The sequence below is a fragment of the Thalassophryne amazonica genome, chromosome 14 (assembly GCF_902500255.1).
Source record: "Thalassophryne amazonica chromosome 14, fThaAma1.1, whole genome shotgun sequence".
NCBI classification, from domain to species: domain Eukaryota; kingdom Metazoa; phylum Chordata; class Actinopteri; order Batrachoidiformes; family Batrachoididae; genus Thalassophryne; species Thalassophryne amazonica.
In genome coordinates this window covers 92,643,209-92,697,036 of record NC_047116.1, presented here as the reverse complement: position 1 = coordinate 92,697,036, position 53,828 = coordinate 92,643,209, and the positions used below count along the sequence as shown (strand labels likewise).

Sequence of the window (53,828 nt, the reverse complement as noted above, 5' to 3'; positions counted from 1 at the left end):
TGTCAATCCTTGAATAATTCCTTAATCATTGTTCTGGTGACTGTGAGATGTGCTACTAGATGTGCTACTGAGTGAGCCGTCGCTAGATGAGCTGTCACTAGGGATGTGTGGTGTATCTGTGCTTTGTCTGGGTTGTACTTCCTGCGGTTCTTCTGTCGGTAAATCTACTGAGTTGCTGTCCGAGTCTGATGTCTCCTGTGGCCTGTCTATCTGTCGGCCTGTATCTTTGTCTGTCTGTTGGCCTGCGTCTCCAGTTGTTTCTGAGTCTGCATCTGAGTCTGTCACTGCTCTATCTGGCAGGGATCCACTACTCTCTGAAGCTGTGCGTCGTCTTTGTTCAATCAGTCTCTGTGAGCGCCTTGGCCGGTGTTCGCCTGGCTGCAGGGAGGCGTGGCCTTCCCTCGGTGCTGCTTCTGGCTGCAGGGAGGCGTGGCCGTCCCTCAGTGCTGCTGTAGGGTCTCTGGCTTCTCTTGCTTCCCCCCTTGGCCCGGCGGCTCTGCCAAGACGAGCTTGCCGAGGCCGCAGGGCCGCTGGGCCACCAACCCTACAGCAGTGGTTTAAATGAAACCAAGTGTCCTTACCGTCTACTTTGACTGCTGTACGTGAGGCAAGAATAACTTTAAAAGGACCTTCTCGGCGGGGCCTGTCCCACTTCTTTTTGAACACTTTGACGTAAACTAGATCACCAGGCTGGATGCTCTGATTTTCAAGTGGAATCTCTGCTTCTCTGTCTTCTGTAGCACCTTTGACCTGCAAAAAGATAGTTTTGTGTATTTGGGTTAACTGTCTCAGATAATTATGCCATTCGTCTTGTAGCTGCTCCAGCGATGGTCCTTCGTAGGGTCCTCTCAGGTATGGAATAGGCATCGGCCGACCTGTAAGAGCTTCAAATGGTGTCAAATGGGTTAGTCGGTTAGTTTGTGAGCGCACTGACAATAAAGCAAGCGGCAACGCATCCAGCCAGGTTAGTTTGCCATTGCTGTCTGCTATGATTTTTGCTAGTTTGTTCTTTAAAATGCCATTAGCCCGTTCCACCGCCCCATTTGATTGGGGGTGATAAACACACCCAAATTTCTGTTTGATACCCAATTGTTTGAATGTTTCTTGTGTAACCTTGGCTACAAAAGCCCTACCGTTGTCAGATGAGATAGTATCTGGAATGCCAAATCTTGGAAGGGATGTCTCGGCACAGGAATTTGGCTACCGTTTTATGGTCTTGATTTGCAGAGGCTACTGCCTCAATCCATCGGCTGAACCTGCATATCACTACCAAAACATATCTCATTCGTTTAACTCGGTTTTCAGCTCCCATGTCTATGAAATCCATCATAAGATGTCTGAATGGCCCATCAGGGACCGGAATGTGGGCTAAAGGGGCTGTGAATGATTTCCGGACATTGTACTGTGCACATACCTCACACTCATTCAACAAACGGTCCACTGTAGCTGCCATATATGGTGACCACCAGACAGCTTTTAGTTTGTTCATAATTTGGACTCGCGAACAATGATCGGGTCCGTGGGCCCAAATGATTGCATGTTGTAATAAATTGGTGGGTAACACAAAATGTCCATGACTACTGCACCACAGCTTGTCCGCTGGCCCCTGACTGCGTGTCTCAATAGCGCCTCGTTTAACCCACATTCGTTTTTCTTCTCCACTGGCCCTACTTTGAGCCACTATCAGTGCGTCAAGTGAAACCAGCGGGGCACAATCTTGGATGGTTAACAGGGGAAACATATTTTCCCCTTGTGCTCCTTTGCGAGCTGCGTCATCTGCTAGGTTATTACCTTGAGCTATGATGTTATTATTCTTTTGATGACCTGCACATTTAATGATGGCTACCTCAGACGGTAATTGGAGAGCTTGTAACAGTTGGGAAATCGTTTCTCCATGAGTGACAGGGGTGCCATCTGCTCTCAGGAATCCCCTTTGTTTCCAAATGTTTGCATGTACATGACATACGCCATAAGCGTAGGCTGAGCCTGTGTAGATATTAACACGTTGATCTTTAGCTATCTGGCAAGCCATAGTTAAGGCTTTGATTTCTGCCAGTTGAGCTGAACAAGGCTGATCAATTCCGTGGGACTCCAGTAATTCAAAGGTCTCACCATCCGTGTTTAGTTTAACAATCCCCATACCCGCATGCAATCCTGTGGCATCCCGAAAGCATGAGCCGTCCACGAACAGGGTTAGATCTGCATCTATGGCGTGATTATACAAATGTTCTCTGGCTCTCAAAAATTTCTCTGTCTCTGCCACACAGTTATGTGGAGTACCATCTAATGGTGTGGTCAATTTGGTGGCGGGATTCACCGTGTGACAACGTTGTATTGTTATTTCTGGAGCGGACAACAACTTCATATCCAGTGCGTCTAGCTTGTGTTAAGACAAAATGTTGACTGGTTAGCAGGGCATGTAACTGATGCGACGTGTACAACGTTACTGCATCTCCCATGATTACGGATGATGCTTTTTGAAATGCAAAGGCAGCTGCTGCTAGACCCTGATAGCATGGTGGCAATCCTGTTTCAATGTTGTCAAGCTTTGTACTATAATAGGCCAATGGTTGTTTTCCTTCATTTGTTTCCTGCATTAGTACAGCACAAGCATAACCAGCTTTTTCAGTAACATACAAATGGAAAGGTTTCCCATAATCTGGGTTACCTAACGCGGGAGCAGATTGCATGTCTGTTTTTAGGGCCTCAAAAGCTCCCGTTGCCTCATCTGTCCAGACGAGGAGAGCTGCATTGCTTGTTTGCCCCACTGCTCTAATCATGGCACGCAAAGGTGCAGTTTTTATAGCATAATCACAAATCCACGGCCGACTGTACCCTGCCATCCCAAGGAATGAAAGCATCTGTCCCACTGTTTGGGGTTTGGGAGCCTTGATTATAGCCTCCACTTGGCTTGGGGCTATACATCGCGTGGTCCCACACAACTGTCTTCCCAAGTATTCTACTTGTTGTTTGCAGAACTGCAATTTGTCCTTACTTACTTTATGACCTCCATCTGCCAATGCATGCAATACAATTAATGAATCTTTTTCACACTGTTCTTGAGTCTCTGATGCAATAAGGAGATCATCCATATATTGCACCAATGTACTGGGTATGTCAAGGTGTTGTAAATCTTCAGCCAGGACTTTGTTAAAGATGGCTGGGGACAGGTTCAGTCCCTGAGGTAGCCGTGTATACGTTAGCTGTTGTCCCAGAAATGTGAATGCAAACAAATGTTGTGAATCTGGGTGCACAGGCACACTGAAATAGGTTGAACACAGATCGATTACTGTGTACCATTTTGCTCCAGCAGGGATGCTTGATAGTATAGTATGCGGATCAGGTACTATAGGTGCATCCATTTCTATTATTGCATTGATAGGACGCAGATCATGTACCAGCCGATACTCTTGGTATTGTTTTTAGGGATAGGATAGATAGGAGTATTGCATGGGCTTGCAGTTTTTATTAAAACTCCAGCTGCCATTAGTCCCTTAATTACTGGTTTTATGCCTTCAATAGCCTGAGGTTTTAATGGATACTGCCTTTGGTGAGGCAGTTTTGCTCCCGGTTTTACTTTTATTTTTACTGGTAAGGCTGTTTTTACTAGTCCTACATCTGTTTTGCTTTTGCACCACACCACTGGTGGTATTTGCGCTAACAATTTCTCTTGTTGGGCCGATAACACCATCTGTCCCTCTGGTCTAGGATTGAGCTCCACTTTTTGAGCTATAGCCTCATCATTTACTTTTAAATTAATTCGTATAAACTGCTGGTCTTTCGACAGATGTACTTGTGGACTTTCCATGTTTTGCCATTCTTCAACTTCTGAGGCTATCTTTACCATTGGACCTAGGTCATGGGATTCGTACTTTTCTGAGACTAAAAGGGTCACATGAGGCATTCAGCACTTGATACCATTGTTGTTCAGCTGAAGTTAGCTTGACAAAAGCTGCGGCCCCTTGGGGGCCTAAATAAATTTCTGTGGTGGTTATGTGAAACAGCCGTTGATTCATCAATGCATCCCAGCAGCATGCATAGTCAGCCTGTTCTTGTTTGGCATCGAACATCAGGGTGACATGTAAAGGTAAACTAGGTGTATATACTGCTGCATAGTGTTGTTCTGCCCAGGGCTTCCATTTTTCCCCATTCCAGTTGGAGATTTGAATTTTCTGGTTTTAACTTCAGCCAGTATACCATGGGTTGCACAGGTCGGACCTTGTTTTCCATGTCCATAAGCACCATAATGTTGGTGAGTGCTTCGTCAGGAAAGTGTATTTGCAGTCCTTGATGGGTACACACTATCTGGGTTTGTAGCTTACATAAAATGTCTCTTCCCAGCAAATTCACAGGTGTATTTTGTGAGTATAACAGGGGTGCTTCAATTGTTTTCCTGCAATCGTTACAGGAAGTGGGCGTGTAAAAGGTATTATTTGAGTTTTCCCAGAGAAGCCGATGGTCTTAATTACAGACCCAGAGAGGGGGAGATGAGCGCCCATTTTCCCTATGCAAGAGTATGTTGCCCCTGTATCCACCATGAAAGGGAAATCTCTTTTGTATATTAACGGTGACGGTTGGCTCTTCCTTAGGTATCATAGAAATAGCCAATGCCACCGCTTCCCCCTCTGTCTTCTCTAGGCCCCCCTATTGCCAATAGGCAGAGGGTCCAACCCAAGGTCGGGCTGGACAATTTCTCATTCGATGTCCAGGTTGTCCACAGCTCCAACACTCATTAGAGGGTTGATCCCCTATTGGGGGTGTTGGTCCCATAGGCGGTCCCGCTTGACTGTTCCTGGGAGCTGAGTTTTGGAATCTGCTTCCAAATGAAGGTTGGCGAGATCCTCTTCGCCACCCTCCTCTTTGACCTTGAAAGTTCCGTGACTCTCCTCTCCACCCATGACTGTAGGTGTGTCCATTCCCGGGTGTGCCAGTGCTATGGTAGTGATAGTGATGCTCCACTGGTGCTGAGACTTCTCCTGCAGGAGTGCTCCCTGCTGCTCCTTGGGGGCTTTGTGTGGCTGTTACCACAGGTGCCTGTATGGTGGCAGCAGTGTTTGCTGTAGGGCCCATGCTTGCTGGCTCAGAAGGAACAGGGGTCATCATTGGTGCCTGGGTCTTTGTTTTTTCTTTCTTGCCTTTGGTTAGTTCTCCCAATTGCATCTGCACCAATTTTTTCGTCAGGGATTTTGCTGCATCTTCTTCTTTTTGTTTTTCTTTCTTGTAGATTTCAAGATGGTGACAAATATGCTCAGAGTATAAAGCCCAATTCATTTTCGATAGTCCCACGACTCCATCTAGGGCTTTCTGAACCTCATCTGGTAGAGCCTTTTTTACAGTTATTTTAAACAGGATTTCAGTTGCTGGAGAATGGTTCCATGCATTTCTTGTTTCCTCCGCCAATCTCTTCTGGAATCGGTGCAGGAACTTCTTTGGGCACTCTTCAGGTGTCCACTCCTCATCATCCAATTTAGAGGGATCCAAGACCTCAGGGTACTTTCTTCTCAGTCCTTCCCACATGGAGTTTCTATAGCGATTAAAGGGGACTTCATCATGTTGATTAGTGCCCATCATCTGCGTTAGTCCAACCTTTTCTGCTAATTCTTCAGTGTCATGTTTTCCCATTACATGCATTAGCAAGGCTTTTATGTCACCTAAAGACAAGGTTACCCCTGCAGTGCCTTCTTCTAAGGCAGTTATCCATCTCCCAGCTCCTTGGGTGATGTCTGGCAGCCTGTTGGCCAGCCCCACCATGTCTGTCCAGCTCCATGGGGTATACACATGATGACCATTTCTAACCACCAGTGGGCATATGAGGTCTTCGTCCTCCTCTTCTTCTGTGGGGGCTCCATACTGTCTTCCAGATCGAGTGCAACTGACTGGTTCCAGGCGGTCCATCCAGTTGGTTATATCCTGTTCTAAAGCCGTTATGTTTTTTGCTACACATTGTTGTCTTTGCCTGAGTCGGGCTTCTTTTGCACTCTCAATGACATCACCAGAAATCTTCCGGGTGGGTGGCTCTATAATGTGATTCCCTCGATTGAGCGTTGATTGTTGTAATGTTCTTCTTTCCTCGGCGTCCCTATGTCTTTGTATTCTTTCCTCCGCTAGCCGAAGTTGCTCAGCTAGTTCTTCATTACCTTTTCTGGCTAGATCCAGTGTGCCACAGAAGCTCTTGTGCCACTCTTTGGAGCCTCTATAGCCTGAGAAGGTCCAGTCGGCTGACTTATGGTGGGAGGGGACGGTTTTCAGTGGACCTCGGGGCGCAGGTGGAGACTTCAGGTCTTTCTCTCTATCTTCGTCTACTTCAGTGTTACTGTTATATGTGGCTCCCCCTACTGGTCGTGATGGGAAACCACTTACTTCTGGACTTGGAGACCTTGTATGATCCATTTGACAGATCGAGGACCTGTCTCCTTGTGGCTCTCGAGCTTTTAGTGTCAGTGTGAATTTGCCCTCCACATCCATGCCTTGGTCCTCTTCACGAGTTCCTAATACAAACTGTCCAGCTGTCCTTCCCATATCATGACATTTGTATGGGGGTGGCTCTGCTTCCCAGCTCGGCGCACTGGCTTTAGTCTCTTTGGATCTTTCCTCTGTCATTTTTTCTCTTTTCTGCTGTAGCCTCTGTGCTTCCTGCTTGAACAAGGCCAAAACTTCTTTTTCTTCAGTGCGTTTTTTGTTGTTATTTACGTTCTTCTGCTGATCTTTAATTTCTTTTTTCTGTATTTCTACCGCAACTGCTTCACACATCACCGGATCAAATGATCCCTCCAAAGGCCATTGCCTGCCCCCATGTGACCTTTTGTGCCACTTTCTCATACATTGGTTGGCCTTAGTGCGTTTTCCTGGATATTTTCTTAGTACTAAGTCTAGCAGGGTACTTTCCCGACCTTGACCTTGAGAGTTACCCATGTAACCCTGACAAACGCTATGTGAGATGTTTCTATGGTGCTCTGGTAGTCCCTCAGGGGCTGTCCTGATCCAGACCAATAACTTGCCGGCTGTAACACCTGTTTTGTATTTTAAACCCTTAAAAGGATTAAATTTCCAACTGTTATGCCCGTCTTCTTTTTCTTTAACTAAATATGAAAATTTACCTGTTTCCCACCGAACCTTCCTAGGGACCACAGTCAGAGTCAACCTAGGAAACAGTTCTTCACCTGGATTGGTTGGCAGTGTTATTAAATGATTTAATGGTATGCTAATTTCTTTATTAGGATCAGCACAAAGCAGCTCCAGCCACGGGGTTAAACCCTGATGCCACAGACGTCTTATCAGCAGCTCCCAATTAATTAGAGGGAATTGTTCTTTCTTTTGCTTCATATTGATTACCTTAGTAATCTGCCATCATTTCTGATTGATCTCTTGTTCGTCCTGCCAATGTTCTGCTCCTACACTGTCAAAATAGGTCCTTTCCAGCCAAAAATGTGTCCTGATTCCCTGGGTTTCGATGTCTCCGTCAGTCAAGTAATGTTCTGGGAGTATTATTTCATCATCACTTAAGTCTCCCATCAATGACTGTCCCAAGCATTGATCAGTCGGTCAGCTTTTTCACTATAATCTAAGCTTTAACTCTTTTGATTTATAACCAACTTTATTTCTTTAATCCTCTTACAACCCTAACACTTCCTAATGTCTTTGCTCCCGACTTTCTATTTTCCTTCTAATTTCTCACTTTCCGCTTCCCTTGTCTTTTTCTGCTATGTTTGTTTATTAGTTTTCTTTCTTTGAAATATCTACCTTCTCTGTATTTACATAGCAGTCTCTTCTCCTGTCTTTTTTCCCCACTGTCTGTTTCTCACTTTTCCTCTTTGCCTGTCATGCACCTCCCAAGTCCTTCTGTTGGGTCTAAACATCTCCTCCTCCTTGTACTCTTCATATTAATCTTGTATGTCAGCCAGCCTGCAAGCCCTCACAGCTTGCCTGTAACTCCCCGCTTACTCTCCGCTCTCCCACTCAACAATCTTCAAAAGCTTTATACACAAAAATGATTAAAAACAAATTTCTATATATCTCTATCTAGACTTCTGCCACTTCTTCACTCCGTGGCCCCAAAGAACCCCGTTTTTTTAATCACTTAACATCAATGTGTTCTGTTTGAGTATGTATCTCTTCTTCAACTCGTATATTATTTTTAACAAGCTCCTCTTTGAGCGTGCAATATTTCATTTACTTCTACGCCTTACTGCGCCTCGCGTGCGTATCCTGTGCTTAATATATTATTTTTAACAAGCTCCTCTCTGAGCATACAATATTTCATTTATTTCTACGCCTTACCGCGCCACGCGTGCGTATCCTGTGCTTTTCTGCACTTCTCACTTGTATATGTTTCCTACGCTTCTCCAAGCATACATTATATCTACTTTTTTCACTTACTGAGCTCCTCGTGAGCTTAATGTGCCTTTGCACTGAAAATACTCTCTTTTTCCAACTTTTCTTATAAAAAAAACTCATATTACTGTGTACTTAATTACTTATTCTTCTCCCACGCCCCACAAGCGTGTATTTGGTGCCTTACTGCACTATTTTCTGCTTCATTAATTCTCATGTATTCTGCACTAACTCTTCATTTTTTTTATATAGTTTTTCTCTTTTCTTAAATGACGTCCTTTATTGAGCTCTTTTTACTTACTGTCAGCTGTGCTTCTTTGCACTTTTCTCTTTAAATCTCTTTATCACGTACGGTATTTCTACTGCGCCCCCTCAGGCGCTTATCTTGTGCTTCCTCTGCACTTATTCTCTGTTAAACTCTTTTTTCTCACTTATTTTACTTCAGTCTCTTTTTTCTTTAAATAACCTTGTATTACCTTGTACCTATTTGTCAGTATACTCCCCCAAATTAACCCCTACAGCGCATGTTATCAGCCGGCACGTTAGTAACGAATTTCAACACCACTTATTCCCCAAGCATCCAGGTTAGTTCTCCACACACTCTTTTCCGCACCAGAGTTCATGAACATTCCTGACCTTTCACTCACACAGACATTCTTTTTCCCGGGAACACACACACCTTCTGAGCATTTTATCTACAAGGCCTGATAATTTTTCAATCTTATCTTTTTAGTCTCTTGTCAATTTTCTTAGTCCAGGTTCTTTTGGGTAAGAGGCAATTAAAAATATCACCTGTCAACTTGGGCGGAAATCCCGACTCACTCCTCCAGATCGTGCAGAAGTTATAAAAGGTTTCTGCTTACCTTTTAGTCGTGATCACTGTTATTTACGGTCTGGAGGGATGAGCTGGACCGTCCCAGGCTGCCGGAATGCCCCTGGACCCTCCTGAAGCTGGCTCGCCAAGTTCTGTCGTGGTCCTCTTTTTGGTCGTCTCAGGATGTCTTCGTTAGATAACACAAACTAATTGCAAGTGATTTGCTAGAAAAGGACACAACACTTTGGAATAATTCAACCTTAAGCAAGATAAAATGCACAGAGTTTTTAAGTTTATTTAAGCCTTTGACACAGAGCTTATACAAACTGAGTCCTCTAGAGAGACTGAATATGTGACGACCGCGCTCATCTATTTATTGGAGACCCGCGGGCATCGCTCCTCCTTCGACTTTTTTATTTATTTTATTCCCAAGACATGGTTTTCTATTGGAAGCATCCTCTAGTGAACCCTAAGCAGGTGTTAGGCCATTATTTCAATGTGACAAACGCTCCCATTAAAACTTGAAGGATTTACAACTGATATCTTTAAAAAAAAAAACCTTCTGCCACAGGTGCAGCTGGCCTGAGGCCCACTGCACCTGGCCTGCGGGAAAGCACCTAAGGGGCCTTGGAAAGTACCTGACAGACCGAATGACTAATAGAGCCCTTTTTTGGGTTGAACACCTGCTAGTTCAGCCAGAGGACATATAGTTCAGATCAGGACACTTGATAGTTCATCATAGTTCAAATAAGGACCTAAAAATTCTTCTACATAATGTTAACGTGAGACTGGCAGTGTGGGCTGGGATGTGGACATCAGCAGGTGTCTGCTGAAAGATTCTCAATTGGAAGACAAGGATATCACCATGTAGTGGCAATCCCTCTGTGGTGAGGAAGATCATCTCTTGATGGATTCCCAAAGGGATATCTACATCCAGGACCAATCTAGAGACACCTGTGCGTAGGTTTGTTTAAGGTAGAAATGTAGTTGCACACCGACAAACACATGGCCCTTGATGGATCCTTAGCCTGGTCCAACGGCTAGGAAATCCCAGAAGATCAGGGTCTGAGGACCTGCTGCAGCCTTCACAGCCGATGGGTGACAAGCCATCACCTTCTCCACCTGGTCTGCCATTGAGGACTTCTGGTTTCACCAGAGGCCAGTAAACCATCTTGCATTCATGTTTCCTGTTGGGCTTTTATGGTAAACTGTAGCGACCACGGGGCACACAGTGTTTCCTTCATATTACACTTAAACATGCAATCTCTTAGTTGATCCGTTATCCAGGTGTCATGATGCGGATGAAAGGTTGGTTGGACTTTGAGACCACTGTGACTCCTGGCTTTAAAAAATGGGCATAGAGGGGATTTGTGTTATCAGGCTGAACTCCACTGAGTGGGTGGAGATGCTGTTCTCCTGGCCCTGGAAGCAGTCTTTGTTTCATTCTAGGGAAACAGGTATACCTATAAAGTAGAAGAAACCACTGGGTTTTAAAAAAGAACTTAAAAAGTATTATTTTAAGCAAATGTCTGAAGCATTGTAATGTATTATGAGTTTTCATTATGTTTTATAGGCCTTAATGGAAATGTGTTGTGTTATTGTACTGAAATGTGTATTTGTGAATTGTAATTAAAATTTGAATGGACCCCAGGAAGAGTAGCTGATGCAGTTACACTGCAGATGCTAATGGGGATTCAAATAAATAAACCACTTCTTGTGCCTTCCTTGGAAACCGGTTTTCGTAGGGATTGCACCAACTACAGCTGCTCTCTGTGCCAGGAAAGGTACTTAGAAGGATACTTCTCAACAGGGAATTGTGCTGCATTCATAACCCTCAGATATTTGGACATTATGAAAATTGTCTTGAACAATACATTGGACCAGAATTTTCACTTAGAAACTCAACCCAAGGTACCTGAGTTAACATTATAGCCATGCTGGCCCCCTTTGTGACTAGTGAGACAATGATATTAATGTTGAAAATGCATCTGAAAATGAACGTTTAAAAAGTAATTTTTTGCTATGTGTAATATATTCACACTGTATGTACTATTACTTGTTACCAGCACCACAGATCTACTGGGATTTTCACGCACAACCTTCTTGAGGATTTACGGAGAATGGTCTGAAAAAGAGAAGATATCCAGTGAGCAGCAGCTGTGTGGACAAAAATGCCTGTTTGTTGTCAGAGGACAAATGAGAATGGGCAGACTCCCTGAATGGGTGACTATGTGATGCCATCTTGTCATTATGGACCAAAGTCTCTGAGGAATGTTTGTAACACCTTGTTGACTCTATGCCATGAATAATTAAGGCAGTCCAACCCAGTACTAGCAAGGTGTACCTAATAAAGTGGCCGGTGAATATGTGTGTATCTACAGTGCATCCCTCAAAATATTACTCACATCACCCAATAATGACAACATAAAAAAGTCTTTGAAATTGTTGGAAATGTATTAAAAAATAAACTAAGAAATCACATGTGCATAAGTATTGACACCCTGTGCTCAATATTTTGTTGATGCACCTTTGGCAGCAATTACAGTCTCAAGTCATCTTGAATATGATGCCACAAGCTTGGTGTCCCTATCTTTGGGCGGTTTGGTCCATTCCTCTTTGCAGCACCTCTCAAGCTCCATCAGGTTGGATGGGGAGCGTCGGTGCACAGCCATTTTCAGATCTCTCCAGAGATGTTCAGTCAGATTCAGGTCTGGACTCTGGCTGGGCCACTCAAGAACATTCACAGAGTTGTCCTGAAGCCACTTTTGATATCTTGGCTGTGTGCTTAGGGTCATTGTCCTGCTGAAAGATGAACCGTCGCCCCAGTCTGAGGTCAAGAGCGCTCTGGAGCAGGTTTTCATCCAGGATGTCTCTGTACATTGCTGCATTAATCTTTCCCTCAATCCTGACTAGTCTCCCAGTTCCTGCTGCTGAAAAACATCCCTACAGCATGATGCTGCACCACCATGCTTCACTGTAGGGATGGTACCTAGTTTCCTCCAAACATGATGCCAAAGAGTCAATCTTTGTCTTATCAGACCAGAGAATTTTGTTTCTCCTGGTCTGACAGTCCTTCAGGTGCCTTTTGTCAAACTCCAGGTGGGCTGCCATGTGCCTTTTACTGAGGAGTGGCTTCCGTCTGGCCACTCTACCATACAGGCCTGACTGGTGGATTACTGCAGAGATTATTGTCCTTCTGGAAGGTTCTCCTGTCTCCACAGAGGAATGCTGGAACTCTGACCAAGTGACCAGTGTTCTCGGTCACTTCCCTGCCGTCCCAGTATAAATCTTAATCTGTCTGAAGCATGAGACACTCTCTCGTCTGGCCTCGTTGGGGGTCAGAGACCCATGTTGGCCCAGTGTTTCTTGTACTTTCAGTACGTTGCTCATTGACTGCTGCCATTAGTGGGTTTTTCGCAGATCATTGACAGATGTGTTGTACACAAAGTTGTGTCTTAGTTTTTTTTTGTTTAACCGTTTTAGTTTATGTCGCCACAGTTTGCTTTTCTGAATGACCGACATAGATTAGTGCCACCTACTGCCATGGAGATAATGCACATCATAAAACATACGTTAGACATGTTGCACTTTTTGCTGCTAGTTGTACGCACGTTCAAACAAGTGAAACCTCATCAATATCCTAATAATGGAATAACATTTTGTACACTGTTAGCATTAAAGTTAGCTCACTCTAAAAGGAAACACTGACGTGGTTTCACAGTAAACACAAGTTTGATCACTGTAATTTTTTTTTTTTATTATTGTGAAGCACATTTCCATCCATCAATCTCAGCAGCACAACATGTTAATATTAAAAGTGAATCCTGTTAAGTACACACTCATTGGTCAGTTCCAGGCCAAACCTCACCTTGTAAAAATCAACAATTATTGGCTTAAATCGACTGAATCTATTATAATACATTCAGTGGATTTAGTGTAACTAATGGCACACTAGTTATCAAAAATAACTAGTCCCTGTGCAATAAATAGCTTCTCCTATAATACAAAGTGTTTATCATAAGGTTATTCAATTCGTCAAAACTGTTGATTTGTTCTCTGTAATAAGTCAGATGCTGCTTGTGTCGTCCTCTCCTCCTCTTACCTCGTGGCTGGAGCAGTGTACTGGTTTTATTTGTTCCTTAAAGCAAAATGTTTAATCCAAATATAAGGTTGTGGTTGAACAAACTTATATAAATTAAGGACACCAGATCTCCCAAATCAAAAATATGAAATGAATAAAAAGAAAATACAAAAGCCTCCTTCAGAACGTGTTGTTCCGTACAGACCCAGTGCGATGATGAGGTGTTCAGTGACTCGGCTAATGCCGGTTAAGTGTTGTCGTGCATCACGTTGCAGGCGGAGGAGCGGTCCTCGTCCTCTGCCGTCTCGGTCGCCCTTGTGGCTCGTCAAACTAAAAACGCCCTTCGTACAGTCTGGATGGAAGCGATCTGAATGCTACCTGTCACACGTCACCTTCGCTGTCTTTCCCTCCACAAACTTTATGTTGCACTCTGTTATCTAGTTGCTGATTTGTAAGTCTGACCCAGTGTTTCATTTGCTTAGAAACTCTGAGACCCATCAGGATCTACATTTAGCTACTAAACATCCATCTGGAGCAGAAAACATTCTTAAAACTCTTTTGTTTGTTGAGCGCCCCCACCCATGGCCCCAAAGCACTGCTAATTGTCTAATACACAAACGTAACATTTTCAATGGCGGATCGTCTGAAGAGAACTCAACAAAAAAATCTAAAATTTACAAATCCCAACAGGAACAAGACGTGCTGAAGTGATCCGGCGTTCTTTGTTGGCTTAATAATTTGAAGTTAATGTAGTGGAACTATAAATTGGAAGTTATCCCCATGATTGCAACGGCTGACTCTCACGGCCCCCCGCTAAGTCAGCAGTTCCAAAAGACAATGCTACTTGATTGCGATGTAAATCTTAAACTGACCCATTTCATTTGATGACAGTCAATTTTCGAGTTAAACACGGAAACACTGTAAAACATTTTAACCACAGCCCCTCGCTTCATAAACACAGCAAATTATAGATTAGCCACAGACGTCTGTTGAAAGAACGGTTCCCACGGGTCTGTCAGATGCCCTTGAGAAACAGACCGTGGTCATTTCTACCCAAACACACACAATTTTCCTGCCAAACAAATGTATTAAGCTGGTGCCTGTAGTAATTTTACAGTTCGGTAAAGTTAATAATAATAATAATAATAAAAAACCTCATATAAACCTCCTGTGTAGCAACTTCCAAGGTGAATCAACATCGTGATTAGCTTGTCTCCGCATACGTCAGTGTTGTCAACTTCCAATGATGCACGAAGGCTGAAGGACAAATATATAAACATCCATCTTTTGCCAGCACTAAGTGAATGTCCGATATCTTGTTTTTTGACGTGTTATATACAGTAACTCAAAGGCAGTGAAGGCGAGCCTCCAGCCACATCAGTCATCAGTGACACGAAGTGGGCCGAGCCGGAGGGAGATTAACTAAAGAATAATTTGGTTTTTGAAGCTGCAGTTCAGGTCTTTGTACGGGAGGACGATGGAGTTGAGTATTATCACCTCTGGAGGGATGGTCACGTTACACCCTGAGGGGACATAAAAAGACAGAAGATGAACACAATCAGTTACCACTTTAACACAAATGAGCAAAAAGCAAGTCCATTCAGTTTCTCACTTGTTTCAATCGGGGGTCGAGACAAGGTTAAAAATGGATTCTGATGCCTCAACACTTGAATCTACTTTCAGTGACTGCACAACCAACCGATTCTGAATTAATTCTACTGTGAAATGTAAAACTAAAGAGTTTTTTTTTTTGCTTTATTGAAGTTGTTTTGAAACACTGACCAACTGACTGTCACTACGGCGTCACACAATCTGTTTACATGCTCATTATCATCATTAGTTTAATGGCAGTATTTCTGATGTTTTTTAGAGACACTGGAAAAGAAAAGTAAGCATCCAGAGCTGATGTGCACAGACAAGGAGACAGAGATGTGTTTTATAGTTTGTGGACAAATGTGACTGCAGGTATTTGAGTATTTGAATAATGTTGGGACTGTGACCACAGGAGCCCATTCTCTACACCACTGGTTCCAAAAATGTTTTTTGCAGGACAGACACTTGGTCGTGAGAATATTTACAAGCTCCCCAACACACATCTTAAAACTCCACTGGAATTTATTGTTAACATTGTGATTTTTTTTTTATTACTTTCTCCTAAACCTGTCCATGTTCTGCTATTTCGTTACGTTGCCAGAAACAGTTGATGGTTTCCAGCCCAAAAACTGTAAAAACAACAACAAAAAACAGCACAATAAACTATGTGACTACAAAAATACTAGCTTCTTATACACACACACACACATATATATATATACATATATATATATATATATATATATATATACACACACACACACACACATATATGTGTGCAATAGCCAATCACAGATTAGCCTTTCTGTCCATCATTTACCTGTATTTTGGCATGCTTGGCACCAGAAAGTTATGTTGGATCCAAAGGGATCCAAAAAGGCTAGGACCAAAAGTTATATTGGATCGGTTCCCACTGACGAATAGCATTAGAGCTTACTGCTAACAGCTAGCCAATCAGAGCGCAGCATACGAAGGTAAGGAACTAGCTGACAGACGCTGCTTGAAAAAATGGCAACAAACATGTCAACAACTGCAGAAAATCATCTGCCAGCGAGGTTTGCTGAGTTCACAGAGGTGGAAACATTAAACTCCAAGGATGCCAAAAACACTAAGAAGGTATTCTGAATCAATCATATGCTGTTCGCAACAAAATAAATTGATCTAATTTACTTGATTCTTTGTTGTTTGCTTAATTTGGAAGGGGGGCGGAGAACATAATTGATGGATGGCAAGTCGTCCAACATAGAGAAATATTGGATGAAGAAAAGTTATATTGGACTACGCCTTGTCCAATATAACTTTTCTTCATCCAATATTTCTCTATGTTGGACTCCTTACCACACATTATAATATATATATATATATATATATATATATATATATATATATATACACACACACACACACACACACACACACACATATATGTGTGCAATAGCCAATCACAGATTAGCCTTTCTGTCCATCATTTACCTGTATTTTGGCATGCTTGGCACCAGAAAGTTATGTTGGATCCAAAGGGATCCAAAAAGGCTAGGACCAAAAGTTATATTGGATCGGTTCCCACTGACCAATAGCATTAGAGCTTACTGCTAACAGCTAGCCAATCAGAGCGCAGCATACGAAGGTAAGGAACTAGCTGACAGACGCTGCTTGAAAAAATGGCAACATGTCAACAACTGCAGAAAATCATCTGCCAGCGAGGTTTGCTGAGTTCACAGAGGTGGAAACATTGAACTCCAAGGATGCCAAAAACACTAAGAAGGTATTCTGAATCAATCACATGCTGTTCGCAACAAAATAAATTGATCTAATTTACTTGATTCTTTGTTGTTTGCTTAATTTGGAAGGGGGGCGGAGAACATAATTGATGGATGGCAAGTCGTCCAACATAGAGAAATATTGGATGAAGAAAAGTTATATTGGACTACGCCTTGTCCAATATAACTTTTCTTCATCCAATATTTCTCTATGTTGGACTCCTTACCACACATTATAATATATATATATATATATATATATATAATTTTAATTAAACATGAAGTGCATTTGCCCACTTACCGAGAATAGTAATGGAGGGCGTCAGTTTCCCATCTCTGAAGAGACTCTCGCTGTCAATCTTTGAATATGGGTCATTGGGGTTTGGGTCACTTGGCGTTCCTTCCACCCTTGCCCACTTGCCAATGGTACTATCCCATCCCACGACACTGTTCAGAACACAACTGCGATCCTGTGAGGGTAAAACATCGCCACATATTGTGATTGTTTTATTGACTTATATTATGACGTATGAATAAGTAGGTAACACGACTAAATGTGAATATTCACACCTTTAAATTAAACTTCTTTCAAAGTAAAGCTCTCATGCCAAATTGTCCTTGTAGCAAACTGTCCTTGTAGACCAGAAGTACTGAAATTCAATAAATTACCCAGAGCCAAAACTTGTTTCAGAAGCACAAAGTCATCATTGGAGATACATGACTGCATTATGTTAGCCTCCAAACGGTTACTGTAGACACTGTAGGAAAATGCACAGATACCAAGATCTTAAATCTTTATATATATATATATATATATATATATATATATATATATATATATATATAAATTAGTAAAAGTTCTATTTTTGTCAAGTATTTTAGAAAGTATTTTATTCTGGGATCATTACATACATATAAACTAAAATGTTTCAAGCATTTTTTTAATGTTTGATAATTATGGCCCACAACTCAAAAATGTGCATCTTAAAATAAGAGTATTTTGCAAGAGCAATCCAAAAAAATCATTTATAATATAGAAATATCCAAGTTCTGAAAAGCCTGTTTATTTGCACGCTCAGCACTTTGTTTGGGCTACTTCTCAATGGATTCCTGCATCAGTGCAGTGTGGCAGGGAGGTGATCAGTCTGTGGCACCACTGAGGCGTTCTGGAAGCTTACGTTGCTTTGACGGCAGCTTTTAGCTCATCTGTATTCTTGGGTCTTGATGTCCATCTTCCTCTTGACAATAACCATACATAGTCCAAGAAGTATTTTCTATGGGACCAACGAAGTACAGTAATACCATGGTCAGCAAAGCAGTACCTTGTTTTTATTTTTTGGAGCTGTCGCCCACAATTATCCAAATTAAACAAATGCTTGAATTTTTTTTGTTGTTGTTGTTTATATGTAATGAGTTAAGAATATATAATTTCACTTTCTGAAATATCTGACAAAAAATCTTGAATTTTTTCATGATTTTCAATTTTTTTCAGATGCACCTATATGGTGCAAAAGAAAATAAATGACTCACTGTCAAAAGTGCTAATAATGTTGCCAGTAAAATGTTGATGTCCCTGGTAGACAGTATGTAGATAGCTGTTTTCATCAATATTAGTTTTGATCTAAGCTACACTCCAAACTTGATATATTCTGTTGTGAGTGATAACACTGTTCTTTAAGTATATGACTTAAGCTCATATGTTTGCTCTTGGTTTGGCTGTCTGGTCAGGGTGATGTGTGCTGGATTCCTCTTTCAATAAGCCGAAAATGTGAAATAAGACTGTGGAATTGTTTTCTGAGTAATGAAGAGAACAGGATCAATAAGAAGGTTTTTCTTTGAGATAAATCACACAATTCACCATGGGCTATCAGTACTCCTGCTGCTACTTTTGAGGAAGCTGGGTCACTACACATGTACAGGAAAAACGTATCTTGTGGCATGAGGACAATCAAAGCAAAGTTTAATCAAATCTGGAAAGTAAAATGGTTCAATAATATTTTATTAAAACCCAAAATTAGAAACTTGTCAAGGAGTAGAGAGCTGCATTGGGATTGGGTCCCACCAGGTCCCACGGGACCCAACGCAAATGTGGTGGGAGCATGCGATCAGAACTTCGCTGCAGGCGGGAGTGGGCAGTACGGAAGTGACATGATGACTCGGTCAACAAAAGAGAATAGCGTAAAGTATGTGGTGTCCACATGCTACTTTCATCTGAAATAATTTAACAGGACCAGAGGACATTAACAGGAGCGGCATGCAGACTGAACTGTCACATGAAACTGTCTTTAAGCTAAAAGAAAACAACCAAATGTAGCGCTATTCCTGAGCAGTGCGTTAAAAGACATAAGTCAGAGTTCTTTAGTTGCACAGCTGAGAAGAGAAATCCTTCCCCTGGCCCTTAAAGTTGGTAGATTAAAAAAAAATAATTCCCAAAGATAAAAGATTGTGTGAATTAGAAGAAGTTGAGAATTAATTTTTCTTCTATACTATTGTGGTTATGATGACATAATACCATCAATGAATGAGACTTGGGGAAAAAACCATCAAGATATTCTTTTTGTTTAGTATTAGTTGTAGTTGGTACTCCTGTTTTTGGTCTGTTTATTTAAATAATTGTGTCTCATAAACCTGTTTGAGCCGGGCACATTACTTGTGCGTGACATGATAATAAAATCAATCGATCGTAATGTGCATTTTGGAGAGTGGAGTAATAAAAACTACCGACAGAGCTGTGCTTTGTGCTGTTTTCATTAATAACTATCAAACTGTGTGGCAATGAGCTCTGGTTACTCCTGTGCAGCCACATTGCGAAAATTCTTTCCCTTTGCACAGCTTCACATGCTGGCATAGATAGGGACTCACCTGTAGCGTGGCACCATGGAGGATGATGGACTCTCGAACTCTCACTCCAGCACCTATGGTTACTCCCATGCTAACTGAGACATTGGGACCCAACTACACAGAAAATAAAGAAACCTCACGTATCCACTGCTGCATATTTTTCAACACAGTTCTAATTATTATTTTAGTCAAAGTTCCAACAGGATGAGGACACTTACTGAAGCAGTGGGGTCAATACTGGCTGTAGGATGAATGTAGACATTACCTACGGGGACGAGAACAAGTGTGAATTCACGCGTTATGAGTATGAGACAGAAACAGAAGTTGACAACGGTTTGGGAGCTTTACCAATGATTCTGGGACCGCCCTCTTTATTTGTGGCCAGTCTTTCAGGATGACTGTTGTGATACTGGTTGAGGTACAACCGACTGGCATAAATTGCAGACCTGTTCAGGGGAGAAAAGAACAAATATTTATATATAGAAATACTACCAAATATTTGTTGGAAGCCACATTATGTGTGCAGATTCGTTCTTTTTGAAATGTTTTGGAATTTTGTTTTTTTTTTTTATATCAAAAACCTAACTGACCTGGTTCAGTTAATATTGTATAAGAAAGAAGTTGGAATGTAATGTTTACTAATCATTGATTATGACCCTCAAATCTTTTTTTTTGGGGGGGTGGGGGGGGTGGGGAGTGACTAACTGTGGGCAGTGCAGCGGCTTTGTGGTTAGCATGGTTGCCTCTCAACAAGAACATCCTGGTCCTTTCTGTGTGGAGTTTGTATGTTCTCCCCATGTTTGGGTGGGTTCCCTGCAGGTTTGGTGAATTGTGAGTGTGATGAAGTTTGTCTGTTTATATATGTTGGCCCCATAACAGACGGGCGGCCTCTCCAGGGTGGACTCCCCCTCTCACCCAATGACCGCAGCCATGGACTTGAGTGCCCCCCTTCTCTTGTGACCTTCAAATGGAGTAAGAAGGATTAGAAAATGGATGGATTTGGACTTCAACTGTGTCATATCACTTAGAGCGCCACAAAGGGGTAAAGATAATGTTTTGTTGGAGTGTAAGAACTCTTAGATGAAATGAATTGGACATATGTATACACACAGAATGAATCAAAAGGCAAACTCAACGCACTGATAATGTCAGTTTCCCTGGTGATTAAGTTTTCACTTCTTCAGCAGCGTGTTTTGTGTCTTGCCCTTTCTAGAACATGTCCATCTGTGTCAGAATAATCACGTTACTGTACGTTACCCAGAGGCTCAGACACTCAAGGGCACCTCAAATGATAAGCATTGTAGTGATACCAGCTGTTTTTCTAGTGTTACAGGCAGAGCTCATCCCTTCAAGACTGTGAACATTGTTCTCTCAGTAGTGTAGTTACTTCCGGAGGTATGGGTATTTTTTACTGTTTGTAGCATGCTCTGCCCACAGACATCGCTCGTTATTCAGATGAAGGCAAGCCAAGTATGTTCTCCTCATTCTCCATGATTACAATAGCTTGTCTTCAAGATCAGACTGTTTTGCCAAAGTTTGCATGCAATCAGACTGAAGGATTTGCAGACATGGAAACAACTGGTGACTCAAATGGAATGTGGGAGTTCTACCACAACCAGACCCTGAAAGTTTCCTGGGACTGTACTGGAATCACCAATGTCCACTGGAGGAGGTTTTTCCATATCTGAGGCTACTCTAAATATCATCCAGAGAGCTCGTACTGCTCTGATTGTGAGCGCTTGCAGGGACCTGAGGACGTAGGCTTTGACAGTCCTGAAGGCAGACAAGGAGGCGATTTTCTCTGAAGTACTGTCCTATTGGGCAATCTACGTGGAGTAGCTTCACACGGCTGATTCTCCTCCCAGGATGTTAAACGTCCCCAATGCAAGGGTTGTGGTGGCTGATCCTCCAGTCAGTGGTGAACCACCTAATGTCTATCAGATCACAAAGGCAGTGAAACAGCAGAGGGCAGGGAAGGTTCCTCTGATCTGCACTGTTGAAATTGAACTCATTCAGGCATGTGGAGATGATGTATTTCTGTAATTTGCACCACATTTTACCAGAATTGAGCAACTTTAATTTTCAAACCCTGTACAAACTGTAATTGACCTTTGTCACCATTTTTGCTGTTTTTACCCCATAACGCCATAACATTCAGTCATAGACAGCCCAAATTATACCTTTTTGGAATCTTTATGCTCAGACAAATAATGTGGTGTAGTTTTCACTATGACTGGAGCATCTTTTAATTTTGACCCCTATGTAATTCTTCAATTGACCCCTACCTGGCTGTCCGGTTTGTTCAAAGGACTAATATCTAAGGAGTATTTGTCCCGAAATTGTTGCTTCTATCACCATTTGCAGGACTGTTTCAGTTATCTGCTGCACTATTTTGGCTACATCTCTGGTAAAAGTACTTTACAGTACCTAGGAGAGCTACTTATGGAGCCAAGAAGCCCCTGGTAAAAGGTGTTTTGTGAGACTGATATAATCAAGAGAAAAAAGGTCCAAGTCTTCAGGTACTGGTGCGTCCAGTCTTAGTTACGAGATGCATCAGTCACTGGATCCTTGGATACCACTGGAATGACTTTGTGTCAAACTGTTATATAGGGAGGCTCAGATGAGGCACACTACATGTAGCTCCATGTACCTTACTTCATGCATGACCAAGCGCCTCAGAGCCAAAGACTCCAGTGACTAGAAAAGTTCAAAGAGCCACCCATGCATCACCTACCTGCAGCAAACAGATGACTACTTTTGGGATGTGGGAATGGACTGGACGCCTGCCTGGGTGGTTGCTACCCAGAACAACATGTAGTGCTGTACCATGGTGGATGCAGACGTGTGTAGCACCAGCACTTGCTCCAAGTGCACTGCTTTGTCAACATTTTTTTTTTAACTTCCAATCAGGCGAATTTCCAGTTCCACTGTTTACAATGCTTGAAGTTCACATTTTATTTTATTTTATTATCTTTGCATGTGTCTACAAGAAAACCATGCAAGTTTATCCAGCGCTTTAAGAGTGTGAACATGCAGGCTTGGAAAGGAAGAGATGTCATGTGAGGAATCTCAACAGGACTGCTGTGGTGGTCTACATGGGACTTTAAAGCAGTTATCAATGCTAGCTGTTAGCACGTCTACGATACACTCTATTGTCCCTTCCGGGAAATTTGTCTTGGACTCCAAGAGCTGCACAAGTAAAACTGCTATGACATAATTACATGACTCATGCATATTACATAACTTAATACACACACCAATCATACATATTGCACATCCCTAATACACATATCCAAACTGCACATACCCCTATTACACAGCAGACTCACATAAATAATTCATGCATATTGCACATATCCCTAAAATACATACCCCTATTGCACATATGGTTAAGGAAAATACTGACAGTGAATAAATAACACTAAAATAGCAATGCCACCATGTCATTAACGCACAATACTACTACCTATCCCAGGAACCACTATTTAAGACTAATTGACGTGGGCACAAATGAGCACAAATGTCTGTTTTATTGGCTTCCTGACTGTAGCTGGACAAATGAAAAAAAATTAAAAGAAGCAAATGTGACGATGGCAAACGACTATTTAATGATGTCATGTGGAACTTTGAAATATGAATGGTTACGAAGCCCCTGTGAAGCAGCAAGCAGCATCAGACAGCAGGACGATATTCTCTGTGATTACTGTGTGTCGCTAACTACGGCGGCCCGAATGTGACTATATGCAGTCGGTAGAATTACAGAGTTGTACATCATGCAAAAATCATGTCCATTCTGGTGATTGTGGTGATGACATTCTCACCCTGCAGATTTGATCTGGCTCCAGAAGCTGGAGGTTTTATACACGTACAGTTTGCCCTGTCCTGCCACGGCAGTGAAGATGTCCTTCTCCAGCCGGATAGCCTCTGCCCGCTGCCACCCATTGGATGGCTCTTCTCTGCAAGGAAAGAGAGCTTCAATGTAAGACGCCAAGCTTAAAATCAGGGCCAAGACCATCATTTTATTCATCTTCTGGACAAAGTTGGAGCTATGAATTAATAACAGAACTGAACACCACATATGAGCTTGATGTCAATATCCTCTCTCTCCTGAACTCTTCAACACTTGAAAGCGTTTTCATTCTTGCTTAAATGCACACATTTGGAACCTGTAAGTCTATGAGTGTGCAATCTTTTTTCTCTGTAATCAGGCAAAATTAAAAACAGGAAATTGAATGTATTTGGAGTCTGGATTATTGTCCATATTGAACTGTGTTTCTTATGGGCTTTGAAGAGAGCATGTCAGACATCTGTATCTGATATTTATGCTGCAAATTTTGATGGTGGACAGCACAGTGGATTAGTGGTTAGCACTGTTATCTCACAGTGAGAATGTCCGGGTTAGCTTCCGGGTGCTCCGGCTTCCTTTAGTGTCCAAAGACACTCAGGTTAGGTGAATTGGTGACTCTAAATTGACCGTAGATGTGCATGTGAAGGAGTTTGTCTGTATATGTGGCCCTAAGATAGACTGGCATCTTGTCCAGGGTGTACCCCATCTCTCGTTCAATAACCACAGGGGATACGCTCCAACCCACCTGTGACATTAATTGGAACAAGCAGGTTTAGAAAATGGATGGGTGGATTTTAATGCTTCTTGACAAAAAAAGTTGGAAAAGCCCCCAACTCAGAGTAACCTAATTCACCAGGATGACCAAAGTTTATTTTAATGGTGGGGAAAAAAAAAAGGTGCGCATGTACACTCTTATGAGCTGCCAGTAAGGTATTGGGGGTGGGGGGTGGGGGTGTAGTGTAGTTAAAACAATATGAGGTGTCTAGTCTGGGGTATTCTGTGATATGTCATTTATCTAGGTGACATCCAGTACCAGTCAAATGTGTGGACACACTTTCTCTATTTAATTGGTGTGGCCAACTTTTTGACTGGTAAAATATATTTTAATTTCCGTGGTTATCATCATTTTTACAAATAACCAAGCTGATGTGAGGATTACATCTATATTATAAAAGCGTATGGCTTCGATCACAGCTAAACTGGGGAGAGCTGACATTTGCCGTTATACTTATGTATTTTGGGTCAAGGATGAAAGCTACAAAATGAAAAGTTGATAGGACAAATATTTTTTGAGAAATTATCGATTTTAGCTAACCAGTAAACAATGGACATTGTGCTGCAATGCGCCATGGGACTTCAGGGTTTTGAGGTTTCAAATGTTGTTATTGTGGTTTATGTTAGTTTAACAGTGTTGTTAGTGTCATTGATAAATTGTGTTTTTGTCGTTCAATTGATTTAGTCAGTTTACTTAAGTGTTACGTTGCTGTTACCATGAGTAGCTTAAATGTCATGTTGGTACCATGAGTGAAATGTGTAGTGCTTTTAATGTCTTCTGCCACCGCCTCTGTCAAATTAAAAGCACCTGCTTACAGGATATTGCAGAAGAGACAAAAAGCTGTGCGTGCAATTTTGATCATGCACAAACTGTGGAGAGCTGGCATTTACCGTTTGGTATGTTTATGTATTTTGGGTCAATGATGAACGGCACCAAACCCTAAAGTTGATAGGATTAATATTTTTACAGAAGTTACATATATTAGCCAACAACACTGAACAATGGACATTGATATTTACATTCTAGACTCACACGCCAATCCAGCAGGGGGCAGTAAATCTATATATTAAATGTATGAGTGTGTGTGCATGCGTGATTTTATTTAGTAAGTTCAATGCAAGTACATAATATAACTGTAAATACATTAAAATACTTGCATGATACAAGAAAGTGAAAACACTTAATTCCATTGTGGTCCATTTAAAAATGACAGAATTGAAGTAATAATAATATTATAATAAAAATAATGTGTATATGATAACAAGAACCTAAACAATTTGAAAATACATTAAGACAGTAAATTAACATTGAGAAATTATGTAATTAACAGGAAATAAAAGGGTTGAGTTCTTCAAAAAACTGCTGCGGTCTAAAGTCTAAGGTTCTAAAAACATTCTAGACTCACATGCCATTTCAAATCATAACAGAAACTTTGCACAATTTATTACCACCCTTGAAAAATGTCAGCTAACTATTTTATAAACACGACCCGATTTAGAGCCTGTGGATCCCCACGGGCAACGCGCTAGTAAAGAACAGACATCACTATAATGGAAAACATGCCAATTCTTCTTTCCTGGGGCTCATTTTCTTTAATTAAAGCTCAGTGTGACAGAAAATGCAAATAAATTGTTGGGACAGCCAAAAACTTCAAGCAGTTGAAGGCTTGTGTGGACCCCAGACTCTCAACCATTTTTTTTTCTAAAACACACTCAGTTGTCTGATGGCAGCAATTGGACTCTTATCCATCACTATTTGACTACCTGTCATGACTATAACACAGGGTTCTAGCTAGCGCAAACTTGCGTTATGGCCCAGTACGCTATAATTTTGGACCGTTACGCTTATTTTCAATACAGCGTCTGTAATCAACCGTTTCTGCAGCGCGACTCCAGTTTAAAGCTTGAATCGAAGCAATGCTTCGATTCAATGGCTCGTGGCTCTTTGATTCGCTGCTCTTCAGAAGTGGTAAGTCCGCTTCTTAACCCCTCTGAAAGCCATTAAAATATCATGAGTCACTTTTGTGTGGATTAAAGTCACTAACTGTCTTGTTGCAATCAACAAACGAGAATCGTCCTCCGTTCCGTTTACATAGCTCCAAACGCTGCGCAGCTCTTTGCTGAGACAGAGTCCGCTCGGAATTAATAACTTCAAAACGAATCGCCGCTTTAAATAAAATGACACCTCTTTACAAACGGTGCAATACAGACAATAAACTACAATTGACTAAAACCTTTTTTCCTCCCAAAATGAGACGTCCTACAGCACAGCTGCAAGAGCTCAGCTCAGATATGGAAATACATTCATGCCAATAATAATGTCTGAAAGGAAATGCTTTTGACAAAAACTAACATTTTATTTCTGTTTATGTCCAGAGATCAAGGATCCACCATGTAGAGTTTATTATGTCCAGAGTTTAAGGATCCAGTAAGTAATTTCATATTTATTTACTTTAAGACTCAATAAAATGCTGTTCAATTTCAATTTAATCAGCTTATAAAGCGCCAAATTACAACAAAAGCCATCTCAAGGTGCCTCACACAGAACAGTTCAACATAAAAAAATTAAAATAAATAAATAATAAAAAAAAAAATCAAATACCTCATTAAAAACAGAAGTAAAAGAATAAAACATAACAAAATAAAAACTACTCATAAGAAAGAGAATAAAAATAGGTTTTAAGTCTTGACTTAAAAATGTCCACGGACTCCGACTGCCTCACTGAGGGCCATGTACTGGCTAACCCAGAATGAGATTGCCCACTCAACAAACTTCCCCAGCCTTCTGGACATGATGAAGGGACTTGGGCTGTCATACCTGGCTTTTCCCCCTAGAATGGCCAATTTTTAAGCTTGAATTTTCAAAAGCTTCCCCCTTCCGCCCCCCCCGCCCCCCGATCGCTTCGCTCCCTCGACATTACTACTACGCTAGAATTTTATCCTAGCTAGAACCCTGATAACAAATGACTGAGACAAAATATATTAATCTCTTTACAAATTAACAAAAACATCAGCCATAAGGTGGTGACTTCAAACGTCTTAAATATTTTGTAATTGTCAAAACATATTAATTTAAAATGTAACAAAGACAAATACAAGGCAAAAGTCAGTTGGTTCCAAACTTTTAAATGGTATTCTAACACTGGCGAAGGTGAAGGAATTGTTTAATATATGAGGGCCAGTACAAATGGCTGCATTGTCGGCCTTTAAGCGTTTTAAGATTTCCATTGTCCAGTTGTGAGTGAAAAATCAACAAAATTATGGGACATTTACTGTCAAAAGCCTCTCTTAAAGCCAAAGTGAAACCGGGATCCATTACCCTATGAGTCCAGCTCTCAGGCTTAAAATTCCACTTCTGATAAACTGAGCTAACTGCTGTCAGTGCTGCGTTAAAACCAATGCTGACAACTCAACCGTTTTTGAAAATGGAAGGAGAAGAGCCTACGTGCTCCACTTTAATCAGGATCTCAGCTACTGTATATCCAAACATGTGCCCCTGAGATGAAACAGCGTTAAATATTGATGAAAAGAATATTTTAAAAGGTATTACACTAATCATCAATGTTCTGCCAAAAAGGAGGCAACGTGTCCCCCATGAGACTTTGCAGCATATCCCTTTTCATTTACATCAAGTGTCTTGGATGTTTTCTACATTGTGCTGATTCAGTGAAGCTTCTTTAAAGTGCTACTGATCTTTTCAGGTGGATCATGCACAATATACCACAATGAAAATAAACAGGGATTAAAGCTTCAGAGATGAATAAATTCATGTGTTACTTTAGTATGATCATTATTACTACGTGCTCCACGGTTGCAATCCTTCAATGTACACATTTAACATGTGAGCAGGCGCGTGGATATTGCTGAAGCTCAGAGGTAAAGCAGCGGGAAGTCAAGTTACTTATAAAATCAACAAGGACTAGCGAGGCACAGGAACATTACATAATTTTCTCTGGCAACTGTGCAACAAAGTCTGACCCCCTCTGAGCGATCCAATTAGTGTTTGTGATCCAGCCTCAAAAAAACAACAGGGACAACATAGAGGAACATAATAATAGACATGTGAAAGTCAGCAAATGCTCTGTTGCCTCGTTTAGGTGAATAAGTGGAAGACAGCATTCCGAGGACAACAACAAACCGCCCATGGGCAACTTTTTTCTTCATTAAAGTTTGCTTTTAAACTGCGACCCCAACTACCCCAACATGTTTACGAGTCTGTCAAACAAACAACCGTGCAAATTTAGAGGACGGAGAATTACAAGACTCCTGTTTATGGAATCCAAAAAGAAGTGCATAATTTGGTGGCATATGTGCGCATGCTGTCACCAAAGCAGTGGGGAGGGAGATGATGCCAGTGGTGGTGGTTACGTGGGGTGGGTAGAAAAGGATCTAGTCATCTATGCCTCACATTGACTCAGCCTTCTACACACCAAATACTCTATAACCACACCGTGCAGTCCAAATGTACCAACTTACCCATCAAAGGGACACCTGACATTTATATAAGGAAACATAACTCATGACAGGGAGGACAAGAAAAGGGGAAAAAAGACAAATGAAGAGAACCAAAAGAGGAATTATGATGATAATAATGATACTGACGTGCATTTAGTCACATCCAGTCCTCCTACTCACATCATCATGTCCTGCTGATTCTTCTGGAAGACGGCTCCGATATGCTGGAAGATGTCCGAGTTAAAGAGGTAAATACCACAGTTGATAATGTCGCTGACAAATGTGCTCGGCTTCTCCACATAATGTAAGACCTGAGGAAAACAAGAATTTGTGTCCATATGAAAACTGTAAACTAACCAGTGATTAAAACGAGACAGGACGGGGTCATTACCTCATTTGTTTCTTCATTTTCAACAATACAGCCATATTTCAGGGACTGCGTTCTGTTTGCCTATTGTGAGAGGGAAAAAGAGGAATATAATACTGTGTTCGACCAACGTGGCAACTAACAGAAAAAGCCCTGAAGCAACAAATCTGTCCAGCTTGAGATAAACTTCAGTAAGAGATGTCCTCAATAGTAAGGACAATTAGAACACAGTTTGACAGCACTTTTCCCCCCAACTGAAGCAGAAGCTCAAATGGCTTTACAATGATGCCTCACATTCTCACACACACACACATATATATATATATATATATACACACACGAGGGCTGTCAATAAAGTAACGGTCCTTTTTATTTTTTTCAAAAACTATATGGATTTCATTCATATGTTTTTACATCAGACATGCTTGAACCCTCGTACGCATGCGTGAGTTTTTCCACGCCTGTCGGTGACGTCATTCGCCTGTGAGCACGCCTTGTGGAAGGAGTGGTCCCGCCCCCTCGTCGGATTTTCATTGTCTGGAAATGGCGGAATGAAAAGGACTTTTTTTCTATCAGAATTTTTTCAGAAGCTGTTAGAGACTGGCACCTGGAAACCATTCGAAAAATTTATCTGGCTTTCAGTGAAAATTTTACGGGCTTCACAGAGAATAAGGACTTTAACTACAGGTTTAAGGACCCCTTTAAAGGACGGTCGGTGCGCCGTGCTGCGAGCTGCGATGATGCGGCACAAACCACTGGATCATTTCTAAGCTGATGGCTCTGTGGATACGAGACCGTCGTGTGCTCTTTCTCTGGTTATCACAAGACCTGGACATCAGCCATTTTCCGGCAGATTTCACTTTTAACAAGAGATTTTGTCATGGAAAGCCGCGCGGAGGCTTCGCGCGTCACGACCGATTCGCTGATGAAGCGAGACAAAGGAACACCTCCGTTTCGGAGTGTTAGAGGACAAGTTGGGACATGTCCAGCTCTCCACAAGTTCTTTTATACTCACTCGACTGGTAAGCACTGAAAGCCGAGATAGACATGCATCACCTGCATCAAATTCCATCGTGTCAATATTTACAATGTGCTTGAGCAATAACAGGTGAAGTTGCTCATATAAGTTTCTTAAATATTTTTTTACAGCCACTCTTAAAACTTCAGTTATCTTTATAATTTTATTACTGGTAAGCTTTAGAATTGATTTAGATGCGATATACCGTATTTTCCGGAGTATAAGTCACACCAGCCACTTTATCCATTATAAAGAAAAACAAACCATAAATAAGTCGCACCGGAGTATAAGTCGCACCAGCCACTTTATCCATTATAAAGAAAAATAAACCATAAATAAGGTCCACTGGACTATAAGTCCCATGGACATACAGGTATGTTAACATGAAAAGTTCAGATGATAATATTGTGACGGCTACCGTTTTCGGATGCATATTTCACCAGTCGCAACTTGTAATCTGCAGAGTATGATTTTCTTTTTGGTGGCATTTTTTCGGGCCTTCTCCGTTGTCTTGTTATGTTATCAGTAACGTTAAAATTTTTATTTTTCTATGGTAGTCAGAAGTCGCAGGAACAGTCACACAAGCCTCGAGTGCCCTCTCGTGAGCTGCATTTTACCTACGGATATGTTTGTATTTTGCGGACCACACTGCGAGCCGAACCATGCAGCACCTACCTGCGCAGCTCATGACCTCCCAGCGGTGTCGATCCAGCTCCTTCCAAGTGCAGACGCTAATCCTCCGCCGTCGCTCAGTGCTCCCATGCAGCTCTCAGCGTCAACTCTGCTCACACTGATATCCAAGGGTTGAAGCTGTCTTGTTAGCCGTCCCGGAATAAACACCATGTTCGTCTGCTTCAAACGCTTTTCACAATCATCGACGCCAGCTCCTTCCAAGTGCACACGCTAATCCTCCACCGTCGCTCACCCAATGCTCCCACGCAGCTCTCAGCGTCAACTTAAACACTATGCTCACATTGATATCCAAGGGTTGAAGCTGTTCTGTTCGCCATGCCAGAATAACAGCAAGCACCGTGTTCTTCAGCTTCACACGCTGTGGGTGAGGTGAGGAATACGCATCCAAAGTTCTGTTCTCTGATTGGTTATCGCGACCAGCGTGAACTATAGGATGGCCGTCATACTACAGTGCCCATGATGCATTGCATTTCCTTTTCCGGTGGCCATTTTAAAACATAGATCGACTCTCACGTAAAATTGTTTTGTTACAGTAAATTAATTGAGATCCTACCGGTATATTTTTCATTTATAAGTCGCACCGGAGTATAGGTCGCACCCCCGGCCAAAACATGTAAAAAAGTGCGACTTACAGTCCGGAAAATACGGTACTCAATATCTCACAGGAATATATCATTTACAATTATCTGGGAGCTACTTTTTGCGCAGGAATTCATCAAGTATATCAGCGGCAGGCGTGTACTAACACAGAATACCCAGAAACTGTGGGAAGTTATTCGGCCAAAACAAGAGCGTCCACTTTTAGCTTGTCATAAACTAAGCTAGTGGCGCTCGTGAGAGTGTGATACACACACACATACACACACACCAATGTCAGGATGCTGCCATGCAAGGTGCTCAACCGCACACCGAGAGCAACATGGGGATTACGGACCTCGCGGAAGGCCCTTTAGTGATTGTCCTGTTTGACAGAGAACTGAACCAAAGATCCCCTGTGGTGGTCTGTAGTGTTGCCAGGTCTTTGGGCCACCTATGTGGCCATGAGGTCGTGCCTGGAGCCATGTGGCATGGACAGAACTCTTGACAATCAGTCACAATTCACATTATCACACGTCTCATTACGTCTACCAGAGTCTGCACATAAACTTTTAGTTTTCTGACATTCATGTAACTCATTTTCACTCAATATACACCTTAACTTATTTATACTCCACCTGAACACCCCGTCACCATTTTAGTTCATGTCCTTGTTGTTGTTGGAGACACTGTTTTTGTGGTCATGTGTCACTGTGATTGTTTGTCTAATCCAGAGGTCTGAAACTTATTCCAGAAAGGGCCAAGAGGGTGCAGGTTTTCTTTGCAACCACCCACTCCAGCAGGTCATTTCACTCATTAACTGATTCCATCTGCAGTCTAATCTTTTAGTCTACTAAGCTGAATGAGGTTAGTCACCTAACATTATCCACCTAATTTACGTTTCATATCCACAGCTAAACTTGTAATTTTGCTGTTTTGCATTAGTCAGCGATTTTCACAGTCACAGTGGCCTCACAAGTACTGTTGCCAAGAAACGCCTCCAATGCTCGACAGTTTTGTTCACTTCCAAGTTGGTCTCTCTGCGACAAACATGGCCGAGTCTGCCACAGACGAGGATTATTGCTCCTGACCTTGGCATAAGTAAACATCTCCACTGGATTATTGCGGTCCCTGAACACCTGATCCCACTGCAAGTTTCTCCTTCCTTTCGTACATGGCAGCTGCCTTTTTTGAGGTAAGACACTGAGGTTTTCTCGACTAAAATAAGATTAGCCTCCTCTGTACCAGGCTAAAAACTTTAGCCAGGTAACGCAAAAATTTAGCTGACTAAGCATGTTGTGTAACGATTAAGGTCAAAAGATGAGTCGACTAAGTGAGTTTAGTCCACTAAAAAGAATAGACTGCTTTATGAAACCAGGCCCTGGTCCAATTGTTCTTTTGTGTGTTCACCTCTCAATTTACAGGGACGAAACGGTAGCAAATCGCTGCTGCAATATTACAGTTGCATTGTTAATGGTATGAGCCAGCTATGACTCTAGGCAGACACACATATACACACATGGAGAAAAGGGGGAAAGAAGCTTTTAGAATATGAAATAAGAGCCTGTAAATGGGGAAACATGAGACACAACCCTCTTAAAAATACGTTGACAATTATCTTGTTCCAACTCATTTGAGACTGGAATGAAACTGAGAAAACCTGGAAGTTTCATCTATGTTCAGAGATTACAAAGGAGTGGTGACTGGATATTAACAGTACTACTACTCTGAGTGGTACTGCTTATCAGTTAAGTACTTTAACAGTATTCTTATCTGCACCTTTTGTAGAAAAAAAAGGAATCACATTAAGAGTAGAATTAAGAAGGACAACTAAGTCCTCTACAGGCCCTGAGGCCTTTTGGTGTCTGTGCTTATCACCAAATAAGCAGACTGAAAATAAGTGCTGAAAATTCAAACTCACCGTAGTTCCGAGGATAACAAAGCTGTTTGGCTGCGCACGCTCCTTCTGAAAGCTGATCATCTCCGTGAGAGGAAACTCTGAGCAGACGTCAGCATTCATAACAAAGAAAGCTTTTGGACTTCCGGAGACAATCTGATCTCTGAAGTGATAGATCCCCCCACCAGTGCCCAGTGCAGCGTACTCCTGTAAATACCTGCCATGCAGAGTCAAGAAGACTAATACCACAGCAAGAAAACTGCTGCCACTGACACAAAACAACACAAGTTCCTCACAAATAAAGAAGCAACATGCCATACAAATGTGAAGCATATTTGTCAGTTATGCACTGACCAAATAAATACCTACTCTATGACATTCCAGAACATCTAAAGAATCTTCTCCTACTACTCATGTCAATCAATCAATCAATTTTTTATATAGTGCCAAATCACAACAAACAGTTGCCCCAAGGCGCTTTATATTGTAAGGCAAGGCCATACAATAATTACGTAAAACCCCAACGGTCAAAACGACCCCCTGTGAGCAAGCACTTGGCTACAGTGGGAAGGAAAAACTCCCTTTTAAACAGGAAGAAACCTCCAGCAGAACCAGGCTCAGGGAGGGGCAGTCTTCTGCTGGGACTGGTTGGGGCTGAGGGAGAGAACCAGGAAAAAGACATGCTGTGGAGGGGAGCAGAGATCGATCACTAATGATTAAATGCAGAGTGGTGCATACAGAGCAAAAAGAGAAAGAAACAGTGCAATGTGTACATTTTCATTTTTTATTAGGTCTCTGGCAATGCCTGGATGACTGCCAGGACCTGGGGTGGTTCCGTGGTGTGGTGGATGTGGAGATGTGTGGCACCAACACATGCTCCCAGATCTGACCTGACCACAATCCCCTTCTTACAAAGAAATACATCATGAATATGTTAAGAGAATCCTTTGATAGTAGGTGACTGGAGTTATCAAAAAAAAATGTTTTTGACGTTACCTGATAGGAATCTTGAATTCTTGCTGTGCATTGGAGAGGAACTTGGTCAGTTCTTCGTTTGGCTGATAAAAACCAATTAGTAAAATCTCCTTCATATTTGGCACCTTGTAACACAAGAAATATTATTAGAAAAATTCTACGATATTTCCGACATGACAAGAAGTAAGTCCTACATAAGTTCTGAGGCCCTTTGGTGCTGGTGCTCATCTCCAGATTCTGTAACATGAACTGGATAAAAGCTTACAACTCCCCCTGGATGGGACACCAGTCCAATGCAGGTCACTTCCCCAGCCAAAGCCTGTATCCATCCCCAGCTATAGTGTTGCAGCATTGCATAACAATTGTTCATTTTGTGATAAAAGCACAGAATTTAGCACACATCTTCTAAATTAATTAATGTTTATTTTCAGATATGGAGCAATCATTGAGCTGACCTCTAACGAGCTACAGGGGTCAATAAAGAATTACACAGGGGTCAAACTTTTAAAATGCTCCAATCATATTGAAACCTATACCATATTATTTGTCTGTTCATAACAATTCCAAAAAGGTATAGTTTGGACTATCTATGACAGAATTCTATGGAGTTATGGGGTAAAAACAGCAAAAATTGTGACAAAGATCAGTTTCAGTTTGTACAGGGGTCAAAGTCAAAGTTGCTCCAATTTAGGTAAAAAAAAAAAGCAAATTATTGGTTGAGTTAATAGCATTTTTAAAAGAAATAGTTTGTACCATCTGTCATGCTTAGTTATCATGTTACGGGGTCACATATGTCATAGAATCCAATGGACGTCGACCTTGTTTGACCTTGACTTTGGAGACAAAGAATTCAACACAGTCAAAACTATTCCATTTATTAATCCTTTTATTTCAACCAATAATTTGCATCACTTTTTACTAAAATTGGAGCAACTTTAACTTTTGACCCCTGTACAAACTGAAACTGACCTTTTTACCATTTTTACCTTGTGTGCCTTGTCCACGGACACAGACAGGCAGCATGAGCAGCTCATTCTGCACATATGTAAATACAACAATCAACTATATCGCTAATGTCACAAGATGACAAATTCTTATCGGGGGGGAAATGTTATGTGTATCTCAATAACAGTACAGGCACATCCCTAATTTGTATGAACAATAATCACTTTTTGCTCAGTGGGATATGGACCAGTGTCTACTAATGTGAAGACCTGGGTTAGAGTCCCAAAGACACTGCCTGCCTGTGTCCTTAAACAAGACACTTCACCTGTATTGTCCCACCCAGCTGTATAATGGCTACGAGCCTTAGCTGGGGACAGACCGTGGAAATCCCTGGCTTCAGAAAGCAAACGTCTGATCCTGTATTGCTTCTACCTGTGAATCTAAAACAGGTGAATTCACTGATTAGCTCATCTACCTGTCTGAAGAGTTCAACAAATTACTCGAATCAGCTGATTTATTGGGTGGACAGCACAAATATTAAGACTTTCACTACCTGAAGTCACGATTTTCCACCTGTAGCTGGTTAAGTAACCTTCATCAGACTGGAGTCCCATCTAAGGGGAGTTGGAGACTCTCATCTGCTACATATTACTGAATCCCAAACTAACAATAGGCCTTGTTGGAATTTCTTCCTACTATAACCAGCCCAAAATGCATTTTTTAATCTAACAGAACAGACTTAACATTTTCACCAAATTTCTTTTCTAAAACTTCATATTTGACTTGTGATTAAAAAATAAGGTAACGCAACTGCCCTCTTGAAGCTCCAGCACTTAATGTTTTGTTTCAGAGTTGAGCCCTGTGTTTCTGTGAACAAATTCAACCTGTAGCGGGCGTGCGACGGTGAATGTGTTCATCTGTCTATATGTGGCCCTGCGATAAACTGGCATCCAGGGCGCACCCTGCCTCACACCCTATGACTGCTGGTATAGGCTCCAACCCCTCTGGACCCTTAATTGGAGTAAGCAGGTACAGAAAATGAATGGATGCATGGAAATTCAACCTGTGAAATAGCTTGTTAAGTTTTAACACAATGATATATTAACAGACTACAGAATGGACACTATGGAAGACAAGCAGAATGCATTTCAATATTTTGACACACTCAAGTTTTCTGAACAGGGCATAAGCTTGATCCCACAGGTAAAGAAATAACCTTCAGCATTTAATTGTTGTAAATCAGTGTATAAATATATATGTTAAAGTTTGTTTTTAGACTGTGTCATGTTCAGGAATATGATATTGCCAAAAACACAGACACACAACAGCAACGCTACAGATGAAAACCACACATAGGCTATTTCAGTCGAGCAGAAAGACCTGGAAATAATCTGATTTTTGATAAAAGCCAATAATCTTTCAACTGAAAATACTTGTATTTGGATAATATCAAACCTAACCTTTACAACCACTGCGATATACACTGGTACCAACCTTCACACATGCTTCAATATGGTGCTGCATCATGGGCACACCAGCTACTGGAAACAAGGGTTTTGGAACTTCAAATGACAGTGGCCGAAACCTGGTGCCTGAAAGAAAAAAACAACAAAAAAAAAAAAAAATCTTCTTCTGTTGTTAATCAGGACAAAATGTCTTAACTGCAGATAAACAACCCATAATCTCACTAATGAACAAAGTATTGTAAAGAAAGGTATAATTGAAGTGAGATTTGTATACAAAACACTTCCTGAAAATAAATTAAGTATCTGGGCGGCACGGTGGCTTAGTGGTTAGCACCGTTACCTCACAGCAAGAAGGTTGTGGGATCGCTTCCCCCCGGTCCTTTCTGTGTGGAGTTGGCATGTTCTCCCTGTGATTGTGTGGGTTTCCTCTGGGTACGTCAGCTTCCTCCCACTTCCAAAGACACACAGGTGAACTGGAGCCTCTGACCATACGTGTGAATGTGTTTTTCTCTCTATACATGGTTCTGTGATAGACTGGAACATCTTGCCCTATGACGGCAGGGATAAGCTCCAGCTCTCCCGTGACCTTAATCGCAATAAGCGGGTATGAATGAAAATCAAGTATCTGATGTTCAATTTCACTCTGAATAATCAACTAGTGCTTCATTGTTGCAAAATTTCCACTTTGGTGTGCACTCTAAGTACTCAAACAAAAGACTTTAAAGTTTACAGTTTTCATGAGTGCTCAATGGTACACTTAAGCCACTTTTCCACTACAAAGCACCAGCACTACTTGGCTCTACTCGGTTTGGTTCCAAGCGCGAGCTTTTCTACTGTAAATAGTAGCGAAGCTTGAATCTTCGACTGGACTGGGTTGCTTGACGCGAGGACGTTTCGCTTCAAATCGCAGAAGCTTCCTCAGCTAAAATTCTTGCTCTGGAAGTCTGACTTCTGTCTGACTCTTGTAGAGAAGAATAAAACAGAAGCCAACAAAAGCTGGAGTTTTAAACCTAACCAGACCCCTCCAACTGAGAGGCAGACTGCTATAGGCTAGTGACTAAACAACAGCTCTAATTAGCAACTATTGTGCTGTAGTTAGCACACCTAATGGCAGGACAGCTGTCCCTCTAATGATGGGATGGATGCCTTTCTGATGGCTCCCTTGATGACGTGAATGATTCTGGTTAGTTTTAAAACTCCAGCTTTTGTTGGCTTCTGTTTTATTCTTCTCTACAAGAGTCAGACAGAAGTCAGACTTCCAGAGCAAGAATTTTAGCTGAGGAAGCTTCTGCGATTTGAAGCGAAACGTCCTCGCATCACGCAACCCAGTCCAGTCGAAGATTCAAGCTTCTCTACTATGGAAACCACCTGGACAACTGAGAGCCTACACAGAAATACTGCAAATAGTACCTCTTCAACGTGGGCGGGGTCAGCAGAGCAAACTGCAGTGACGTCGTTTTATACGCGACACAAACATAAACAATGGCGAACTCGGTGTGTTTACTGCTGAGTTTTTAAGAGAAAGTTGCTGGCGGCGAGAAAAACACGCTTGAGACGTACAGATGTCTTTGGGAATTCATATGAAGATGAAGACGAGAAGATACAAGCTGCTAGAGATACAAGCTGCTAGAGATGAAGAGGCAAAGCATGACTGTAAGCTAATCGTTAGCTTCCTAAGCTCGTAAATAACTGCAGGCTCTCGCTATTAACTATTAAAATTGTGGCTGTCAAAATAAAGCGTTAATTTAGATTAATTACAGCACATATCAGGCCTTCAGTCACACTTTGCTCCATTTTGTTTTGACGTCAGTGACTTGGTCTGTAAATAAAGACGCGTTTCTGAGCAATAAACGTGCTAATGTCAATACTTTTTTTCCAAAGTAACTTGCTTTGATAACTTATTGTTAAATCTCAAATGTGGGAGTTTGTGCCTTTACTGACGTTCACGCACAAAATGTTGATTCGGTTTTAATGACCGTTAATTAACGTCGTCACTGAACTCGAACAGGGTTAAAACATTAAAAACGTTTGTTTTTCATTCAGATTTTAATGTTCAATGGACAAATTTAAAATATTAAATCTAATAAGATAATTATTAAAGGACTCACATTGTGCAGAAGGAATCAGCCTCCAAACTCCCACAATTGTTTTTAGAGACATTCTTTGTATCCTTTTGTCATTGTACACATAAATACAATGAAATTTGCCTGCATTTAACCCATCCAAATTACACTTACAGTTCTCCCAATTTAAGACCAATTTACAGCTTAATACCGCCTTGATATGTAACAAAAATAACCCTGATCCTTTTTTACCTGATTATTAAATGCCCCAAACACACACAGATCAGTTTTTTTTTAAATATACCTGCAATTAAATGATTCATTTAGATTAACTAATCACAAACCCTGTAATCACATTATTTTTTAATAACCTGACAGCACTAATTAAAATATGTATGCTGTATGTGTGCATTTCAGATGGTTTTCTCAGAGTCACCGCTGCGGAGGTTCATGCCACGGAATGGGACACCTTTGTCATCATGTTTCACAGTTATGTTTCACTGTGAATTTTTAATAATTTTTTGTACTTTTTGCTAAAATGTCTCCACTTTTGTGTAACAGCATTTTGATTTGTAAAAGTTACCAAGGTTTACTGATTTAAAGGCTAACAGTTTGAAAAGCTGGTTAAGCATAATCCAGTAGTAAAATAAGTTTTACATTTAATGGGGTCATAAATGTAAATGTAACAGACAGTAAAACTGGTTGTTCAAAATTCCTTGATGTAATGTGCCTTCACTGAAGTGACTAAACCTTTTTGTTTGTTAAATACCATTTGGTAAAATCTCAGTTTAGACATGATTATTCCAGCATCTGTGTAAAGATTCAGCCAGGTGTAGTGTGCAGTGTCTTCTGGAGCGGCAAAAACCCAAATTAAAAATTCTTAGAAATGAATGTTTTTAACTGTTGACTCAGAATGAAATGACAAATTATGATACAGTCACATGAGTCAAATTGTTTACTGCAACAAAAAAGAGCAAATACACACACATAAAAAAAAGCAACACAAACTATACAAAAGTTTCATGTGTCTGTAGTCCGGGTTGGGGGCGCAGGTCTCATGCCCCGGTCATGCATCGCGTGCACAAGGTCACCCAGCATGCCAAGATATGCCTGATTAAATGCAGCATCCACCACCGTTGCTTCCTCAAGGATCAGCCGGATGTGTCGATCACACTGAACCCAGTTCAGCTTCAGCCTCAACGTCACTCAAGATGGTGAGATTCTCCTGCTGGAACAGGCTCCCTTTATCTCTTGCCTGGACAATAATGAAGGTAGAAATGGGAAAGAAAGTTAAAAATAAACCTTCAGTCTCTGTATGATCATTCCCAGAGTTTCAGTTATCTTGGTCACTGCATAAAAATTAGGTTCTTTCAAAATGATCCTCCAACAAATCAGATCATTTGGAGCATCATTTTGAAAGAACATGACTTTTATGCAAAGCGATCAAGATAACTGAAACTTTGGGAAGGTTTGTGGGATTCATGACAATATTTATGGGTTCTGGATTTTTGTTTTTTTTTTTGGGGGGGGGGGGGGTCACCCTTTGTATGTATATATATATATATATCGTATTTGGGAAAGTTAAAGTGATGTGAGACACGTTATTCTTACCTGTGATGACACGTTGCTGTGTGGTGCTGGACGTTGATACAGATGTTGAAGCTGGTGTTCGAACCCTCCCCGCTTATGGAACTGGATTCTTCAACAAAAACACAAAGTGGCGACATGTTAAAAAAAAAAAAAAAAAAACATCACCGTAATGGCACTAAATGAGTCAAATGTACACGTTTGTTGTATTGCTGACTTGAGGTGTTTTTCTGTCTTAAGTTAATACTTTAAAGCGGAGCACGGAGTTAGCTAGCTCGCTAGTTAGCAGTCTGCTAGCTCACTGTGTCCGCGTACATGAGACAACGATGTTACTTTAACACAAGTTTAGACTCACAATCCTAGTTTGTTAAAGTGTGTTTCCCACCACCAATGGGATAAGGAACGTTAAACGGTGCTTTCAAGCAGACTACAGTCACAAAAACACTTACCATCCGTCGCTTCCAACAAAGCCGTGGCCCAGTCGCGGTCATCCTGCCTCCGGGTGCTCGTCAGTCGGTGTCCGTAAACAGTGTTCCTGCGGTCGAACCGTTTCCAGCCCTTGCGGTCCGACCTACTCCGGTCATTGCGGTCCTTTAATCACTTTGAAACTTTTTCAGCTGTTCTCTGAGTTGCTGCAATGTCCGGTGAGCCGAGTGCGGCCTCATTCGGATCGCTTCATCCACCTCTCCGTATTCTCCCCTCCGCCACCAAACATAAACGTCCGCAGCTCATCCACAGACCACGGTGTGGTTTTGTGCGAGTAAAAAAAAAAAAAAAAAATCGCCGTGAAACGAAAGAAAACAACGGTCGCTGTAACGCCGCTGTGACTATTTAAAAATGGCGGGTTTTGATTTTCCTCTCGGACGGCACTCATGACTCGTCCAGTGACGACGTTCTCTGACCAATCAGTGGCCGGCAGCCTGTTGACGTCACATTTTAGTATCGGCTCGGCTCGCTTGGAACCGCTCCCGAGCAGGTACTAAAAAAAGGACCCGGTACCAGATACTACCCTAATGGAAAAGCAAAAAAAAAAAAAAAACACGAGTAGAGTCGAGCCGAGTAGTGCTACTTTTGTGACGTGGAAAACCGCCTTTAGAGGGGCTGTCCCTCATAAACCATGGAACACCATCCCTCGGAAAACAACATTTTTATTAGACAATATTGGTTTGTTTCCAAATCAAAATCACAGCTATAAGGATTTATGAAAAGCCATTTCCCTCAATTAAGGATTGCTCTGGAAATCTTTGCTGCCATTTTCCAACTGTTAAGAAATAAAATATTTGTATAGGGGCAAGTAAAAATTCATGGGGGCAAGTAGATGTAGTGTCCTTCTTTTAGGGAATAACCCTGTTGTGTTTGATGATTTGCTGATGTTCATGCTGGATTTTACGGTTGTAAATTGAGTTTTACTGGCGACACGTTAGCAGAACGGGTAAAACAGCTATTTGCGACTGTAATCCAGTCATTCAGTGCCACATTCAGTCTTAGATATATGACGACATCATTGGATTCTGTGACACGTGACATATGTTACCCTGCAACATGGACACATGGTACAAACTATTCCTTTTTACAACTCTATTAACTCAACCAATAATTTGCACCATTTTTTACCAAAATTGGAGCATATTTAACCTTTGACTTCTGTACAAACTGAAACTGATCTTTGTTATCATTCTTGCTGTTTTTGCTCCATAACATTCAGTCATAGATAGTCTAAACTAAACCTTTTTGAAATGGTTATGTTCAGACAAATAATGTGGTATAGCTTTCCATATGACTGGAACATTTTTAAATTTTTACCCCTGTGCAATTCTTCAATTGACCCCTACCTGGCCACCTATTAAAAATTCAAGTGCCAAGTAGGTTTTTTCAAAAGAGTAATGTCTAAGAAGTATTTGTACCGAATTTGGTGCTTGTATCGCCATGTGAAGGATTGTTTCAGTTATCTGCTGCCCTAATTGGGCGATTCCATTGTTCGCTAGCAATGGCTGAACAACATCACGATGTGGTGTCACCACATAATGTCATCCCCATCACACTGCCAGACACACACACACACTTACTTTTGCTGCAATAATATAAATGTACACATATTTTTTGGAAAAATTAGCGATATTAGCTAACAACAGTGAACAATGGATGTTGTGCTGCAATGCACCATGGGGGTTTGAGGTTTTAAATGCTGTTATTGTGGATAATGGTAGTTTAACAGTGTTGTTAGTGTTATTGAGTTATTGTGTTTTTGTAGTTCAATTGGTTTACTCATTTTAGTTATGTGTCATGTTGCCATCACCATGAGTGGGAAGTGTAGTGCTTTCGATGCCTTCCGCCACCGTCTCTGTTTGTGGGTGTGTAAAAATAAAAGCACCTCCTTGGGGCAGAATGTAGAAAGACAAAAACCTGGCACGGTTCTCGTTTTTCTGTGCAGCTCACCACAATATATTAAAAGTGAAGTGGCCTCTGTGTACGTGTGTGCATGTATAACTTTGATCACGGACAAACTGGGGAAAGCTGACATTTGCCGTTTGATATGCTTATGTATTTTGGGTCAAGGATGAATGACGCCAAAACGGAATGTTGACTAGGACTAATATTTTAGGAGAAACTACGGATATTAGCTAACAACACTGAACAATGGACGTTGATAATTACATTCTGGACTCACATGCCATTCCAGCAGAGGGAGGTAAATCATCTATACATTAAATGCGTGCATGCGCACATGATTTTGTTCAGTAAATTCAATTTAAGTACATAAAATATTTGTAAATACATTAAAAATACATGGCTGACACAAGAAAGTGAAAACATTTATTTCCATTGTGGTCCCTTGTTTTCACTCAAGGTTGCCACAGTAGATCCAACCTGGATCTGTATGCTGATTTGGCACAAGTTTTACACCGGATGCCCTTCCTGACACAAACCCACGCTGCATGGAGAAATGTGGCAGGGGTGGGGAATGTTGTCACTCAGTGGATGCATGAATTTCTGTCAGGAACTGCTTAAAGTAAAAGTTAGTGCATATCCCACTCTGAAATTTTACAAACAAGTGAGGACCAGTGAGTTTACTAAATTGGACCAGTTTGGAATCTTTTTGCATGCATAATGACCGTAATATAACCAGAGGTGTCAAGTAACGAAGTACAAATACTTCGTTACTGTACTTAAGTACACTTTTTAGGTATCTATACTTTACTCCATTACTTATTTTTCTGCCTACTTCTGACTTCTACTTATTACATTTTCACACAAGTATCTGTACTTTCTATTCCTTACATTTTTAAAACAAACAGCCTCGTTACTCTTGGCTTCAGCGCCGGTGGATGTGCGCAGTGCAGCGCAGCGCAGCGCAGCGCACATCCACCGGCGCGGCTCCACCTGAAGCCCGAGGCGCCAGCGCAGTTCCACTGGCGCAGCTTTACAGAGGTGCCAGCGCGGATTTATCTGACCATGAGTCCGAAGAAGGCACTGATGGCGGAGGAGGGAGACGATATCAAGAAGTCCCTGGACTTTTTGTCTGAGGAAATCTCTGTTGTTAAAATGCAGCAGAAATCCATTATGGAGCTGGTGGAAGAAGTGAAGGCTCTCCGGATCCAGAATGCCGAGAAAGACCGGCGTCTGGTGTACCTGGAGAACCGTGTTGCGGAGTTGGAACAGTACACAAGGATGAACGACGTTATTATTACAGGAATTCATATTAAACCTCGATCCTATGTACGGGCGGTGTCAGAAGACAGCGGAGGAGAGGCCAGCGAGCAGGAAGCCAGCTCAGTGGAACAAGAGGTGGCTGACTTCCTGCAATCTAAAGGTATTCAAATGGACTCTAATAACATTGAAGCGTGCCACCCCCTGCCCAGGAGAGAGGATGGAGACAAGCGAGCAGTTATAATGAGGTTTGTCAACAGAAAACATAAAATGGCATTGTTAAAACAGGGACGGAAACTCAAAGGAACAAACGTATTCATCAATGAACATCTGACCAAAAGAAACGCAGACATCGCCAGGAAAGCTCGTCTCTTAAAAAAGCAGGGAAAAATTCAACAGACATGGACATCCAAATGCAAAACATTCATCAAACTGAACGGAACACCAGAACAAGCGAAGGTTATGGTAATCAGGAACATCGAGGAACTGGACAAATACGATCAATAAGGTATGAGGACACAAACACATCACAACACCATGACACAGACCAGAGGAACCTGTTCATCTACTACATCATCTACATCTGGAGACAAGAAGGATATAACTCAAAGGATTGCTGATCATGGAAAACTAGAACTGAGAACATTTAAATACACAGACCACAATGTACTGGACTTGGAGCACGATATAGACCTGGACAATAATTTCTTCTCAAATATTAATGACAGTTGTTGCTATTATACAGATGAACAGTTTAATCGTATCATTAAAACGGATAACAAATTATCAATAATCCATTTCAACAGCAGAAGTCTGTATGCAAACTTTAACAACATTAAAGAATATTTAAGTCAATAAAAAAAAAAAGTAACATAATTGCTATATCAGAAACATGGATCAATGAAGATAAAGTAATGGATTTTGAACCGATCGAAGCAGTGGTTCGCAGATTGAAGCAATGCTTCGACCTATTGTTTCGTTTATTCTTTCTTTCGCTTAATTTTCCCCCGCTAAAACCCTAAAGAGCATACTTCTGTGAGTATTATTTACCTTTTTTATGTTAAACCGACCTGTTATGGTCTTCTGAAACAGTTGATAGATTGATAGATTTTATAACTTAAAAACGGGAGCGACGCTAACGCGTTAGCATGTCTATGGCATTTTCAATGTTAAAAGTTAGCATGAAACAGTTCCAGTTGTCTTCACGTTCGGGTGCATTTGTTTTCAAATTGGAATATTTCTTAAATTTATTTTTGTTTATATATTAATAATCTAATGATTATTATATACAATTTCAGAGAAAGAGACAAAAAGAACCTGAATAGAAACACAACAGAAAAGAAAATATAAAAGCAACTAACAATGAACATACATAAATAAATACAGAAATAAGTGTTTCCTGTGAACACCTAGTGACTCTTACACCTCCATTTCATCCCTGTTTTATTTAAGTTTAATGACAGTTTGTTTCGGTCAAACCATATTTTCAATGTGTTAATTTCTTCAGTGATTTCCTCCAGAACTATCTGACAAACTAGAAAACTGCTGCATCCTAGTAAGAGCAGAATACTACTGGAATGAATCTGGAATAAGGAAAGTTGTTTTTTTTTCTCACTAAATGGATGCTGCACTCACTGCAGTTTATTGTCTGGAATAGTCCCAGATTGCATTTCAGAGCTTCTTGAATTGAAACATTTTCGTGCAGGTGGTTTTGGGGGGTAATTTGGGGTTTTGGGTCTTGGGCCACATATAGAACGAATCAGTTTTTAAATTAAGCTTTCAATTCATATAGTGGCATCTACCTTTTTTTTTTTTTTTTTTTTTTTTTTTTTAAAGGTTACTTTATACTTTTATACTTTAAGTAGGTTTTGGAGCACATACTTTTTCACTTTTACTTGAGTAAAGAGGTCAAGTTGATACTTCAACTTTTACCAGAGTGTTTTTAAACTGCAGTATCTATACTTCTAATTAAGTAACAAATGTGTGTACTTTTGACACCATTGAATATAACACATTACAATTCTTATATGGGTAGTGAATATACTTCCGTGACTGGAAGAGGACTAACGTTGGCTATTTGTCTGGGACAAGCTGTGATTGGCCGAGCGCGATGACGTCATCACGCGACCCACTTCAGCGGGCCACTGGGTTTTTAATATTTTTGTGACCTCTCGTGCTCCCGTTACAGCGTGTTCCGGACAAATAGCCAAAGTAAGTCCTCCTCCAGTCACGGCAGACTATCCGCTTCGTATTATAAAATATAATTACTACTAATACGGTTGCTGCTACAGGTCTTTGTAGACACTAAGATCACTGTTATTGTTTTTAAACAAACTATTTGATGAAAATAGTTTTTTAAACATGTGTGTTTTGTCTGTGTGCGCGTGCACACTGCCACGTCAATGACACGACGAGCTGGTTTGTTTACATTTTAGCATAAAGCTCTTAGCTTCCCCCTTGTCCACACACCGCTGTCCGAAAACCAAAGTAAAGAGTGAACGTAGTCTCACCTTTGTTATGGCCTCCGATTAAAATAACCGCCTTCAACATTTTGACGCACAAGCTATGATTCAGAACGGAAAAAGCCGGGCTGGGAGTGAACCGCTTCACTGCTGAGGCTCAGCTGAAAACACGGAAGTTCAGCCACAGAAAGTGAAGTGCAGCTCACCGGAAGTATGAATGTCAGTGCCAAAAAAAAAAAAAAAAAAAAAAAAAAAAAATCTAAACAACAAAACAAACCCTAAATAAAATAAAATAAAACATAAAGACTCTGTTTCAATGCTTATATATATATATATGTAAACAAGGCCAATTTTAAATTTCCAAATGCTAATTAAATAATGATGACGATAATAATTCGATAAGCTTCCGGTCGGCGGGTAGCGGGACAAACAAGGCCATGTGCGCAGCTGTCAGTACTTGGGAAACAATTTATTATGCCTACTCTTGATGAGAAACGCCATTTACCGCACGCAGTACTGAGCGATATTACGTTGATTACGCGTCCGTTGTCAGGCACGTGCATTTGTCTCGATGCCTTCCCATCAGCCCCCGCGCGCCCGGAATGCCGAAAAGGCTTATACTAGAAATTTTCAAAACAAGAAAAACTAATTTGCAAATTGAATTACAGCCCCAAAGCATGATTCAGCCAGGGGATAATAAGGTTTGAATGAATAATTGGTCTCTTCTATACCCACAAAATAATTCACTTTATGGGTACAGTTTAAGTCATAAATTTACATACACATTGCACAACTAAAATTATTCCAACTGAAATTTCTCCCTACTGCATATTCCAATTTTATCAAACATAATATAAACAGGTTTCTCCTTTTATTTCAATGCTTGGGAACAGAGGTGTGCCCAAGGAAGTTGTAAAATATGATCTGTCCAAAGATTATATTCCCACTTCCACTATCTGGAAATGCCTCAGGACTACATAGACCCAGGAATGGGTGAACGTTTGTCTCAAAGTTACAATAGAATTCCAAAATCACAACTGATGGAGTTTGAGGTATAGAAATGTTACACTGTCCACACACTGACCAAGGAGAAAGATATAACCTTTAAATCAATTATTAAAAAGTGAGATCAAAGTTCACCAACAGGACAAAGCCCCAAGCCCTATTCTTTTTTCTAAGTCAATTTTGGTTTTACTTAATTCCTGGATGTTAATTTTTGCCCTGCTCTGAAACATAATCCATCATGGGTTCTCCTGCTAAGACCTTAAATAAAATCAAATGTGCTGAAATTAACCCTTATTAACCCAAGTGCTCATTCAGAAGTTTGTTTTTTAACTCCATCAACTTCTAGAATTTTTCATGTTGTATTTATTTATTTATGTTTATCTTAAAATTTGCTGAGTACATAACTATATTTGCAGCATTTTGCTCGAGAAACTATGCAGTTTTTGTCTAATTTTGGATATTTGTATACTAAAGCTGCAGCAATTATTTCGGTTGATAATTAACTTCCAGCTATTTGGGAGAATTGATTAATCATTTTGTGTCTCTATTTTTAATTTCTAAATGATCTGATTTCAGCTTCTTAAATGTGAATTATTATTATTAGTATAATTATCTTTTTTTTTTTTTTACCTCTTCTCTGATAGTAAACTCTTTGGGCTGTGGACAAAAAGAGACATTTGAGGACTTCATCTCAGGCTTTGGAAAACACTGATTGATATTTTTCACCATTTTCTGGACAAAACACACAATGCATTATTCCAGAAAATAATCACCAGATTATATGACAATGAAAGTAACTGCAGTTACTGCAGTTAGTGTTGTAGTATTTGAGTTCAGTCTTGGTCTCGAGAACACCTTTTTGCAGTCTCATCTCAGAATTTAAATTCTAGTTGATTTTGATCCAGTCTCAGACTGCAAAAGTACACCTCAATTAAAAATCACAATAAATTAATATTGTTGAGAGGCACTGTATTTGATATGAGACCCCATAATGCAACGCTCTGTAATCCGTTGGTCCCACTGAGCATCAAGCGTGAGCAAACAATCTGCTCTTGTAAAATTTGATTTTGTCAACGACAAAAACTTAGCTGGTCCACAAATTTCAAAAAGAAGCATTTTGTAGGATCAAAGATTAGACGTGTTTTAGGTCTCGCTTTTTGGCCCGTCCAAAGATCAGTCTTGACTTGGTCTCAGTCAATCCAAAATCCCAAAGTCTTGGCAGGAACTCACACCGCCCCATGAAACATGTTCAGATCTTATCATTGTGTGTCTCAGGATAATTCAGTTACTTCTTGCATACAACCCCTGGCAAAAATTATGGAATCACCGGCCTCGGAGGATGTTCATTCAGTTGTTTAATTTTGTAGAAAAAAAGCAGATCACAGACATGACACAAAACTAAAGTCATTTCAAATGGCAACTTTCTTGCTTTAAGAAACACTATAATAAATCAAGAAAAAAAGATTGTGGCAGTCAGTAACTTTTACTTTTTTTAGACCAAGCAGAGGAAAAAAATATGGAATCACTCAATTCTGAGGAAAAAATTATGGAATCACCCTGTAAATTTTCATCCCCAAAACTAACACCTGCATCATATCAGATCTGCTTGTTAGTCTGCATCTAACAAGGAGTGAACACACCTTGGAAAGCTGTTGCACCAAGTGGACTGACATGAATCATGGCTCCAACACGAGAGATGTCAATTGAAACAAAGGAGAGGATTATCAAACTCTTAAAAGAGAGTAAATCATCACGCAATATTGCAAAAGATGTTGGTTGTTCACAGTCAGCTGTGTCTAAACTCTGGACCAAATACAAACAACATGGGAAGGTTGTTAAAGGCAAACATACTGGTAGACCAAGGAAGACATCAAAGCATCAAGACAGAAAACTTAAAGCAATATGTCTCAAAAATCGAAAAATGTCCAACAAAACAAATGAGGAACGAATGGGAGGAAACTGGAGTCAACGTCTGTAACCGAACTGTAAGAAACCGCCTAAAGGAAATGGGATTTACATACAGAAAAACTAAACGAAAGGCATCATTAACACCTAAACAGAAAAAAACAAAGTTACAATGGGCTAAGGAAAAGCAATCGTGGACTGTGGATGACTGGATGAAAGTCATATTCAGTGATGAATCTCGAATCTGCATTGGGCAAGGTGATGATGCTGGAACTTTTGTTTGGTGCTGTTCCAATGAGATTTATAAAGATGACTGCCTGAAGAGAACATGTAAATTTCCACAGTCATTGATGATATGGGGCTGCATGTCAGGTAAAGGCACTGGGGAGATGGCTGTCATTACATCATCAATAAATGCACAAGTTTATGTTGATATTTTGGACAATTGAAAGGATGTTTAGGGATGATGAAATCATTTTTCAAGATAATGCATCTTGCCATAGAGCAAAAACTGCAAAAACATTCCTTGCAAAAAAGACACATAGGGTCAATGTCAATGAGCAGATCTGATTTGATGCAGGTTTTAATTTGGGGGATGAAAATTTACAGGGTGATTCCATAATTTTTTCCTCAGAATTGAGTGATTCCATATTTTTTTCCTCTGCTTGGTCTAAAAAAGTAACCGTTACTGACTGCCACAATCTTTTTTTCTTGATTTCTTATAGTTTTTCTTAAAGCCAGAAAGTTGCCATTTGAAATGACTTTAGTTTTGTGTCATGTCTGTGATCTGCTTTTTTTCTACAAAATTAAACAACTGAATGAACATCCTCTGAGGCCGGTGATTCCATAATTTTTGCCAGGGGTTGTATTTTTACCATGAGTGCCGTTTTGGGGACCTGATATACTTCCTATGTTGGTATTTCTTTCAAGAAAAAAAAAAAAACCCTAATCAATTATAAAAAAATAACCAATATCTGCAGCTCACTTTGTGAGACAGAAGGTCTGACTCACATTTTCATTCCTAGAAGTGAGAACACCAACGAATATAAAGCTGCAAATACAGGCCTGCTTTCATCAGGGAGAAGTATGAGCTCCATGGATTAAAATAAATTTAAAGTCCAGTATTTTAAATTAATTTCCAGTGAAGTCCATGTTGTCCTTTGATGTCTTTTCAATTTGTACAGAAATGATATGAGCTTGAACACGGCCACCTCAGGCCTGTACAGATCCACTCATTAACACTCAGCTCATATCTGTCTTCTTGGAACATCTTTATGTGCACAAAAAGGGTTACATAGTTGAAGGACTTCACAGGCCTAGCGGTGGCAACAGCAACTCAGCTGTCGGAAACCATCACAAAGTGAACAAATAGCACATTTACTTTCATATCTCCTCATTAAAACATGACCTGAGGTTAAAACAGTCTCCCATGTGCTGGTACTTGTAATCCAAACATATGCAAATGAGATGCAAATCTGCATCAAACAAGCCAAATAAAGCTTTAGTCAATAGTTACCAGGGAAAACCTGCTTTGTACCTTCTCAGAAGGTAAAAGGTTCAAACATTTGCATTCTGCCACTTTACTGCTTGATTATAAGGGTTTACACTTCTTTCATAAAATGACACTGAAATACTCAAAGGTTCACGTCAACAAGACTGTGTTTATTATACCCAAAAGGTTCTTCCACTGCTGCAGTGTAATCAATCACTGCATTAAAAAAAAGTTTTAACAATGCTTTAAAATAATCCTCCTGTTTAAACTAACAAATAGCAGAGCAGATAACTTTATACAGCAAAATGATGCAAATGCTGGTAAAGTACCAAATTTGACATGATGATTCCCAAAACACTACTTAACAAATTTGGTCAACTGGCCACTTGAAAAGCCCAGATGGTGGCCATTTTCCAAGATGGCCACCAAAATGTCCGACCAAAAAAATAAATAAATAAAAAGTGTCAACGAAATCTAAGATAGCACCTAATTTCATGACGGCCATGAAATCAACCACCAAAATCAATTTTTTTCTAACTGTTGTAATTTGTGTGATCTTGTCAAAATTCTAGTTTTTTTTTCTTTCAGCCATGCCAGATTAAATTTTTATGTTCCAACAACAATATAACATTCTTGGTGGCATAAAGTGTCATTTGTCCATGATGACTGCAGACATTAAAATACAGCACACACTACAATACCCTCAGCCATATGAGCACAACTATAGGCCTCAGATTAGCCATCTGTGTCCCAAGAATGCTCCGTGTGAATTTGAAGACCATGGCAGCAACAGGACTGGACTTATGCTGAGCACAGATGGACAGACAAAGTCTTCACGATACCCAATGGTCATATTTTGGTCATTGAGTAAAAATAGAACAATATATTCAACTGTAACAACCTTTTAATCAGCCCACATGCAGTAGTTTCAAGAGATGAACACTTTCAAAACATGCTGGGTGTAAACCCTTCATACTAATTAATGTAATAAACATCACTGTAATGTGGTTCACAAGCACAATAAAATAAAAAAAGTAAATGGAATTTGACATCAATATCATTTTAATCTATCAAATGGGAGCATTTCTATGCAAAATTTGATTTGGTCAGCTTGGTGGCCATCTTGGAAAATGGCTGCCACCTTGAATTTTCAAGTGGGCAATCAACCATAGATGCTGAGTAATATCATGAGAATCCATCCATCCATTTTCTTCAGCTTTATCCGGAGTCGGGTCGCGGGGGCAGCAGCTCAAACAAAGCCGCCCAGACCTCCCGATCCACACACACCTCCCCCAGCTCCTCCGGGGGAACCCCAAGGCGTTCCCAAGCCAGCCGAGAGATGTAGTCCCTCCAGCGTGTCCTGGGTCTTCCCCGGGGCCTCCTCCCAGTGGGATGTGCCCGGAACACCTCTCCAGCGAGGCGTCCAGGGGGCATCCGGAAAAGATGCCCGAGCCACCTCAACTGACTCCTTTCGACGTGGAGGAGCAGCGGCTCGACTCCGAGCTCCTCCCGAGTGACCGAGCTCCTCACCCTATCTCTAAGGGAGTGCCCAGCCACCCTGTGGAGGAAACTCATCTCGGCCGCTTGTACTCGCGACCGCGTTCTTTCAGTCATGAGCCAAATCATGAGAATCATCACGTCAAATTTGGTACTTGTACCACCAAATGAAGAATTTTCCCATTATCTGCTCTACCAGATCACCTGATTCTATTTTCGTCTTTCAATGAAAATAAACCTTGCAAATTCATCACAGTATCACACAAATACAAAATTTAACAATCAGTAAAATCTTGACAGTATAAATTTTATATTGACGCTGAATCAACATTCAACAACAGGTCAAAGTGTTTTATATGTAAAAAAGATCCTCCATTCAAAGTCGATTCAGTCATTTTTGTATCCAAAACAATGCCGTAAAGTAAAAATCCCTCAAGTAATCATGAAAATCTTTAACAACCAATACTATTAGACCCTGCCTTAATGAATCAGAGACATGTAAACAGGTTCTATGTAGAAAACATGTTACACGTCTGAAACCTGGGCTCAATCTGTAATTTTTCAATTCAATACCAAAACAGGTTCCTAAATGCAACATTCATGTCAAAAAGTTGTGTACAGAGGTTTTTTTTTAACACATGGGAATGATTCTAACACATAATACCGAGTGCAAGTTTGGTCTTTAAATGGGAAAAATAACAATTACTGTTTGGACAAATATCAAATATTCACAAATACCATTAATCATGTCCTGTAGAATGTGAGACCATTTTACAAAAATCAAGAAAACAAACTGAAGTTTAATAATAGTAGTGTGGCATTCAGTCAGTGAGTTCGTCAATTTTGTGGAACAAACAGGTGTGAATCAGGTGTTCCCTATTTAAGGATGAAGCCAGCACCTGTTGAACATGCTTTTCTCTTTGAAAGCCTGAGGAAAATGGGACGTTCAAGACACTGTTCAGAAGAACATCGTAGTTTGATTAAAAAGTTGATTGGAGAGGGGAAAACTTATACGCAGGTGCAAAACATTATAGGCTGGTCATCTACAATGATCTCCAATGCTTTAAAATGGACCAAAAAAAAAAAAAAAAACAGAGATGCATGGAAGAAAATGGAAAACAACCATCAAATGGATAGAAGAATAACCAGAATGGCAAAGGCTCACCCATTGATCAGCTCCAGGATGATCAAAGACAGTCTGGAGTTACCTGTAAGTGCTGTGACAGTTAGAAGACGCCTGTGTGAAGCTAATTTATTTGCAAGAATCCCCCGCAAAGTCCCTCTGTTAAATAAAAGACATGTGCAGAAGAGGTTACAATTTGCCAAAGAACACATCAACTGGCCTAAAGAGAAATGGAGGAATATTTTGTGGACTGATGAGAGTAAAATTGTTCTTTTTGGGTCCAAGGGCCGCAGACAGTTTGTGAGACGACCCCCAAACTCTGAATTCAAGCCACAGTTCACAGTGAAGACAGTGAAGCATGGTGGTGCAAGCATCATGATATGGGCATGTTTCTCCTACTATGGTGTTGGGCCTATATATCACATACCAGGTATCATGGATCAGTTTGGATATGTCAAAATACTTGAAGAGGTCATGTTGCTTTATGCTGAAGAGGACATGCCCTTGAAATGGGTGTTTCAACAAGACAATGACCCCAAGCACACTAGTAAACCAGCAAAATCTTGGTTCCAAACCAACAAAATGAATGCCTCGCAGATGTGAAGAAGTCATG

At 40.8% G+C, this 53,828-nt stretch overlaps 1 protein-coding gene and 1 long non-coding RNA gene across 3 annotated transcripts; one reads left to right on the top strand and one right to left on the bottom strand.

The window, feature by feature from the left end:
• The first annotated feature begins 13,537 nt into the window (after nucleotides 1–13,537).
• LOC117524697 lies at nucleotides 13,538–32,445 on the top strand. Its single transcript, XR_004564829.1, has 4 exons — nucleotides 13,538–13,666; nucleotides 14,263–14,265; nucleotides 20,175–20,183; nucleotides 32,434–32,445. It is a non-coding gene; the product is annotated as an uncharacterized LOC117524697 (long non-coding RNA).
• On the bottom strand, nucleotides 13,741–46,394 carry LOC117524696 (mannose-1-phosphate guanyltransferase alpha-A). 2 transcript variants are annotated; one of them, XM_034186514.1, is made up of 13 exons: nucleotides 46,242–46,394; nucleotides 36,462–36,559; nucleotides 34,044–34,147; nucleotides 33,072–33,264; nucleotides 28,888–28,947; nucleotides 28,677–28,807; nucleotides 28,518–28,532; nucleotides 23,242–23,376; nucleotides 19,769–19,866; nucleotides 19,639–19,685; nucleotides 19,442–19,534; nucleotides 16,881–17,049; nucleotides 13,741–14,749 (listed from the first exon to the last, which is right to left on the bottom strand). In XM_034186514.1, the coding sequence occupies exons 1-13, from the start codon at nucleotides 46,279–46,281 to the stop codon at nucleotides 14,649–14,651; spliced, it is 1,284 nt and encodes a 427-aa protein (XP_034042405.1). In that variant the 5' UTR covers nucleotides 46,282–46,394; the 3' UTR covers nucleotides 13,741–14,648. The 2 variants fall into 2 exon arrangements, with proteins under 2 accessions (XP_034042405.1, XP_034042406.1); XM_034186515.1 differs by lacking the exon at nucleotides 28,518–28,532.
• Nucleotides 46,395–53,828: the final 7,434 nt, after the last annotated feature.

What these genes read in the sequence shown, in the direction of transcription:
- LOC117524696 (XM_034186514.1), bottom strand. Translation starts at nt 46,281, where the DNA reads ATGTTGAAGGCGGTTATTTTAATCGGAGGCCATAACAAAG. An exon ending in AGCCAGATCAAATCTGCAGG is followed by an intron (nt 19,867 to 23,241) that starts GTGAGAATGTCA and finishes TCCCCTGAACAG; the next exon opens with GTCTGCAATTTATGCCAGTC. An exon ending in GCCCTCCATTACTATTCTCG is followed by an intron (nt 14,750 to 16,880) that starts GTAAGTGGGCAA and finishes ATGTCCCCTCAG; the next exon opens with GGTGTAACGTGACCATCCCT.